Below are 72,089 nucleotides of genomic sequence, written 5' to 3' on the forward strand. Positions count from 1 at the left end.
TCAGCCTGAACCAAAGATTTTTAAAGGACAGAAAAGTGCATAATCGCAAATGGTTCTAATTCATATGCTGCAGTTCTTGCATAAACACCTCCCTCCAAAATCATTCAGCTTCAAGCTCCCTTCATAACCTCCGAAATAACTCGAGTAACCAATGTCATCAAACAAAAGCCCCTTGCTTTCACAACCCTATAAAGTACACCTCAAGAAAAACGTTGGCATATTGATCATTGCAACCCACGTACAATACCTCTCTGCACAATATCGTAGTGGCTAGCACAACACTTCACAGTACAGGTGCCCCAGATTCAATACCCACCACTGTCTGTAAGGAGTTTGTACGATTGATCGTGGGGGGTTTCCTCCAGGCTACAGTTAAATCAGAGGTTGCTGGGTGGTGCAAGAGCCTATTTGCCACTCTCTCAATAAACAACTAACCTTGCCATCCCACTTCGTTGCTGCCGCCCCAGAGAAACCTTAACAAATGAAACTTAGATAGAAAACAATTACTTAACTGATCTCCAATTGCCAGCCGATCTCATCAACGATAACATTGGTACTAAATGAGTAAATGCATCAACAAATACTACTTAGCATACAAATCAGATCAACACACCTAATTTGAAGTGTTACAATCACTTTAAAGATGCACCCTTACAGGATGGTTCTTTCTAATGTGGCTCAAATCCCAGCACAACCCCAGTCTCTCTGGCTAACTTGCAATCCGCCGCCCTCTCCAGCACTTTACCCCCTTACACCTAGCAGAGACCAGAGTTTACCGTTCAGATACACCCCTGCCAGTTAGTAGTCCCCACCCCGTCCATAATCTCCCACAGCTCCTACACCCCTCAACCCGTGTTGTCCCGGCCCTGAGAGCCCACAACACATCCCAGATACCAGAACACACCCAACTCCAGGCCACGTCTTCCCACCCACCCGTTCAGAGCCACTGACAACAGCCGCTAGCCGAATTTCGCGGCGGGGCGGAACGGCCGTTTACTAAAGCACCAACACACGCTAAAGGCCACGACTCGGGCCATGAGAGATCTTCAGCGGAGTGGCGCCGGAGCTGTCCACGGCCCGGCCGTCGCCTGCTGCCCCGACAGACCCACCGGCCCGTCCGTCGCCTGCTGTGCCAGACAGACCCACCGGCCCGTTCGTCGCCTGCTGCCCCAGAAAGACCCACCGGCCCGTTCGTCGCCTGTTGCCCCGACAGACCCACCGGCCCGTCCGTCGCCTGCTGTCCCAGACAGACCCACCGGCCTGTCCGTCGCCTGCTGCCCCAGACAGACCCACCGGCCCGTCCGTCGCCTGCTGCCCCAGACAGACCCACCGGCCCGTCCGTCGCCTGTTGCCCCGACAGACCCACCGGCCCGTCCGTCGCCTGCTGCCCCAGACAGACCCACCGGCCCGTCCGTCGCCCGCTGCCCCAGACAGACCCACCGGCCCGTCCGTCGCCCGCTGCCCCAGACAGACCCACCGGCCCGTCCGTTGCCTGCTGCCCCAGACAGACCCACCAGTCCGTCCCTCTCTCGTCAGCTGCCCCAGAGTTCATCCCTCGCCTGCTGCTCAAACAGAGCGGCCGGCCGGACAGCTCGTCCCTCACCTGCTACTCGGAATCGAATGACCGACCACCCGTCCCGCCCTCACCTGCTGTTCCGGACCGACCACCACCGAACGTCCAACCCGTTGAAAAGCGGCGCTACGCCGGAAGTCTATCGCACCCTCCACCCACGTAACATAGTTCCCACAGCTATTCGCACCTCTCACACGCACCCAATGGTTTCCTAAAGTAAAGGAAACTCAAATTTCAATTTCAACATTCTCACCGTTATTAACGTTATTATAACCTAGATATAGCCCCGCTGGCGTTTTGTCAGCCTCCAACCTTAGCACGGCTTGTGACTGGACAGGCGGATGTGGACCGCAGAGTACCCTACTCGAGCTACGTGTTGCTCGGCGGTGACGTGACCTCTGACTTGGTGGGGTTGGGCGGAAAGGGTGTCGTCACTTCCGGGGAAGATGGCGCTGTCCACGCCGCTCTTGGCAGGTCGGTGCTCTCACAACTTAGCAGTTCGTGGGTGGGTGTCGGGGTCCGGGCAGTAGAGGATCGCGGGGGGGGGGGGGGTCGTGTATGTACGCGCCGGTCTGAGAGAACGGGGCACATATTTACAGTAACTGGTAAACACTGATTGGGAGCGGTGAGATGTAGATGGGGGAAAGGGTGAAAGGACTTGGAGGGGGTGAAGAGGGTCTGTGTTTTGGAGGGAGAGTGTAGGGTACCGTGGGGTTGAATTGGGTGGATGGGAAGAGGACTGTTGAGAGGGGAGGTGAAGGAGTGGGATGCGGATAGGAGTGTTGAGGGGAGTCCGGGGTGAAAAGTAACTTGGAAGGAAGGAATGATAGTGTATCGGAGGGTGCGGGTTCCTGTTGATTGAGCTGTGGAATAATGTATTGATTCAATTACGAAGAAGGCACGCCAGCGTCTACATTTCATTGGGAGTTTAAGGAGACTGAATATGTCACCAAGGACTCCAGCAAATTAACTGGTTGCTTCACTATCTGGTATGGAGGGGCCACTGCACAGGATTGGAAACATCTGAAGAAAGTTGAAAACTTAACCAGCTCCATCATGGGCACGAGCATCCTCTCCATCGAGAATATCTTCAAAAGATGATGCTTCAAGGAGGTAGCATCCATCATTAAGGATACTTGTCACTCAGGACTTGCTCTGAGAGGAGAGTACATTAGCCTGAAGTCACACACTCAACATTTTGGAAATAGCTTTTTCCCACTGCCATCAGCTTTCTGAATACTACCTCACTATACTTGCTCTCTTTTTGCACAATTATATATATTTCTAATTGTATATATTTTATAATTATATATATTTGCTGCTGCAAAACAACAAATTTCATGACACATGTCAGTGATATTAATTCAGATTCTGATCAGACAGGTCTGAGAGAATCCTCACTTCTACTTTTTGTTCAATAATTGTCAAGCTCAAAGCATAATAAACATGCTGCTTAAGAAGGATTCAAGGGACAGAGAATACATATAATATTCTTTGGATGGCTTGGGTTGTAACTGATTTTTTTTCCCCCAGTTTTCATGGTAGTGATATTTTGCAGGCAGAATAATAATAAAAGTTCTGCACCTTTAAAAAAAAACAACTAAACAGAAAGCAACCTGTTGGTAATTGGGAGTGATCAGTTCTAAGAGAAAGCATTCTCAGTTCATGTAGAAAGTAACCTTAAAACCACAAGTTCATACTGCAGACAAGATAAAGCATGGAGTCAAATTGCAATCTACTGGGGAAAAATGGACTTTATAGGTCCTTCTGCAATCATGGCTGACAGTTAATTAGCTCTGCTGATTTTTATTGAAAGGCATTTGGATTATCTTATTCTAGTGGAAATTTCTTTCTGAAAATCCTCCCTGCTGATAAAAACTGCAGTGTTTTGAAACAGTAAAATAGGAGCAAGATTGAAGAAGCTTTTCTGTAAAGGATTCAATATTGTTTAATGTCATTTCTAGTATACAAGTGTTATAGAGAACAAAATAATTGTTACTCAGGATCTGATGCAGCACAAAAAACACAATAAGATAAAGAACACAATAATACAAAAACGTAAGATAACTTCCAAACAGAAGAAGTTCTGTGGATGCTGGAAATCCAAAGCAACACACACAAAATGCTGGGGGAACTCAGCAGGTCAGGCAGGATCTGTGGAAAACAGTAAACAGTCAACATTTCAGGTTGAGGCCCTTCTTCTGGACTCTGAAATGCCAGAAGCATCAACTGTTTACTCTTTTCCATAGATGCTGCCCGACCTACTGAGTTCCTCTATCATATTGTGTTTGTTGCCAAAGATAATTTGTATACATTGATTGTATGTCCATAAAGTGATGCTAGGCACATGAGTGTCAGTAGATAAGGTGACTGACAGGAAATGAGAAAGTGGTGTGGTGGGTGGGTTAGTGGGTGAAAATGTTGATGAGCCTTAGTGCTTGGGGAAAGTAACTGTTTTGAGTCTGATGATCCTGGTGTGGATGCTACCTACCTTCCTCTCTGAATGGAGTGGGACAAACAGTCCATGTGCAGGGTGGGTCAAACCTAGTGGGTTGAAAGTTAGGATTCCATGACTCCCTGGTCTATTCTGCCCTTCCCACCCACTTTCCCCTGTAACTGAAGGAGTTACAAAACTAGTCTCTACACCTCATCCCCTACCATCATTTAGGGACCTAAACAGCCCTTCCAGGTGAGGCAGAGAATCATGTGTGGTGACTGTTCCGCAGAGCAAATATGCTCTGTCTGCAGTGGCATAAAGTTGCACATTATGTTAACTCCCCTTCACAATCCCATGCAGATCTGCCTTCTCCGCTGCCAGTATGAGGAGGCCAAATGTAAACTAGTAGAGCAATGCCTCATATTCCATCTTTGTAACCTATAGCCCAATGCTTTCAACATTTCAGGTAACCCACACAACCTACACTCCTTTCCCACTCCTGCTAGTCCACCTAGGTTTTTTCTCTTTCTTTATTCATCTTTGCCTTTCCTGTTTGCACTTCCCCCCATACCCCCAAGATTCATTGCCTCCCCCAGCAGCTTCTCACCCACACTCAACTGCGTTCTCTCCCCTTGGACTACGTTTCTTATCTCCTTCAGCATCTGATTCCATCTGCCTGTTGTCCTTCCCATACTCACCCACCAAACCTGCCTCTCCCTCTATTTGCTTATTTTTAGAGTGTGGAACAGGCCCTTTCAGCACAAGACACAACAGCCAAAGCCCAACTATTCCAACAATTGCCTAATTACAGGACAATTTACAATCACCAACTAATCTACTAACTGGTATCTCTTGGACTGTGGGAGGAAACTGTAGCACCAGGAGGAAACCCACATGCTCATAAGAGAAAATACAGTTGCAATTACCTGATTTTCTGCATTAATTACTCATAAAATGTGGTCATAAAACTTCTTTTTGCAACTGTACCAACTCTTTACAGACAGTGCCAGAATTGAACATCGGCTGCAGAATGTCCTGAGCTGTATTGTGTCACACTAAGCAGTATGCTACTGTGGTTTCACCCCGTCCCTCCCACTTTGCCTCCACAAATGCTGCTTCATTTGCTGAGTTCCTCCAGCCTGCAGCATCTACAGTCTTGTGTTTCACCTCTGCGCCTGTTTCCCCATAACCCTCATTTCCTGAATCTTTCAAAATGTAGCCATTATTTATCGGTTGTTCCCTTCAACTTCATTCTCCTACCTTTTCACCATAACCGTTGATGCCCTTTCTTATCAAGAACTTAGCAACCAGTGCTTTAAATATACCCAATGATTTGGATTCCAAGGCTGTCTGTGGCAGTGAATTCCACAGATTCACCAATCTCTGGCTAAAAAAAAATCTTCCTCATCTCTGTTCTAAAGGGATGTCCTTCTATTCTGAAGCTGTGCCCGTCGCTCTTAAGCTCTTCCACGATCGGGAGCATTCTTGTCGACCTGCTCTGGACCCTATCCAATGTAGGTACACCCTTTGTTAGATATGGAACTGAAAACTACTCACTATACTCCAAATGTGTTCTGTCCAATGGCTTATCAGGTCTCTGCATCACATCCTTCTCAAATTGAATGCTAAAGCTGCATTTGCCTTCCTTACCCCTGACTTAACCTGCAAGTTAACCGTTAGGGAATCCTGCACAAGGACTCCCAAGTCCCTTTGCATCTCTGATTTTTGAAATTTCTCCCTATTTAGAAAATTGTCTATGCCTTTATTCCTTCAACCAAAGTGCATTCCCTACACTATATTCCATCTGCCACTTCTTTGCCCATTTGGTAGACTCCCTGCTTCCTCAACACTAGCTGTCCCTCCACCTATCTTTGAATTATCTCCAAACTTGGCCACAAAGACATCAATTCTGTCATCCAAATCGTTGACATATGACGTGAAAAGAAGTGGTCCCAATACTGATCCCTCCAGAATACTACTAGTCTGGCAGCCAACTAGAATAGGCCCTCTTTGTTGCAACTCTTTGTCTCCGGCCAGTCAACCAATCTTCTGTCTATGCTAGTATCTTTTCTGTAATACCATGGGATCTTGTTAAAGCAGCCTCATGTGTGGCATCTTGTCAAAGGGCTTCTGAAAATCTAAATAAACAAACATCCACTGATTCTCCTTTGTCTATCCTGCTTATTATTTCATCAAACATTTCCAACAGATTTATCAGGCAAGACTTCCCTTGAAGAAAACCATGCTGACTTTGACTTGACTTTGGCCCGAAACTTCGACAGTACTTCTCCCTATAGATGCTGCCTGGCCTGCTGCATTCCATCAGCATTTTATGTGTGTTGCTTGAATTTCCAGCATCTGCAGATTTCCTCGTGTTGACTTTGACCTAATTTATCAAGTGCCTCCAAGTACCCCAATACCTCATCCTTAATAATGGACTCCAACATCTTCTTAACCAATGAAGTCAGACTAACAGGCAAATAATTTCCATTCTTCTGCCTTACTCACTTCTTAAAGAGTGGAGTGAAATTTGCAATTTTCTAGTCCTTTGGAACGATTCCAGAAACCAGTGATTCTTGAAAGATCATTACTAATGCGTCAACAATCTCTTTAGCTATGTCTTTAAGAACCCTGCGGTGTAGCCCATCTGGTCCAAGTGACTTATCTACCTTCAGACTTTTCAGCTTCCCAAGCACCTTCTTAGTAATGGCTGCTAAACTCTCTTCTACCCCCTGACACTCTTGAACTTCCAGCATATTACTAGTGTCTCAGACAGTGAACACTAATGCAAAATACTTATGAAGTTCATCCACAATTTCTTTGACACTTACTACCCTTCCGGTGTCATTTACCAGCAGTTCAATATCCATTCTCATATTTTTTACATTATATATCTGAAAAACCTTTTTGATATTATTAGCTAGCTTTGATATCACAGCTTTTTAGTTGCCTTCTGTTGGGTTTTAGAAGCTTCCCTATTCTCGAACTTCACACTAACTTTTTCTATATTCTGCACACTCTCTTTTTGTATATTGTCTTTGACTTTCCTTGTCAGCATGATTGCCTCATCTTCTTTTTAAAATACTTCTTCATCTTTGGGATTTATCTATCCTGCACCTTCCAATTTGCCTCTGGAAACTCCAGCCATTGCTGTTCTGCCATCTTCCCTGACAAATTTGCCTTCCAATTAGGCTCTTCTTTTGGTCTTCTCTTGTAAATACTGCATCACTGGTCATGTGATGTTCATAATACAATGAAATTGATTTTTTTTAGTCACCTGTTTATTAGGTTGCCTGCTTTCTTTCACCTTTTGCATTAAGGAACAAATGTCTCGTTGCTACATTCCTACAATTACATTCCTAGTCCTGACTGTCGCAACCTCTCCACTTATGCAAGGTCCCTTGGAATTGTGATGGACCTATCTGGTTGTGTACAGTTCTAAATGCATTCAGAAACTCAGCACTGTTATAAAGGAAAGCAAATCTACCCAGTTAATCCACATAAGTATAAATTTCTGCCAGCTTCTTCAGCCTGCTGCTGTGTTGCAGAAAATCCCCAGACAAAGGTCCTGATCACCTAGGAGGACAAGTATCTACAAGTGCTCCTCCTCTATCATTCTCTTTCCTCTCTGGGAAATACACTCAGTGGCCTCTTTATTAGCTACACCTACCCACCTGTGCTTGTTAATGCAAATATCTAAAAATAGCCAATCGTGCCAGCAATTCAATGCATAAAAGATGCAAACGTGGTCAAGAAGTTCAGACCAAACATGAAAATGGGGAAGAAATGTGTTGTAAATGACTTTAACCATGGAATGGTTATTGGTGCCAGACGGGGTGGTTTTAGTAACTGGGAAACTGCTGATCTCCTGGGATTTTCATGCACACCAGTCTCTAGAGTTTACAGAGAATGGTGTGAGAGACAAAATGGTGAGAGTGTGGAACGAGTTGGATTCAAATTCAACATTCCTGAAAATCTTGGTGAGGTATATGGATTGTTCCACACTAACAAGTGGAAGTGAATGTTGGACAATACCAGAGCAAAATGAGGGAAAATTCGAAGCTGCAGAAACGTGGCTTTTGAGAAGAATGAGGAAAATACCGTGGAAGGACAAAGTAATAAACGAGGAAGTGCTGCAAAAATCCGGAACAAGAAGAGAGCTGATATCATCAATCAAGAAATGGTAGCTGGAATTTCTGAGACATACACTGAAGTAGGAGAAGCTCGAACATCGATGGAAGAAAAAGTCATGGTCGACAGTGCTTGACGTCCACGAGTTACATCAAGGATAGACAGGCAAAAGTTTTGAAGAGCTTATTAGAACTTCTCAAATTAAAGACAGATGGTAGAGGTATGGAGAGCTATTTTCTGAGGTTTATGGTCAATGGGACTAAGCAGATTAATAGTGCAGAATAGACAAGATGGACTGAAGGGCCTGATTCTGTGCTGAAGTGTTCTGATTCTTACTCAGTGAGCAGCAGTTCTGTGGACAAAAATACCTTGGTAATGAGAGAGGTCAGAGGAGAATGGACAGGAAGGCAATGGTAACTCAAATAGCCTTGCATTAACAACAGTGTTGTACAGAAGAGCATCTCTGAATGCACAACGTGTCGAACCTTGAAGTGGTTGGGCTAAAACAGCAGAAAACCACGAACATACACTCAGTGACTACTCTAGTAGAAACAACAACATTCAATATTTATATATAAAAATAAAGTCCAGCGTTAAAGTATGGATATGCATAATACAAAACTACCAGCATGAACTTACAGTGCAAACAGCATTATAAAAGTAGTTTAAAGTGTTGACAGTGCAATGGGGGGGGGGGGTCTAACCAGAATGGTTGATCAGATTAACTGCCTTGGGGGGGGGGGGGGGGGGGGAAAGAAAGAACTTTTAAGGTGGCTGAAGTTTTTACGTTGATTGTCCCACAGTGGTTTCCAGAAGGGAATTTTTTGAAAAAGTCATTTTGCAGGGTGGGTGGTGTTCACAATGATTTGTTAACAATGGGTCAAAATTGTTGAACTCCCCTATCAAACTGCTCTCTGTTAGTAACGTTCCATAGATTACAGAAGCTCAAGGAAGTGGCTCGTTCTAAATGATGAGCAATCAGTGTTGTAAGTGTAAGTCACAGCCAAGTGCTATGAACTCTTGTGCTATATTAATGGGAGTTGTTTCTGTATGGTCCAAAGTTAACCAGTTCAGGCAGGATAGAGTTCATTTAGGATTTATCCTGTTCCACGTTTCTCTAACCTAAGTCGGGAAGTGTATGGTCATGCACTTTGGTAGAAGAAATGGAAAGGTTGACTATTTTCTAAATGGAGAGGAAATACAAAAAAAAACTGAGATGCAAAGGGACTTGGGAGTCCTTGTGCAGGATTCCCTAAAAGTTAATTTGCTGGTTGAGTGTGTGGTGAGGAAGGAAAATGCGATGTTAGCATTCATTTCAAGAGAACTGGAATATAAAAGCAAGGATGTAATGTTGAGACTTTATAAAGCACTGGTGAAGCCTCACTTGCAGTATTGTGAGCAGTTTTGGGCCCCTTATCTTAGAAAGGATGTGCTGAAACTGGAGAGGATTCAAAGGAGGTTCATGAAAATGATTCCAGGATTGAATGGCTTGTCATATGAAGAGCATTTGATGGCTCTGGGCCTGTGTTCACTGGTATTCAGAAGATATCAGAAGGTATACCAGTGATCCCATTGAAACCTATTGAATGTTGAAAGGCCTTGATAGAGTGGACTCACCCTATGGTTAAGATCAGAATAAAGGGGCGTCCTTTTAAAACGGAGTTGAGGAGGAATTTCTTTAGCCAGAGGGTGGTGAATCTGTGGAATTCTTTGCCACAGGCAGCTGTGGAGGCCAAGTCTTTGGGTATATTGAAGGCAGGAGATTGGGGCTGAGAGGAAATATTGGATTGGCCATGATAAAATGGCAGAGTGAACCCAATGGGCCAAATGGCCTAATTCTGCTCCTATATCTTATGGTTTTATCGTCTAATTATTTATCTTAATCTATAAAAGACTGTGTACAGTGGATGTGGTTAATTGGGACACATCGGGACCAGTACATTTTGGCCCAATTTAGCGGCTGTCACAATTAGTCGAAGTTTCATGGAAGTAGTTAAAAAGGTATAAAAGAGACAAACTTCCTTTTAACTGAGTAACAAGTTATCTATTTAAATGAAATACAGAACAAAATAGGACACTACCAATACCACTGTTGGTTGTCCATCGTATCTGACAATGACAGGAAACCTGTATGGGAGAGTTTTAAAGTGGAAAAGCCATTGCACTGGTGCAGTTCCACTCTCTCAACCTTCGAAGTCTGGGTCCAGTGGGACGAGTAGTCCTCACAACTGAGGTCTTCCCAGGTTACAGAGGGTGACCACTTTTGTGCCTCGTCTTGCCCTTTGCTCCTCATGTAGCATTGCAGTACCGCCTTCCTGACTGTTGGATCTCACTATAGACCTCATCCACCTAGTCTGCTAGACCCGACTTTGCACGCTAGGACGGACATGTCCCTGTCTCACCGGGGTATGAAACCCGCTGGCTGCAGTCACCTGGTTTATCCCACCCATCGAAGTGGTGTACCAGTGTGTCACCACAGTTGCATGCAAACAGCTACTTGGATCCACAGGAGAGAGCTGAGTGTCAGTGAGAACTAAAGTCAATATTCAAGATGATTGTCAATACCTTCAAATTCTTCGTGATTCCTAACTTTTTGAAGTACTGAAATTGTGTCATTTTCACAGCTGGCCGTTTCTGGCATCTCCAAGCCTAAATGCATTATACCACCATGAGCAAAGAGTACTGAATTGTCTTAATACGTAGTTCTCGGCAACTGTTAGTAACAAGGATCACAGCTTTTTGAACACAAACACACCCAGCTGATGCTATTTAAAAACTGTTAGGTGTAAGCGTGGTGTCGTGTCTAATGGCCACACAAGTGCACGCAACTAATGCTAGTTAGAAGCTGTTCGGCAAGTCTTCTGCCCCAATTGAGTGGCAATGTGTCCAAAATAAACAAATGGAATCTTGGCAATTTTCTCAATCAGCTTTTGTAAGTTTAGGAGTTGTCCCAAATAAGCAGCTGTCCTGATTATCTGATGTCCCAATTAACCAGAATCCACTGTATTTTATGTATTGCACTGTACTCTGCCACTAAATAACACATTTCATGACATACAGTGTTGCAGTGATAATAAATCTGGTTCTGATTCAATCCCATCCAAATTGTTAATATACCGTATCTGACAGTAGGATTCTGCAGATGCTGGAATCTTGAGCAACGCACACAAAATGCTGGAGGAGCTCACCAAGTCAGGCAGCATCGATGGAAGGGAATAAATAGTCAACGTTTCAGGCTGAGACCCTTTATCAGGACCTCTCGGCCTGAAACATCGACTGCTTATTCCCCTCCATGTTTGCTGCCTGACCTTCTGAGTTCATCCAGCAGTTTGTGTGTGTTGCCCCTGAGGTGAAGATTACCTGGTAATTTTAGCTGTCATTAGTAAAAAGTGGCATCTTTAAATACACCAATCTTCTTGTTTTCAATTTGAAACAAATTGCTAAAATGCATAAGGTTATTTAAATAAAATGACCAGGTGTTATAATATTTTGAGCTGTAAGAGCACCATTACTTACTGCCTGTTATGCCGCTGGCGTTTAGGGCCATAATGAAGGTCCTCCGTTTCTAGCTGTATAGAAGGGTTCCTCGTTGTTGTTTCTGTCACAATTGCTTTTTGACCAGTCAGGGTTGCTAGCCTGGGATGAACCCCTGAACCTGGAGGACCGGTGGATCACTCTCAGTCTGGCCTCTACCCTTTGACCTGTTTGGCATGGGTAATCCTACTAAAAGTCAAACCACAAGGCCCCGACTCCAGCCGACATTGATATCAGAGAGAGAGAGATTTACACCAACGCAAGAGATTCTGCAGATGCTGGAATTTCAGAGTAATGCACACAGTCCTGATGAAGGATCTCGACCTGGAATGTCGACTCTGTATTGTTTTCCATAGATGCTGCCTGACTTGCTGAATTCTTACAGCATTTTGTGTGCGTTATTAGAGATATTTACACTTCTGCTTTTCACTGTTCAGAAGCCAGGGCCATTGCCATTTTCACATGTGTTAATGACTGGGACTTTGGGGCACAGGACCCTATTTCCAAATTCCAGATCACACCAGACTTAGAAGTGAAGTAATCAAGAAGGCGCTGATGTATTTTAAGAGGACATATGCAGGCAAACACTTGACAGATGGATTTCAGGCATCTGCTATTTGATATGTTTTGGTAGGATGATAGAGACAGGTGGTACAGTTTTAAAGGGGTAGAAGAAAAGAAAACTAGAGATGTTCCGAGTAAATTTTATCAAATATGTATATGTCACCATATACTACCCTGAGATTCATTTTCTTGTGGCCATTCACTGTAACTACAAAGAAACAATAAAATCAATGAAAATCTACCCACAAAGACAACAAATTGTGCAAATACAAATAGAAAAAAATGGTAAATAAATGAACAATAAAAAATGTTGAGAACCTGAGTTGTAGGGTCCTTGAAAGCGGGTCCATAGCACTCCTAGATGTGGTCAATGGTGGGGAAGGCTTTACCTGTGAAGGACTGGGCCATATTCACTACTTTTTGTAGGCTTTTCCTTTCAAGGGCATTGGTGTATCCATACCAAGCCATGGTGCATCCAGTCATTATACTCTCCACCATGCATCTATAGAAGTTAGTCAACATTTTAGGTGATATACTGAATCTTCGCCAACTTCGAATGCTTTCTTTGTAATGACACTTATGTGCTGAACCCAGGTCAGATCCTGTGAAATGATAACTCCTGGCTTATAACCACTGGGTTCCTCCTCCTGTTCTCAATAATCAGCTCTTTGGTTGTTGTTGTAGAAATACCATTCTGCCAGGTTTTCAGTCTCCCTCCTATATACTAATATGTTTGTACACACAGCGTCTCTGCTTCCTTAGGAGTCTGCGGAAATTTCGCATGTAATCAAAAATTCTGTCAAACTTCTATAGATGTGTAGTGGGAAGTGTATTGACTGGCTGCATCGCAGCCTGGTATGGAAACATCAATACCTTTGAACAGAAAATTCGGGGCAGTACATAACAGGTAAAGCCCTCCCAACCATTGAGCAGATTTACACGAAACATTATCGTAGGAAAGCAGCATCCATCATTAAAGATCCTCACTACCCAGGCCATGCTCTTTTTTCACTGTTGCCATCAGATAGGAGGTACAAGAGCCTCAGGACTGGCACCACCAAGTTCAAGAACATTTATTACCCCTCTATCGTCAGGTTCTCGAGCAAAAGAGGATGACTACATTCTCTTGTCCCACAACCAAGATCTCATTTTAAGGACTCTTTACCTTGTTATTTCATGTTGTCATTATTTATTGCTATTTATATTTGCATTTGCACAGTTTGTTGTCTTCTGCACTCTACTTGATCTTTCATTGATCCTGTTATAGTCACTATTCTATAGATTTGCTGAGTAGGCTTGCAGGAAAATCAATCTCAAGGTTGTATGTGGTGACATGTATGTATTTAGCTAATAAAATTTACTTTGTATTTTGAACACTGGATTTTACAATTAAAGATATATCCATTAAGCTATGCCAACCAAATAATAAAATACCAGGTATGAAATATATATATCGTTCTTTGAGAGGGTTAAGAAAACCTAACAGAAAGTACAACAAAGGTATACAAGAATGAGATTACAGTATTGTGGAAAGGTTTGTTTTGAAGTGAACAGTGGTCGATAATTGGATTGCATTTCCTGAACTACCTCCTGTCCCTTTGGGGAGGTGTGAGGTGAGGCGTGGAAATTGTGAAGAAGGAATGTTGGTAGAGAAGTGAGAGAATTGGACTAACAAGATTTCTCTTAGAAAATCAGTGGCATGACGGAACAAATAGCCATGTCCCATACTGTATTATTCTGTGAGGGTGATCTGGTCATCTGGCCAGAAGGTCAACTTTGGAGTCGACTTCAAAACCATTTTTAACCATTTGGTACAGTTAGACCTCAATATGATGCAAGTGTCATGGATTGTAATTGTACTTTAACATTGGACTTTATGATTTATATTACAGTTCGAGGCTCGGAAGGAATCTATATGCTCAATGGCCCTCCCAAGTATACAGAAAATGCCTCTTTCACAAGGTATTTTAAATAAATTTGTTACACTTCTGTTGAACATAGGGGAAATGTTTAAATGGAAATTAGACCTATATATTTTTTTTTGTTTTAAAAATTGGAACCTTAAGCTAGTAATAGAGTGTCAGGTTTTCAACTTCAGACTAGAAGATATTTCCAAGCCATGAATTCCATCCAAGTGAGAAGATTTGGTGCCACTTAGACCAATAAGTTGTTTTGAACCACTCTCTAACGTTCCTTGGCCCCAGTTATAAGGTAAATGTGTAAAAATAAATTTATGTGACTGTCCTCTCAGCGAGAAATGATGGCCACTGTGGAAACCCCTCCCTACACTGATTCCATTCCTCCTGCCCCACCACTGCAAAACAAAAAAAAGAAAATTATGATTTCTTTTAATTTCAAGAAAGTTTGAATTAAATTAGAAGAATCTATATATTCTCCTTGGGTTACAAAGGCCTGACTTGTATATGTATTGACAGGTGTTTTGAGATACCAGCAACATGGATTTGCTGGCTGCTGCAGGGACTGCAGGCATCTTCTGCTGCCTGGAAGCTCAATTCGCAGCTGCTTTTCCTTCTTGAGAACAGTCCAAGTTACAAGCAGTTCATAGGATCAGAACCCTGCCGTAAGCTGGGGATGAGCTCTATTATATTTACCATGGACAAGTTTGGCTACGGTAAATTGCTGCTCATCTTTGGTTCATTTAATGTACTGTTTTAATTGTGTCTACAGTTTTATAAACTTGAGCAAAATAGTTTATGTCGAGTAGAAGTCTGGAAGGATACTTCAGTTTGCCGTTGCTTGAATCTGATTATTGTTTTCCTTTCCCTTTTTGTCTTACAGAGAGGACAAGAAAAATTGCAAAGGCTTTATTTTCAGCAGAGATGGTTCATTGTTCGCCTGGTGCAATGGGGAAAAGTCAGTCCTGGCATTTGCTTACTTGTTACAAATCCTTTCGTCTTTAAAGTCATAATTCAACTTGTATCTTGAGTTATGTCCCTGTAACATACAGTCGGTCCTCCTTATCCGCGGGTTCTGCATGTGCAGATTCACCCAACTGCGGATCGGGAAAACCCGGAAGTTCTCTCTCCAGCACTCGTTATTTAGGCATGCACTGACTATTTTTTCTTGTCATTATTCCCTAAACAATACAGAATAACAACTATTTCCATACATTTACATTGTATTAGGTACTATAAGTAATCTAAAGATGATTTAAGAGTACAGGCAGTCTCTGGTTTATGAATGAGTTCCATTCCTGAGTCTGTCTTTAAGTGGATTTGAAGTCGGAACAGGTAGCGTCAGTTAGTCAAATGTTTGTCTTAGTATATAGTATACATTTTACCTTTCTATGCATATAAAACACTTAAGAAACATACATTTTTCAATAATTAAACCACTGCGTTGCTTAGTAATAATTGTAGCTTTCATCGGGGCAGGGCCTTTCACATTCTCCATTAAATTTGTTCGGATCGTTGACCAACTGTAGCCTAATGCTTTTCCAATGACCGATGGTGTTTCACCTCTTTCCTATCGCTTTATTACTTCCACCTTATTTTCAATCGTGATCATGATTATTTTCGTGAGCAGAAACACTGCGGATTCAGAGCTGCGCCGGGTACTAATGTCCACCGCACTGAGACATGTTAAATAAAGTCCAGGTTTCCGCTGGGTCCTAAAGACCACCACACTGGTCAGGCTAAATAAGAGACTTGAGCATCCGCGTTTTTTGGTATCCGTGGGGGGGTCCCGGAACCAATCCCCTGCAGATAAGGAGGGCCGACTGTACTGTGGGGCGGTATGGTAGTGTAGCGGTTAGCACAACACTATTACAGCTCGGGCATTCTGGAGTTCAGAGTTCATTTCAGGCGCTCACTGTAAGGCGGTTGTACATTCTGTTTGTGACAGTGTGGGTTCCCTCTGGGTGCTCCCGCCATTCAATGACGTACCAGTTAGGAGGTTAATTGGTCATTGTAAATTGTCCCTTGATTAGGCAAGAGTTAAGTAAGTGGGTTGTCAGGGCAGCATGACCCACTAGGCTGGAATGGCCTGTTCCATTCTATATCTCTAAATCAATAAATATATATTCAATTTATTGTTGAATTTTATTTTAGGTTGAGAGTTTGTTGCAGTTTTATCCTACTACAGCATTTTATGTTGATCTGTTGTAATAAGCGAGGAGAAGTCCTGGTTGACAAGGTTACTCTAGAAAAATACTACAGCACAGACGTGCATCACTATTATGCTTGTGTATTTCAACACACAGTAAAACAAATCTATCCTCCATTATCCTGTGCCTTCTGTTCATACTGTACTATGCTTTATTGATTCTGCAACTAGCTTTGATAAGCTTATATTTGAATAGCATCTCTTCTTTTTCTCCAGTGTAAATATCGTGGGTACCATGGACGGTCGGTTATTACACTCTCTTGATCTGCCTAAAGTGGCTTTGCTGGCATTCTCTCCTCAAAACAGCATCTTGGCAACTTGGCAACCTTATATTAGTGAGTAATTCATTTACTTAAACTCCATATTCACCACTCTGTCTCCTGTAATCAACACCAGTAAGCCATTATATGTGAATGTATAGAGGGGGAAATGTAAAATTGGAATTAACTTGTTGTGCGATGCTGTTGAGTCATTGTTTAGTCAAAAAATACTTTATTCCTATATCAATTTCAATAAATGCAGTACAGAGCATTCAAGTCATCATTTTAATCACAAAACATATTAGTGCAATTACTGCATTAGTGTGACACCAGTTATAATTCACATTCAGATCTTACATTTTAAGAGCAACACACACAAAATGCTGGAGGAACTCAGCATTCACGGAGGGAAATAAACAGTCGATGTTTCGGGACTGGAAAGGAACATAATAAGCCAGAATAAGAAAGTGGGGAGGAGGGGAAGGAGTCCTTAAGTACAATGGTAAAAAGGCCTTAAGCTGTACCTTTTCCCTGAAGAATCTTTGCAGTTGATGTTTCTATCTTCAGCGCATCTCAGAGCACATAACCTTAGTAGTCAGAGTGTGCCTCTTTGCAGCACTCAGCCATGGACAACTTTCACTGGAAGGCCAGTGAGTTTTACGCAGACTAGTGGACATTTTTTTAGCAAGGTTATGGTTCTACATCTGAGCTGTTGTTTGTATTGTCTCTGGGAGGAGCCTATTCAGTGCAGAATGTAGAATGAACTTCAACAACTACTCCAGCGAGTCTTTTCATATTGCTCTGACAAACACATATTTTAGAGCTGATAGGCTGTGGATGGTACTTCACCATACATGGAAGGTCTGACAGGGACTTATTACATCCATAGAAGCCTCAAATTTGCCATGCAAATAGAGTAGATGATGTGTGGTACGTTGGCCTTCATTAGTTGCGGGAATTGAGTTCAAGAGCTGTGAGGTAATGTTGCAGCTCGATAAAAGACCCTGGTTAGAACACGCTTGGAGTATTGTGTTCAGTTCAAGTCACCTCAGGACGTGGAAGCTTAAGAGCACATTTACCAGGATGCTGCCTGGAGAGCACGTCTTATGGTGAAAGATTGAGTGAGCTGGAGCTTTCCTCTTCAGAGCGAAGGAGCATGCAGGTGACTTGATAGAAGTGCATAAGGTGAGAAGAGGTATAGATCGAGTGGACAGTCAGTGCCTTTATTTGAGGGCAGAATTGGCTAACATGACAGGGCAGAGCTTTAGGTGATTGGAGGGAAGCATAGGGGGAGTGCCAAAGGTGAGCTTTTCATTCACAGACAGTGGTGAGTGCATGTAACTCAGTGCTGGGGGTAATGTTAGAGGCATGTAATTCTTAGATAGGCAAATGGATGAAGAAAACACGGGGAGCTACGTGGGAGGTTAAAACTGGGGTTTCCAACAGGGGTTGCTGGTAGGAGTCCATGGCATTAAAAAGGTTGGGAATCCCTGGGTTAAAAAATCTGCACAACTTGGTGGGCTGAGTGGCCTGGACTGTTCTATGTATTGCAAGTCGAGCAATGTGTTTGTGCTTGTTTGAAAGTCCTAGTGATGATGAATTCTGCCAAATGACCTTGACAATTTCATGTTCCACCAGAGTGGCTTCTTTACAGACCGTAAGAGATAGAAATAGAATCAGGCCATTTTCAATTATGTACTTGTTATGAGTAACAATTTGGATTCTTCCTCCAGATGAGGTTGAACAACTAGAAAAAAAGGAGTTAGGCCCTAATCATCCAAAACTTTTTGTCACCATAAGTTGTGGAGCCGATGCCGTGAGTCAGCATGGAGTTTGTACCGTGGAGCTGCAGGTAACACATAGCTTCTGTTCAAGTTTCAGCTAATTTGTATCAAGAGTTGGCTGGTGGATGTAAGCCAACATCAGTACTTTGTTTGAGGTCTGACATCGAGAGAACAGTCTTTAAACAAACAATCCTGGCTGAATTTGCATACCTGCAGTGTTCAGTGCAAGGTTTCGATTGGGCTGTCACTTACATTTGGAAGTCTGCGCGTACTCACTTTCATAATTCACAAATGTTTAAAGTCAGGCCTAAGGCACTGTGGGACTTGTCTTTACCCCAGATGTCAATGGTTAGATGCTCTGTCCACCTCAGGCAAAGCCCTGAACACCGTTGAGCACATTTACATGGAACGTTCCCACAAGAAAACTGCTCCCGTCATCAAAGGCCCCCAGCGTCCAGGCCACGCGTTCTTCTCACTACTGCCATTGGGCCAGAGACGGAAGCCTTAGCTTCCACTTAACCAGCTTCAGGAGCAGTCACTATCCCACAACCTGAACAACTTCACTTATGTGGCCTACACACTCACTTTCAAGGACTCCGTGAATCTCATGTTCTCAGTGTTTTTAATTACACAGTTTGTTTTCTTTTGCACATTGATTGCTTTTTAGTCTTTGTTTATGGTTTGTAATAAATTCTGTTGTATTTTCCCTCTTTAAATGCCTGCAGAAACTGAATCTCAAGGTAGTATATGGTGACATATATGTACTAAATAATAGATTTGAACTTTGAATGCCTTGGGGAGGGTGTGTTGAGTGATAACATCAACAAAGTATGCAACAAATATTTCTCACTATGAAGTTGTGCATAGTTATAAAGGCTTTCCAGATTCATTGCATGTGGCAATTTGACAATCTCACTAGGTGCATATTGCAGATATGTAAAATCTGGAAATCATGAACAGTTTCCATCACCACCTACTAGATAAACATTTATTAGTTGGAATTACTCACCTTAATGCTGATATATTATTCAAATTTAATATTTTTGCAATAAGTTCATTTGCTGCTGTGAATATTCAGCTTTATTTCTGCATATGCAAAATATATTTTACATAATTATGAAGGGTGTAAATAGATAAATGCAAGCAGGCCTTTTCCATTGAGGTTGGGTGGAACTGCAACTAGAGGTCATGGCTTAAGGGTGAAAGGTGAAGAGTTTAAGAGGAACATGAGGAGAAACCTCTTCACTCAGAGGATGGTTAGAGTGTGGAACGAGCTGCCAGCACTAATGGTGCATGTGACGTTTGCATAGGTACATGGAGGGCGATGGTCCCGGTGCAGATCAATGGGAGTAGGCAGTTTAAATGGTTTTGGCATGGACTAAATGGGCTGAAGGGCCTGTTCTGTGCTGTACTTTTCTCTGACTCTGTAATTTAATTGAAGGATAGAGCACTCATTGAGCACAAAATAATGGATAAAAAGAAGTTTGTTAGTCTTGTTTTATATTTTTTGTTCAATCGATAAGATTAAAGCAGCAGTGACAAGGCCAGCATTTTTTAAACCCAAAATTTTCATTCATGACATTTACAGAAAAAAAGATACAGTACATTTACAGAATTCGATAAATTATTCCCACTTACCTCCATGATTCTTTTTATATTGGGGTTTCCCCTTTTCATGTATTCCGTGACCAAACAAGTTCCAACTACGTTGTGTGAAACAGCATGTCGCCCTTAAACTTAAACCCCCCCCCACAAACTCTGTGGCAGCTGCTACAAGCTTCATCGCTTCCTTGATTAAGTGGTTCTGCACCTAGGAACATGCCAATCTGTAACAGTCATAAACTGCTCTTCCAGATGATCAAGTAGTATCTTTCACAAAGTTCAAAATACGTTTATTATTAAAATATGTATAATATACACAACCTTGAGATTTGTTACCTTACAGGCAACACAAAACAAAGAAATCTGATTGAATCCATTAAAAAAAGACAGTCAAGCACCCACTGTGCAGAAAAAAACAAATCATGCAAACAATAAAAGTAAGCAAATAAACATTCAGAATTGAAGTTCATGAAAGTGAGTCCACAGCCAGGAAGCCAGTCATTGCTGCAGCCGATTCAAGAGCCCATTAGTTGCAGGCACAGCCTCAACAGAGGCGAGAATACCGGGTGGAGAAGTGAGCTGAACACCAGCCTGTCCCTTGCCTCTGGTCCCAACACCCTGACTTTTCAATCTGGCCACATGCTTAAATTGGCCAAACCTTGATACGATCTCGCTCTCAGATCTGGGCTCTGCTGCTTTGATACAGTCTTGGGCCCAGGTTCTTGCCTCATTCAGCACAAACTCGACTTTTCCTGTTGAGCCTGCTGCTTCAATCGGTCAAACCTCAGATCTTTTCTTGCTGCCAGGCCCAGGCCCTGCCACCTCGAGTCTGACTCGCCTCTGCTTGCCTCACCTTGGTTCCGCCACATCGAATCGCCTCCAAGTCCACTCCAGCGATGGTCAAGCATTGACTCATTCCCCACTCTCGGGCCTGGGCCATGCAGCCTGGACTCAGCCTGTACACACCACGCTGCAACCGTCCCGCACCTTCAGAAGCTCAGCTCTGAAAGGGAAGTTATAGGCTATTGATTGCAGTGATCATATTCAAGAAAAAGTCTCGTGAATAAAGTAATTTATAGTTCTGTTTTGTTTGCTACCAGTAAGCCATCACTGTGCTTTACCGGTGCCATCTTAAACCAGAAGTTATCTTCCAGCAGTAAAGGATTCTATAAGTATAATAGAACAAAAGGGTAACTTGGGAGAGAACAGGCCCATTGAGGATCAGTGTGGTCACGTATGTGGCAGCAACATAGATGTACGATGTCTTAAATGTCTTACTTCTTGTCTGTATTTATTCTGGCAAGGGTCATGGATGCGAGGGAATTCAGGGAAGAGAACAATGATGTGCTGCACCAGATGAGTATTACAAAAGATTAAGGGTCGGCAGAATAGAAACACGTATTTTGTAGCAAATTCACTTCTTCATGCAATGTACTGTGTGGAAAAGTGGGAACTTCCGAAATAGAGCAGAAATGAGGATTGTAGCTCTTAAGGATTGTGGGGAAGGTGAGGAAGCTGAGGTGCATCGTGGAAAAATGTGGGATACCACTTCATCGGTAGAAACACTTGGTTTGGCCACATTTGGACTATTGTGTGCAGTTCTGATTGCCCCATTACTGGAAGGATGTGGATGCTTTGTAGAAGGCGCAGAAGAGGTCCACGGGGAAGGGGCAGAAGAGGTCCACGGGGAAGTTGCCTGGATTAGAGAGTAGCTCTAAGGAAAGATTGAACAAAGTTGGATTGTTTTCTCTGGAGCATCAGAGATGGAGGGAAGACCAAATAGAGGTTTATAAAATTATATGACGTGCACGGATAGGGTCGACAGTCTTTATCCCAAGGTAGAAATGTCAATTATTAGAGAATAAAGTCTTAAGGTGAGAGGCAATAAGTATCAAGGAGATTTAAAGTTGCTTATTAAGCCTTATTGAAGGTCAGTCATGTTGCTCTTGGTCTGCCAGTATATTAGGCCAAAGGAGATATGGACGACAGGTTTCCTTCCTTGAAAGAATTGCTGAACCAGGTAGGATTAATAAACCAGTAGTTGACCTTAGTACTGCTAACTTTTCATTCTAGAATTGCTTAAATTTAAATCCCTATGGTGGGATTTGACATTGTGTCTTCAGGTATCCAATCTAGACATGAATTGGTGGTCAGAAACTTAGCTAATGTACGAACAAGCTCGAGTTATATATGTACCAATTGTTACCTGAAGCCACAATAAGAATAATCAGAAGGTACAGATATAAAGTAGTTGGTTAAAAATGGTAATGAAAGATTGGAGTATTTTCTCCAGCAAAGGAGCATGACACAAACAATCACTGTTCAAATTGTACAGACCTAAAAGCTAGAGTATCATTAATGGTTTTCAGTTAATATACACTGTGGCCAGTTTATTAGGTAAAGGAGTGGAAACTGGTGTGGTCTTCTGCTGTTGTAGCCCATCCATGTCAAGGTTCGAGGTGCTGTGTGTTCAGAAATGCTCTTCTGCACACCACTGTGGTTATTTAAATTACTGTCACCTTCCTGTCAGCTTGAACCAGTCTGGCCATTCTCCCCTGACCTCTCTCCATAACAAGGCATTTTCACCCATAGAACTGCCATTCACTGGATTTTTTTTTTCACCTTTCCCTGTAAACTCTCAAGACTGTTGTGCATGAAAATTCTAGGAGATCAGCAGTTTCTGAGATACTCAAGCCGTACCATCTGACACCAAAGTGGTCAAAGTCACTTGGATCACATTTCTTCCCCATCCTGATGTTTGGCCTGAACAACAACTGAACCTCTTGACCATGTCTGTGTGCTTTTATGCATTGAGTTGCTGCCACGTGACTGGCTGATTAGATATTTGTGTTAATGAGCAGGTGTACTTAATAAAGTGACTACTGAGTGTAGAGAGAGAGAGAGAGATTTTGGGTAATTTCTGAAAAGGCATGGAAGCAAAATTAATAGTATTTTTTTCACAAGAAAGTTAATGGGCTGAAAGTTCCAGAGCTTTAGGTTTTGTGTATAGACATGCAACTAATTGGGTACATTTAAAAACCAGTACAGTCACAGTAGGCTGAATATTTTTGCCCTGTTGTCATTCTTCAACACCAAGTGATTAGAATGGATTATTCAGTGATATCAAGCTTGATTGAAAGGATAAGACTGTTAATATTGCAGAAGCACTGGGAAACAACAAGATGGTATGCAAGCGGGTACAGTAAATGAAGCAAAAGACATGGCCTTTTGCTACTGGCAAGCTGTTGCTCTGTGAATAATTTAATTTTGATGATGAGGTTAAAGTTACTGAGTCTAGAAGATAATATTTCTCTACAGGTGTAAAGGTTTAATTAGATTTTGTAATGGAACGTTAAGCACAGGCTCACAGTTAACACCTTATGGTTAATTATACACGGTAGGTACACAGTTTTATTTTAGATTATTTTATGTGTTGTGTATGTGTTCAGGCTGTTCTTAGATTATACATTTCCAGCATTGGTTTAATCCTGTTAATGTTAACTTGGACATTAGTAACAAATTTATTAACTACATTTTCAGTATTGTTACTTTCCCTTCTGACTGAAATATTAAACATTTGGAAAAGTTGGATAAGTGTGGCTTAAGGATGACTTAATCGAGACCTTTAAAATTTAACAGGAAATGTAATACTTGATAAGGTAGTTTCAGCTGGGAGAGGGTCTTAGCCCTTAAATAGGAACAAATAGAAGTTAATTGTGAAATCTAGCCAGCAAAATAAGAAAAATAATTTTGCTCATCAATCAAATTCCAAAGCCCAGGAAGTGAATAAATAATGCAGCGTCCTGCACTAGTCCACTTTCTTTGCTGGATTCCCCATGGAGTCCAGTGGCAGAGCAATAACTCCCTGACTTTGATATTCGGGATCCACATTTACACCAGGGAAGACTGGCTTAGGAAAGGCAAGCCAGTTCACTTGAACAGGGCCATCAGTCATGCAGAAAGGATTAGCGTAAAAAGTACTCTGCTTATTTTACCTCAATAAATACTTAGAAGTATAAAAATAATATCTAAACCTGCTTTCTTTAATGTTTAACTAATTAGACTATTACTGTAGCAAAATCAGCCTGGGATGACTGGGAACTGTCAAAGACTATAAAGGCATTCTGGGGCCTCAAGGATCAGAGCTTGATCCCTATTAATATTTCAAAGCCCATTCCATCTTGCAGAGTTGAGCAAGCTCAGCCATTCCACACCCAAATTAAATACTAAGTGTAGGTATCTGGGACTGTGAGCAGAGGCTCCAGACACGGTACTGGGATTGGAAACCTCCAATCCAGTGTAGAGTGATGGAAGGAGGCTCACTGGAGCAAAAACGCCAGCAAAGACCACTTGACCAAATTATCACTTTCTGTGCTGTGGATTTTATTCAAAACATCACAATCTGTCAATGTGCAATTCCTGTCAACTAAAATACACTGTTCCTTAATACTTTGCTCTAGCAACCAAAAATAATACACAGGGAGATCCAAACCTACACATTTGGAATCTGAAGTCTGGACAATGCCTCAAGTCCTTTTTCCAAAAGAAAATGCAAGGCTGGTAAGAATTGGTTTTTCTGTGCTTGAGATAATTTGCAGTCTGTGTCTTTGTTATCATTTCCCATTCCACTTCAATAACATTGAGGGATTTTATGCTTTCCTCAAATCAGAGAGGTTGGCTCTTAACCAAGAAACGTTCATCCACATTGTTAACTTCAGAAGTTGTGTTGTGGTCAACACGGTAGTATAGCGGTTAACACATCACTTTGCAGCTTGAGCGACGTGGGTTTAATTTCTGCTGCTGTCCGTAAGGAGTTTGTACACTCTCCCTGTGACCACATAGGTTCACTCCTGCTGCTGCAGTTTCCCCTCACATTCTAAACAAGTACAGGTTTGTGCGGGTCTTATACAATTTCAGCATAACATCCCAACTCATGTACTCAGTACATTGATTTATGAAGACCAATGTGCCGAAAGCTTTCTTTATGACTCTATCTATCAAGGAATTACAGATCTGTTTTCCCAGATTGCTTTGTTCTACTGCACACCTCAGTGCTCTACTGCTCACTGTGTAAGGCCCACCCTGGATGGTCATCCCAAGTGCAACACCCACTTGTCTGCATTAAATATCATCTACCATATTTTTAGCCCAATTTTCCAGCTGGTCCAGATTGTCACTGCTAGCTTTGATAGTTTTCCCACCTGTCCACTACAGCCCCAATCTCGGTGTCATCTGCAAATTTGGTGATCCACGTTACCACATTATCTTCCAGATCGTTGATATAGATGACAAAAAACAATGGACTCAGCACCAGTCCCTGCAGTGCACTAGTCACAGAGAGGTAACCATCTACCACATCTCTCTGGCTTCTTCCACAAAGACGATGTCTAATCTAATTTAATGCCTCATCTTGAATGTCAAACAGCTGAACCTTCTTGACCAACCTCCCATGCGGGACCTTGTCAAAGGCCTTGCTAAGGTCCATGTTGACAACATACATGCCTTGCCTTCATCAATTTTCCTGGTAATTTCCTTGTAAAATTCTATGAGATTGGTTAGACTCAACCTACCCTGCACAAAGCCATGTCGACTATCCCAAATCAGTCCCTGTCAATCCAACTACTTAAATATCCAGTCCCTTAGAATACCTTCCAGTAACCTTCCCAAAACTGTCGTCAAGTTCACCATGCTATAATTTCCTGGCTTATCTTTTACAGCCTTTCTTAAATAACGGAACAATATTAGCTATCCTCCAATCCTGCAGCACCTCTCCCATCGCTAAGGATGTTTTAAATATTTCTGATAGGGACCCTGTAATTTCCCAACTAGCCTCCCACAGGATCTGAGGGAACATTGTCAGGCCCTGGGAATTTATAAACCCTAAATTGCTTCAAGATAGCATTCACCTCCTCCTCTGTAATCTGTATGAGGTCACTGCTACTTTGCATCACTTCTATGGACTTCGTGTCCATCTCCCAAGTAAATACAGATGTTAAAAAAACATTTAAAATCTCCCCCCATCTCTTTTGCCTCCACACATAGATTTCTCCTCTGATCTTCCAGAGGATCAATTTTGTTCCTTGCAATTTTGCAATTAATGCAATTAATTTGCAATTAATATATCTGTAGAAATCCTTAGGATTCTTCTTCGTCTTATCTGCAAGAGCAACCTCATACCTTTTTTTTTTAAGCCCTCCTGACTTCCTTCTTAAATGTTCTCTTGCATTTCTTATACTCCTCAAGTACCGTATTTGTTCCTGCCTGCCTGTACTGCTATGCACCTCCTCTTTCTTAACCAGGGCCTCAATATCTTGAAAACAAGAATGTTGTGGACTTCATCTGGGATGCCCCTGATCTTGGAACCCCGGAGACATCAATCCATCTGAGAATCTTGTCTTCAAATTCTCTTTTCTGTTCTCCTAACCTACAAATCTCCTATCGTTACAGCTCGCCTCTTCTACCCCCCCCTCCCTTCTCTAATGAGACACAGAGCCAGATTTGTTGCCAGAGATCTGACCGTTGTGGACTTAGTTGCGTTTATAACTGGCAACAAAACACTTTTTTGAAGTCTGTTGAAACACCAGATAATCTGTTTTAGTGACGTTGATGGAAAGATAAATATAAGTTCCTTTTCTTCCTAGAATAGTGCCATGGTTCTTTTACATGAAAAAATGGGAGAATAGACTGCACTTTCTCAGAACTGCACCAAAGAACCAGCCTAGATTTTAACTCTCGTGTTTCTTGACTGGGTCTTGAATCCACTTTGGCTCAGAGGCTAGATTGCAGCCAGTTAAACCATTGCTGACTCTTGCCCATGCCAGTTGAAATACTTTAAAATAAAGCTTGTTTTCTAATCATTTCAAAGTTTATCTTTCCATGTTAAGCAGTTCTTCAGATTTAAGCATATTTTTTAAAGAATGCCTATTTCCATTATTGATTACAACAGAAATCAAATTATGATTAACATTCATTTATTACCTATCTCTATTACCTTTCAACTGAGTAACTTTCTGGACCATTTCAATGGGTATTTAAGAAGTGTTTTGAGAGGTTGGTGATGAAACATATCCACTCCTGCCTGAGAAGTGACTTGGATCCACTCTAATTTGCATATGCTCTTTATAGACTACAGCTAGGCATTCAATCCTATCATTCCCTCAAAAATAATTTTTAGGGAAATTAATTTGCTAAGGAAATTCGATTAGAGTTGATCGCAAGTAAGTTAGACATGGACTTCAAAGTACAGAGAACTTTATTCACGATAGCATGGGGAGTGGAACCTCTAACAGTGGATTTCAAACTCCAAATGATACAGAGAGCACAGCTCCTTGTATACATGTACAAATCGACTACAAAAGCAAAGGCTGATCGATTAACCTTGTGAATTAGAACTAGGTTCACATGCAGTTCTCCTATAATAAACTATACCCATTGCAACATTCAAAAATTAAAAAATTCAGTCCTGTGTACAGCTTTCTATTAACAGTTTGTCTCATATGCTTGAGTCTAATTCTTACAAGATTAAGCAACTGCAACTATTTATTCTAAGAGTTGTCTCTGCTGAAAACCAAGGCAATATCTATAACAGACTAAGCTGCAAACTGTTTTCCATACTCAAAGAGCCGAGATTAACCCTTTGTCTATTAAAATTGTTAACTTACAATATTTTCCTCCACACTAGTCAACAAGCTTCCAAGAGCTTGGCCTCAATACCTCCTTTGCAATTAGATCCTCAATTTCCTCTCTTATAGACCCCAGTCAGTTTGGATTGGCAACAACATCTCCACAATCTGTCAGCATAGGTGCACTACAAGACTATGCACTTAGCCCCCTGCTCTACTTGCTTTACTTATGACTACCATATTTAGTTTGCTGACAACACTACTATTGTAGGCCAAATTAAAAGTGGTGATGAATCAACATGTAAGAGGGAGATTGAAAATTTGGTTGAGTGGTGCCACAACAACCTCTCACTCAATGTCAGAAAGACTAAGGATAATTGACTTTATTAGGAGGAGGAAACCTGAGATGCAGGAGCCAGTCCTCATCGGGGGATTAAAGGTGGAGGAAGAGGTCAGCAACTTTAAATTCCTCAGTGTTATTGTTTTGGAGGACCTGTCTTGTGCCCTGCACTTAAGTGCAATTATGAAGAAAGCACAGCAGCGCCTCTATTTCCTTAGGAGTCTGTGAAAATCTAGCATGACATTGAAAACTCTGACAAACTTCTATAGATGCGTGGTGGAGAGTATATTGACTGGCTACATGACAGCCTGGTATGGAAGCACCAATGCCCTTGAACAGAAAATCCAACAAAAAGTAGTGGGTACTGCTCAATCCATCACAGATAAAGCCCTCCCCACCACTGAGCACATCTACAAGGAGAATTGCCACAATAAAGCAGCATCCATCATCAAGGACCCCCACCACACAGGCCATGCTCTCTTCTCACTGCTGCCATCAGGAAGAAGGTACAGGAGCCTCAGGAGTCACACCACCAGGTTCAGAAACAGTTATCACCATCAGGCTCTTGAGCCAGAGGAGACAACTTCACTTACCCCATCACTGAACTGTTCCCACAACCTATGGATTCACTTTCCAGAACTACTCACGTCCTGTTCTCGATAATTTATCGCTTATTTATTTATGATTATTATTATTATTATTATTATTTCCTTTTTTTCTTTTAGTATTTACACAGTTTGTTGTCTTTTGCACACTGGTTGTCTGCCCTGTTGGTGCCCTCTTTCATTGATTCTATTCTGGTTATTAGGCTTATTGAGTATATCCGCAAGAAAATTACTCTTAGGTTTGTATTTGGTGATGTACGTGAACTTTGATAATAAATTTACTTTGAACTTTGAGGTTGTTTTGTAGTAGCAAGTTATAATTGAATTAAAGTTTCATAGCTAGCGTGCTGAGATTTGAACTTTCATATCTGGGTTGTTAGGTCGTGCTGTAAGGTTACTGATCCAGTAATGTAACTGCTGTATTACTTGAAAACAATAACTGTGAAGTACAGAGAATTTTTCCCAACGTTTTGGGAGCAATGTTTAAAAATAGCTCAGTCATCTTTGATATCATGTTTTTACTTGTCACATGTTAATAACTGCTTTTGTTTTCCTTGTGAGATTAGGTGCCCTTGCTGGTCAGATGATGAAAGTATTTGTGCAAGAAATGTAAACAATGAAGTACAGTTTTTTGATGGAAATGCATTTGGTATGTAATTTCATCCAAATCACTCAGAAGCAAGAGAATTGTGCAGAAAGTGAACCTTATTTATACTTGAAGCTTTTTCTTAAAAAATAAGTTATGTGCTATAAATTGATATCCATAAATAATTTTTGGCTTTTAGAGTAAATCAGATAGTGAGATTACCGAACAAATCCAATGAATGAACATCTGAAGGACATTTCCAGATTTCAAATATTCTGAATTACCCTGGTGAGGTTATTTGTACCTATTGTTTATTGTGATATAACAGGAAAGAAATTACATTATTAAATACAAAGTAAGTTTTTATAAAACTATTTGTTGGTGTGGTTTCACAATAAAAGATGCTTGGTACGGTTGGTTGTTCAATGAGCACTCAGAAAAATATAAGACCATAAAACATAGAAGCAGAATTAGACCATTTGGCCCATCGAGTCAGCTCCACCATTCAAACATGGCTGATTGATTTTCCGTCTCACCTCCATTCTCCTGCTACTCTCAGTAACATTTCTTCCCCTACTAATCAAGAACCAATCAACCTCTGCTTTAAGCATACCCAGTGACATGATCTTCACAACTGTCTGTGGCAAATGCTTCCACAGATTCACCACTCTCTGACTAAAGAAATTCCTCCTTATCTCTGTTCTCATATGTTTTGTGTTTCCAAAATTGTAAACTATTGTATTTTTTTCTCTCTCAACAATAAAAGTAGACTGAGCAGCTGGAATAAATGATTATTTCCCTTGCTGTGGGTAATTGAATCAAATGGTGTGGGTTCCTAAAGATACCACCAAAGTCCTTAAACCAAATCTATGATCTGCCCTGAGCTGGGTCATCTTGGTTTTGATGGCACTTAATCAGAAGGAGGATGACAAACTGTATTCTTGAACTTTCAGTTGAATTCCTCCAGGAAAGTGAGCACCGAGATATCAGTGAGGTCAGGTCAAAGGTCTGACATTACTCAGGATGAAGGATAGCCAATTGAGGGAGAGACCCTGAGATCCTGAATGTTCAGTAACTAGCATATTTTGTAGAAGACTAGAAAATAATGATTTTTTAAATGATCTGAAATGTTTTAAGTTCTAAAGAGAGCTTAGCAGAAGGAACAGGAGATATAGATTAATTTACATTTATGTAAAGCACTAGAAACATAGAAAATAGGTGCAGGAGTAGGCCATTCGGCCCTTTGAGCCTGCACAGCCATTCAGTATGATCATGGCTGATCATCCAACTCAGAACCCTGTACCTGCTTTCTCTCCAAACCCCTGATCCCTTTAGCCACAAGGGCCATATCTAACTTCCTCTTAAGTATAGCCAATGAACCAGCCTCAACTGTTTCCTGTGGCAGAGAATTCCACAGATTCACCACTCTCTGTGTAAAGAAGTTTTTCCTCATCTTGGTCCTAAAAGGCTTCCCCTTTATCCTTAAACTGTGACCCCATGTTCTGGACTTCCCCAACATCAGAAACAATCTTCCTGCATCTAGCCTGTCCAATCCCTTTAGAATTTTATACGTTTCAATAAGATCCCCCTTCAATCTTCTAAATTCCAGTGAGTATAAGCCTAGTCGATCCAGTCTTTCTTCATATGAAAGTCCTGCCATCCCAGGAATCAATCTGGTGAACCTTCTCTGTACTCCCTCTATGGCAAGAATGTCTTTCCTCAGATTAGGGGACCAAAACTGCACACAATACTCTAGGTGCAGTCTCACCAAGGCCTTGTACAACTGCAGTAGAACCTCCCTGCTCCTGTACTCAAATCCTTTTGCTATGAATGCCAACATACCATTTGCCTTTTTCACCGCCTGCTGTACCTGCATGCCCACCTTCAATGACTGGTGTACAATGACACCCAGGTCTCGTTGCATCTCCCCTTTTCCTAATCGGCCACCGTTCAGATAATAATCTGTTTTCCTGTTCTTGCAACCAAAAGTGGATAACCTCACATTTATCCACATTAAATTGCATCTGCCATGAATTTGCCCACTCACCTAACCTATCCAAGTCACCCTGCATCCTCCTCACAGCTAACACCGCCGCCCAGCTTCATGTCATCCGCAAACTTGGAGATGCTGCATTTAATTCCCTCGTCTAAATCATTAATATATATTGTAAACAACTGGGGTCCCAGCACTGAGCCTTGCGGTACCCCACTAGTCACTGCCTGCCATTCTGAAAAGGTCCCGTTTACTCCCACTCTTTGCTTCCTGTCTGCCAACCAATTCTCTATCCACATCAATACCATACCCCCAATACCGTGTGCTTTAAGTTTGCACACTAATCTCCTGTGTGGGACCTTGTCAAAAGCCTTTTGAAAATCTAAATATATCACATCCACTGGCTCTCCCCTATCCACTCTACTAGTTACATCTTCAAAAAATTCTATAAGATTCGTCAGACATGATTTTCCTTTCACAAATCCATGCTGACTTTATCTGATGATTTCACCTCTTTCCAAATGTGCTGTTATCACATCTTTGATAATCGACTCTAGCATTTTCCCCACCACCGATGTCAGACTAACCGGTCTATAATTCCCCGGTTTCTCTCTCCCTCCTTTTTTAAAAAGTGGGGTTACATTAGCCACCCTCCAATCCTCAGGAACTAATCCAGAATCTAAGGAGTTTTGAAAAATTATCACTAATACATCCACTATTTCTTGGCCTACTTCCTTAAGCACTCTGGGATGCAGACCATCTGGCCCTGGGGATATATCTGCCTTTAATCCCTTCAATTTACCTAACACCACTTCCCTACTAACATGTATTTCCCTCAGTTCCTCCATCTCACTAGACCCTCGGTCCCTGATTATTTATGTCCTCCTTAGTGAAGACAGAACCAAAGTAGTTATTCAATTGGTCTGCCATGTCTTTGTTCCCTATGATCAATTCACCTGTTTCTGACTGTAAAGGACCTACATTTGTCTTGACCAATCTTTTTCTTTTCACGTATCTATAAAAGCTTTTACAGTCAGTTTTTATGTTCCCTGTCAGCTTTCTCTCATAATCTTTTTTCCCTTTCCTAATTAAGCCCTTTGTCCTCCTCTGCTGGTCTCTGAATTTCTCCCAGTCCTCAGGTGTGCCGCTTTTTTTTTTGCTAATTTATATGTTTCTTCTTTGGACTTGATACTATCCCTAATTTCCCTTGTCAGCCACGGGTGCACTACCTTCCCTGGTTTATTCTTTTGCCAAAGTAGGATGAACAATTATTGTAGTTCATCCATGTGATCTTTAAATGCTTGCCATTGCATATCCACTGTCAACCCTTTAAGAATCATTTGCCAGTCTATCTTAGCTAATTCACGTCTCATACCTTCAAAGTTACCCTTCTTTAAGTTCAGAACCTTTGTTTCTGAATTAACTATGTCACTCTCCATCTTAATGAAGAATTCCACCATATTATGGTCGCTCTTACCCAAGGGGCCTCACATGACAAGATTGCTAATTAACCCTTCCTCATTGCTCAATACCCAATCTAGAATGGTCTGCTCTCTAGTTGGTTCCTCGACATGTTGGTTCAGAAAACCATCCCGTCTACATTCTAAGAGATCCTCTTCCTCAGCACCCTTACCAATTTGGTTCACCCAATCTATATGTAGATTGAAGTCACCCATTATAACTACTGTTCCTTTATTGCACACATTTCTAATTTCCTGTTTAATGCCATCCCCAACCTCACTACTACTGTTAGGTGGCCTGTACACAACTCCCACCAGCGTTTTCTGCCCCTTAGTGTTATGCAGCTCCACCCATAACATAATTCCCCTTAGTGCGAGACTACTCACATCTGCCTTATTGATATCATTCATTCTATTTGTTTCTTCTCTTGGGTAAAGTTCATGGAAAAGATATGAAATGTTTATTTCAATGCTATTGGGCAGTATGTATTTGTAATGTGTATTTACACAGTGGAAATCAGTAAAACAATATTTTGTGATGAATTTTACTGACGTTCATTTCCCAAACCCTTCATAACAGATAAAATTGCACACAAACTCCACTTGCAGAAAGTATCAGATTTTGCATTGTCACCAGGACCTCAGCCCTGCAAGGTACTTTTATCATTTACTTCTCGGTGTGTGTTTTGTGTGGTATATTTGTAAAAATAGTTATTGGGTAAAGTCATTTCCAAACATAACAGAACCCAAGATTCTAGCTGCCTTTAAATTACTGACTTCAACTTAACCATGATAACTTTACATTTGAGTTGTATACATGCAAGGGTATCCGCAGATGCTGGAAATCCAGAGTAACACATACAACATGCTGGAGGAACTCAGCAGGTCAGGCAGCATCTACAGAAAGGAGTAAACAAGTTGACATTTTTGGCTGAGACCCTTCATCAGGACCTTGTGTCTCTCAACTGTGGGTCATAAGGACAAGCCAGTTCACGGTATTACATCTGTTGCATATGAGGAAGAAGATTTGGCTCACTCTAGCTCAAACCTCCTCTCACTGTTCTCCAACCATTTCAGCCAGTTGAATTACAGAATCACTCTATTCCTGAAGTTAATCCAAAACCCATTCCAGGGGTTAGTCGCTCTGCACAAGGAGCAGAGTGTCTAATGCTATAAGAACATAGGATCAACGGTATGCTATTTGGCCCTGGAGTCTATTTCGCCATTTATTAATATGGCTGATCTGTGATTTAACTCTTTCTCTCCTCAAGAAGCCCTTCGGTATTAAGGGTGGTTAGCTTCAACATCACGTGGGACCCACAGACTGTGTGACAGACTGGAAGTGTGGTGCTGGATGGGGTAGTTAGTTTGGTAGTTGCTAGTGTGATTGTTTTCAGGCTGATATGAACAATGTAGACTGTCCATTAGACTTCTGGTTAGTTATTGTCATATGTATCAAGATAGAGTGTAAAGCTTGTCTTGCATACTGTTTATACAGATCAAATTGTTACACAGTGCATGTATTAGGATAAGGTAAGACAATAACAATGCAGGATAAAATGTAAAAGCCACAAAGAATCCACAGTGCAGGTAAACAATGAAGTACAAAATCTTAATGAGGTAGATTGTGAGGCCAAAGAGTCCATCTTATCAAACAAGATGTCCCTTCAAGAGTCTGATTGCAGAGGATTGAATCTGTCCTTGAGCCTGGTGAGTGGAGAAGAGAGAATGTCTGGAGTGGGTGGGGTCTTTGATTTTATGCTGGCTGCTTTACTGAGGCAACAAGGAGCTGGGTTTTGGGACTGTAACCCTTACAAAAGTCATTTATCCTGCCAACAAATTCAGGGAGGTTTTATGGAGGCAGCCTTGATGGCCACCCCCCTGCACTTTGGGTGGTGCAAAAAAGGGGGGTATAGTTCACAGATACTTATTGGACCATGAACCTTTTGGAGGTTTGGAGATCTTGACCTTTGAACATTCTTTGTAACCAGCAACCAGAAGCTGACGGTAAATTTGATCATGCATAGCTGCCCTCATTGAGGGGGTGGCTTTCACGATCTGGAAAGTGGTCCGTGTTTTCCCAGAAAATTATCATGGACTTTTATTGTTGGCCTGTTGTCAGCCAGGACCAGTTGATGAATGACCTTTATTTAAAGCCCATTCTCACGAGTGCACCATTATACAAGCTGAAGACGACTTGGGGCTTGGTTTTGAATATGTGCTTGTATAAGATTGCGTGGTCCACCACACCTCAAGAGGACCTTTGTGTATAGTGCTAACAGTGACCAACATAGAACTGTATGGCATTGTATAGACTCTTCAGCCCACAATATTGTGCTGATCCTTTAACTTACCCTAAGATCAATCCCTCCCACATAGCCTTTTTTTCTTTTATCCATACACCTATCTGAGTTTCTGAAGTTTCCCTAATGTATCTGACTCTACCACCACCCATGGCAGGACATGTAAAACTCACTGTGTGAAACTAAAACCTACCTCTGACATTCCTCCTACACTATTCTCCATTCACCTTAAAACCATGCCCCCTCAGATTAGCCATTTCCACGCTGGGAAAAGGGTGCTGGCTGTTCACTCGATCTATGTACCTTATCATCTTAGACACCTCTTCAAGTTGACTTTCGTCCTCCTTTGCTCCAAAGAGAAAAACCCCTAACTCATTCGAACAAATTGACTTTGTAACTTAACTCTGCTCTCCCTTCAGAAGTTGTCTCTCCAGTGACTAAGTTCAATCCATTTTTTTTCCTTAAGATGAAGGCTTCTGTCAATTGTTTTAACTGTATTTTCGCACTATTCATTTTCATGAAGCATACTTTTTCGATAAAGAAACTTGTATGTGACGTAGATGTCTTTCTTTGTAGATGTTTTGAAATACCATTTAAGAACGGAGCAAACACTTTTTATTTTATAAGGTTGCTGTGTATGTGCCTGGATCGAAGGGTGCACCGTCATTTGTTCGATTGTACCAGTATCCAAATTTTGATGGCCCGTCCTCTGCCTTGGCAAATAAAAGTTTTTTTAAAGCTGACAAAGTGACAATGCTTTGGAATAAGAAAGGTAGGATTTCTTTTGACATTTCCACAACATATCAAGTGATCTTGCTTGCACAAAAAGCCTTTTTAACCAGCTGTTAATGTGTTGGCTTAACTTGCAATATTAAATATCTGAAGGCCTTGATGTGACAGGAAACTGAGAAAAAAATCTCCATCCCATCATCTCACTCATTAAAACACTGGTGCATTGTTTCAGTAACTGAAGTGGTTTATGGCAGAATTCATATAAAGGAATTTAAAAAAACTTTTCTCTTTTGATATCTGGCCAAGTGTCATTCTACTTACTTAAGTTTCACTCGTAGCACATTTCTTTAGGCTCTGACGTGGTCTCTACCATGACATTAAAAGTGGGCAATTGAGCTGTTTCTAGTTTGAGGCAGTGAGCAGTGTACCGTCCTCTACTTGGTTGTCTTCTGTCACCATCCCTGCCCGACTGTTGGGCTGAGATTAGGAATTTGTTGAGTGGGTACGAATTCACTCTCCCTTCCTCATGTTCACTATATTATCCCTGCTAAAGCTGCTGGTTTGTCCTTTCTCAGCATGTAAAAATAAATCCTTGATAGTTGAGTTCCTCAAACTAATACAAGCTGCAGAGGATTACAACTACACTTCCCAGTGTTATTTCTAGTTCCTGTTTTGGTCACATTGTCTTTACTGATCCCTTGAGGTCCTTGAAAACAAAACACGGCAATAGCTTCAACTTAACAAACTTTTTGGAATAATCAGAATAATGTTTATTATCAGTGGTTTATGATGTGAAATTTGTTATCTTGCAACAGCAGTAAAGGACATAAAATTACTATAAATTATTAAAATAAATAAGGAATAATGAGCTGCAGTTTATGAACTGTTCAGAAACGATGGTGGAGGGGAAGAAGCTGTTTTTGAATCATTGAATGTGGATTTTTCGGCTCCTGTACCTTCTCACCGATGGCAGTAACGAGAAGAGGATGTGTCCTGGATATTGAGGGTCCATAATGATGGGTGCTGCCGCCTTTGGCCTCTTGTAGATGTCCTCAATGGCAGGGAAGGCTGTGCACATATTGGAGCTGGCCAGCGAGTCTGTAACCCACTGCCGCCTCTTGCCATTCAGTGCATTGGAGGCTTCGTACCAAACAGTGATGAATGCTGTCTGCTGTACATTTATATAAATTTATAAGTACCAAATCTTCTCAAACTCCAAACAAAGCAGAACTGAAACCATTGCCTATCAAAGTGCTAACCTATTCAAGGAATACATCTGTTGTCACAGAAATGTCACAACTGTACTCAGTAACTCCAGAATAGGAAGAGATATTTTGGCAAACGTTTTTACCACTGACGTCTATTAAGATCATTAGAAGTGAAAACTTAAAATAGCTACTAAAGCAAGAAAGAGGAACAGCGTTACTATTTCAGCTCTATGGTCTTTCATCGAAACAATTGGAAGGTTGCTGTAAATGCCAGATGAGGTTAGGGTCAGAGTTCAAGGTTATGACTGCAGGTCCAATTACTTAAAACGTTGCCAATTCTTGCAATCAAGACCAAAATTGCTACTTCAGTCAGATGTTAAATAATCAAGAATCACATTTGTATATCTGTAACGCTTGTTCAAGCAGAGTCAGTAGCACAGGAATGGGCAAAATTCAAAGTTCAAAGTAAATTTTATTATCAAAGTATATGTATGTCACCATATACTACCCTGAGATCCATTTTCTTGTAGGCATACACAGTAAGTACAAAGAAATACAATGGGTTCAATGAAAAACTGAACACAAGCAAAGGTGGTCAAACACCCAATGTGCAAAATTTAGCAAATTGTGCAAATGCAAAAGAAAAAGAAATCAGAAACAAAATAATAATAATAACAAATAAATAAGCTATATATATATTGAGAACATGAGTTGTAGAGGTCTTGAAAGTAAGTGCACAGGTTGTGGAACCAGTTTGGTGTTGGGGTGAGTGAAGTTATCCCCTCTAGTCCAAGAGCTTGATGGTTGAGGGGTAATAACTGTTCCTGAACCTGGTGGCATGGGACCTGAGGCAGCAGCAAGAAAGGAGCATGTCCTGGGCGGTGGGGGTCCTTGATGACGGATGGATAGTTGATGGATTATCAACCTGTCCTTATCTGCCTTTGATTCTCCTTCATAAATGCTCGTTAACACCTATCTCGTCGATCAAGTTCTTGATTCTGTCCCAACGTTTCTTCATGTAGTTCAGTTTTTGATTGCAAGGTGAAGCACCTTAGATTGCTTTATCATGCAAAATGCAAATAATTGCAGTGTCGTCAAGATTTCAATGCAAATGTTTCCTTCCCTCAGGAACTGCGCTATTGGTGATTGCCAGTACCGATGTGGACAAGTCAGGAGCATCCTACTATGGTGAACAAACCCTGCACTACATAGCATCCAACGGAGAAACTGCATTAGTGCAGCTGCGTATGTATTTTTCATACATTTGTTTTGTAAGTAAGATTAGAAAGCTGCTGACACTTGCTGTAGGTTTGTTCGATGATTGTAATCAGGCTTTCTTTCCTTGCGTAAATCTATCTGTTACACAGTTCCGTCAAACGTGGTCAGTGATGGGCTAGAGTTTTCCAGCCAATAATTTGAATCAAAATTATTTAAGGGGAACCTGAGGCCGAAATTACTTCACTCAGAAGGTGGTGTAAGTATGGAACGATCTGCCAGTGGAAGTGGTAGATGTGGGTTAAATTGCAGCATTTAAGAGAAGTTTGGATGAGTACTTGGACAGGGAGATATGGAGGGCTGTGGTCTAGGTATGGGTTGATGGGACTAGGTAAAATAACAGTTCAGTACGGACTAAATGGGCTGAAGGTCGTTTTCTGTGCTGTAGTGCTCTATGACTTTAGAGAGTGTGCACAAGAGATGCTGGCTGGATTAGAGAGCGTGTTTTATGAGGCCAGGTGGAGCGAGCTACGCCTGTTCTGTTTGGAGTGAAGGAGGATGGGAAGTGAGGTGTATATGATGATGAGGGGCACTGATAGAGTGGACAGCCAGCACCTTTTCCCCAAGGTGGCAATGACTAATATGAGAGGTGATTAGAGAAAAGTATAGGAGGGATGTCAGAGGTAGGATTTTTTACACAGAGTAGTGGATGTGTGGAACCGGGGTGGTGGTGGAGGTGGATGTATTAGGGACACTTAAGAAACTCTTAGATAGCCACTTATGTGATAGAAAAATTCAAAATTCAAAGTAAATTTATCATCAAAGTACATATACAGCACTGAGGTGTATTTTCTTGCAGGCATACATGCTAAGTCTAAGAAACACAATAGAATCAATGAAAGACTGCACTCAACAGGATGGACTAACAATGTGCAAAGGATAACAAATCTTGCAAATATGAAAGAGAAAAAATAAATAATAATAATAAATAAAAAAGCAATAAATAATGAGAACATGAGATTAAAAAGTCCTTAAAAGTGAGTTCATAGGATGTGGGAACAATTCAGTGATGGTGCGAGTGAAGTTATCCCCTCTTTGCAAACTCATAAGGAAGTAGCGAGTTGCTGTGATTTCTTCATTGGAGTTGTGCTTAGCGAATACAGCAGGGGACTAAGCACACAGCCTTGTGGTAGGTAGGTAGGCCTCCGTTAGTCTCGAGAGACCATGGATTTGTGCCTTGGAAAGCTTCCAGGGCACAAGCCTGGGCAAGGTTTTTTTTTTATGGAAGACCGGCAGTTGCCCAAACTGCAAGTCTTCCCTCTCCACGCCACCGATGTTGTCCAAGGGAAGGGCATTAGGACCCATACAGCTTGGCACCAATGTCATTGCAGAGCAATATATGGTTAAGTGCCAAGGACACACACGCAGCCTCAGCCAATGCTCGAACTAGCGACCTTCAGATTACTAGACTAACACCTTATCAACTTGGCCACGCACCAACACTACAGCCTTGTGGTGCCTCTGTGCTGATCGACATTTTGGTGGAAATATTGTTGCCAATCTGAACTGACTGCGGTCTGCAAATGAGGAAATCAGGGATCCAATTGCACAAGGAGGCTTTGAGGCCAAGTTCTTTGAAGCTTATTGATTAGTTTTGAGGGGATGATAGTGTTGAATGCCAAGCTATAGCCAATAAAGAGCATCATGCTGTCTTTGCTGTCTAGATGTTCCTGGGTTGAGTGAAGAGCCAATGAAATGGCATCTGCTGTGGATCTGTTGTGCTGGTGGGCAAATTGGAGCGGATCCAAGTCACTTCAGAAGCAGGAGTTGATATGTTTCATCACCAACCTCGGAAAGCACTTCATTACAGTGGATGTAAATGCTACTGCGTGATAGTCATTGAATAGTGGAGGGCTCTGTAGCAGGGAAGTGTTAGATTGACCTTAGAGTAGATTAAAAGGTCAAAGCAACATCGTGGGCCGAAGAGCAGGTACTGTTCCATGCTCTGTTTTGGAAGTGACATAGAAAGGAGTGCAGGACGGGAAGTCAGCTGGAGTAGCTGTGCCTCTTTTTCACTTGACAGAGAATACAGCTCGAAAGATCGAATCAGCTTGCATTCATACTGTGTCTTGTCGCATCCTTGTATTAATCCCCAAAAATGCTTCACAACTCATTAATTTAATTTGAACTACATTTATTAGTCAAATATTTGAGCCAATTGGAAAGAGACAGAACAGCATTAACAGGATTTTCTGCTTTTGCTATTCATAACTAAGGAATGAAAATTGGTTGGCTCAGAAGATTTTAACCCTCTATCTTTTTTGAAACATTAATTTTATGCAAACACCTAATTTTTCCTTTGGGTTGGGTACTTATCGTTGATTACATGTTTCCGAATTGCTTTGAAACATTTTCCTCCACAAATTAAAGATGTTGCATTAATGGAGGATACTGCTTTTCATGACAGCATGTTACTGTTGAACAAATTTTCTTTCTTTCAGCAAAAAATGGCCCAATCTATGATGTGGTCTGGAATCCAAATTCTCTTGAATTCTGTGTCGTTTATGGTTTCATGCCCGCCAAAGTTACGGTCTTCAATCAGAAGTGTGACCCAGTCTTCGACTTTGGTACTGGCCCTCGGAATGCAGCCTTCTATAGCCCTCAGGGACACATCCTGGTGCTGGCAGGCTTTGGAAATCTCCGAGGGCAGATGGAGGTCTGGGATGTGAAAAAGTACAAACAGATTTCAAAGCCGCAGGCTCCTGACACTACCTATTTCTCATGGTGCCCCGATGGCGAGCACATCGTAACAGCAACTTGTGCGCCAAGGTTACGGGTTAGCAACGGATTTAAGATCTGGCACTACAGCGGTGTAGTTCATCACAAGATTGAAGTGCCATCGAACTCTGAGCTCTGGGAAGTCCAGTGGCAGCCATTTGTAGATGGTGCGTTCCCTGAAAAGGCCATCAAATATCAAACAGTTCCCAATGATGTTCCTAGTATTGATGCCAAGCCCGCACAGGCTTACAGACCTCCTGCACTGAGAAACAAGCCAGTAACCAGCATCAAACTGGTGAGTGACATTCAGTACACATTGGAATTTGGGTGCCCTTTCTGAAGTTTGTGCAGCATTAAGTATATTTTTCATGTTATTCTTACAAATACAGAGAAAGGTTCGCTTTGCTTGTCACATGTAGATCAAAGCATATAATGAAATGCATCATTTGCGTCAATGATGAGGATGTGCTAGTGGCAGCCCACACATGTTGCCATTCTTCCGATGCCAATATAGTGTGCCCATAGCTTGCTGACCCTAACCCTAACATGTTTGTCTTTGGAATGTGGGAGGAAACCGGAACACCTGAAGGAAACCCACAGGGAGAACATACAAACTCCTTGCAGACAGCGATGGGAATTGTTCGCCGTTTGCGCTATAAAATGTTATACGAACCACCGTGGCACACAGATTTCCCAGTATCGGATGATGCAATGAAGTTGAGGTATCATGTTCCACCTTAGTATGAGAAACTCCTGAAAAATAGTAATTCTAGTAGTTGTTCTGACCATCTAGGTGTAAGTTGTGGATTTTATGTTTCCGTTTTAATGGATCAACATATTTTGTCTTCACTGACCTCAAACAGGAATTCTGCCAGCTAAACCTGCAAATACTAATTATCTCTCAGTCAAAAACTTCTCAGATTAATTAAAGGCAATTGATAAGATTCTATTCTGTTTATTATTAAGGTCAAGTGCATTTTCAAGTTTAATTGTCATTCAACCATACACATTGATGATATGTTTACCATATACATAGCATGTATACAGCTAAAGGAAACAGCATTCCTGAGGGGCCAAGGAGCAAAATAGTACATACCGGTACATTTTGCACACAGCTCATACAGTTACGTTAGCAGACAGTCACAAAACAATAATAGCACAAGTCCCTGAGTGACATGGCCTGAAGATTGATGGTACATGGGATGTTTTCTTGAAGCCATGTTTCTGCAAGAACAAGCATGCTCCTCATCTCACACTAGGTCAGATCCATTGATTGGAAAATGCCTGTGAAGTTAGGTGATGCTGTTACTTTACCTCTTTCCATATTCCAGATCAGGCTAGTGAGAGATGTACCTCTCCTGTGGACACCAGCATTAAAGTTCTGTAAGACAGAGAATCTTGAGGTTGTGTAGAGTACACATGCTTTGATAATAAATGAACTTTGAGAAAACTGGAGCCCTCAGACCACACACAGCCACTGCTCTTTGTCAATCCCACTCTTGTAGCCAGGCGAATTCAGTGATAATTATGTTTAGATTACTTGTTCTCTGGTTTAATCTCTTTGAATTTGGTGTTTGTGGAGCATTGGCTGAAGCTGCTTTTTAATCTTATAGGTATATGAATGCCAACACTTGACCTTTTGACATGTATGAAAATTAATTTCAATAGCAATTCATATGTGAAACGCCAAACTCAGTTGAGCGCACCAGGGTTGGTGAAACGAGGAACTGAGCTGTCAGTTTTATTAAGGCTGTCAGATGAAAGCACTGTCAATTGGAAAAGCAGCTAAATGAGATTGTAATGCTAGTGCTCTTCGTTAATGAAAGGCTTTATGAAAGGAGCGGACTCGATGGGCCAAATGGCCTAATCTGCTCCTATATCTTATGATTTTCTCTATAATCTTTATCCTTCCTCCATGTGAGGTGAGGTTTGGCTGCCCTGAGCTTTGTTCAAACAATCAACAGTAAAGAGCAATTGCTCTAATTTCTCCAAAACTTAGCAATATATTAAAAGATGTTTAAGCTTATTGAAAATTGGCCATAAGCCTGTTAGGGCAGTAGCCTGTTTTGATCCAACCATTTTGCTGTCACGGTTAAGAAAGCTCACCAACACCTCTATTTCATCAGGAAGTTGAAGAGATTCAGCATGTCTCTGTTGACTCTTCCCAATTTTGAACAATGCGTTCTATCTGGATGCGTAGCCGCTTGGTATGGCAACTGCTCTGTACGTGACCACAAGAAACCTCAGAGGGATGTGGCACAGCTCAGCACATCACAGAAAGCAGCTAACATCATCAAAGACCCCACCCAGCCCAAACATTCTTCTCCCTTTCCCATCAGACTCAAAATACAAAACTCCGAAAGCAAGTATCACCAGCCTCAAGGACAGCTTCTGTCAGGCTGTTATCAGGCTCTCGTATGATAAGATAGGCATTTGGCCTCACAATTTACATTATTATGATCTTGCACTTTATCTTTTACGCACACTGCATTCTTTTGGTAGCTTTTACATTTTATTTTGCCTTTTTTTGTTTTATCTTGTCCTAGCTCAATGCCCCGTGCGATGATTTGATCTGCTGGAATGGTATACAAGACAAGCTTTTCGCTCTATCTCAGTACATGTGACAGTAATAAACCAATAAGCCCCCTGGCTGGCACAAGTGATGATATCATTAACGGCGTATGCTACTCAGTTTTTCACTGAGGAAGATCCCTGGTTGGGCTATGTTGAGTTTGCTTATCTTAATTGTGACACCAGGCAGAGGTCCGATGATTATGTGGAGAACTCCTGGTCTAGCAGTAGGTTTCTCAGCACTAGGGCATACTCATTATTGCAGTTGCTTCACAGCTCTCGAGACCCAAGTTCGACCCTTGGGTGTCAGACTTTGTGGAGCATTTTTATGATCACCTGAGTTTGCCCCTGATGCTTAATTTTCTTCCCAAATTTATGCTGGTTGGTACGTTAATTAGCTGATGCAACCTGAATCAGGTGTGAAGGGTTTTGTGGGAATCAACGGAGATAGGAAAAAAAAATGAGTTGCATTGAGAGGTTCCAGATAGTCAGCATGGAGGGAGCGTTCTGAAGAGCCGACTGTATAGCTTCCTGCCTTTGCCCTAATCATTTTTCAGAGACTTCTAATCCAGTTGTGTGTCAAATTTGAAGAGTTTCCATCTGTTGGAGATGGCAGACTTGCAACGGCATCTGCACGGGTGATGCCAGCAGCCTCAATAAACTGATTAGAAAGGCTGGCTCTGTAATAGGAGTCAAACTGGACACACTAGAGGCTGTGGTAGAACATAGGACCCTGCGGAAAATTTTGGCAATTCTGGGCAATGTTTCTCACCCTCTACGTGCTACCTTGGCTGAATAGAGGAGCGCTTTTAGTAATAGGCTAAGACAACTGCACTGTTTCAAAGAGCATTATATAGTGAGTCAGCCTGTAGCCGGGCAGGTGATGACCCCCTGACTGTTTGTAGTAACTTTTTAAAAATTCTTTCTACTTCTAATATTTACATCTGTGCACTTGTAATGCTACTGTGACACTAATTTCCTCTGGAATCAATAAAGTATCTATCCATTCTATTCCATTCTCTGTCAGTAATGCACTTAGTGGCAAGTAATTTGTTGATATTCACCATTAAGGCTTGTATAGGCGGAGTTTCCCGATAGCCACCCATTATAATTATACTTCCCAGTCTGACATGTTGGTCTGTGGACTCCTTTATGGTAATGATGAGCCACTCTCATATTGGAGGAGTAACACCTCATATTTCCTCTGGGTAGCCTCCAACCTGACCGTATGAACACCAATTTTTCTAACTACCAGTAGTTTCCTCCCCTTCCACATTTCTGTTTTTCCAATCCCCATTCAGGCTCCCCTCGCACCTCTTCTCATCTGCCCATCACCTATCTCTGGATCTCCTCCTTCCCTTTCTCCCATGGTCCACTCTCCTCTCCTATCAGATTCCTTTTTCTTCAGCCCATGAACTCTTCCACACATCACCTCCCAACTTCCTACCTCATTCCCCTCCCCCACTTACCCACCTTCCTCCTCACCTGGTTTCAGCATCACCTGCTGACTTGCGCTTCTTCCCCTCCTCTCACCACCTTGTTCTATCTTCTTGCCCATTCCTTTCCAGTCTGGGTGTGAAGGGTCTTGCCCCAAAATATCAGTATTTATTTCCCTCCATTGATGCTGCCTGGTTCCTCCAACACTCTGTGTGTGTCCCTCAGGATTCCCAGTATCTGAAGAACCTGTTGTCATGCAAGTACATAACATTAATTTCAGGGTGGTGCTGTTGTCTGAGGAAATGCATCTAGCGAAAATCATTAGGAAGAAGAAAAAAGTTGTAAAAGTTTAAAATTGTAGATTTAAGATGAGTTTGGCAAAAGTAAAAGCCTAAGAGATTGAAAGTGGATCTGTGCTGAGCCCAGTGCACCAGAGGTTTTTGATGGCTCATGAATTTTGGAGTTCTTTTTCTAAGCTTGTGTAATTGGCATCTAATGCTGTGCCATGTGCACTAATTCTGTTTTAATGATGCTAGTTCAAGGATTAACATTGGGCAGGTTTCCTGCAATAAATAAATCTCCTGTTTTTTTTTGAAAGATGGGTACTTTTAATTCCAACTCAGAAGGCAGACAAGACCTCAGTTCCGTGGACAGTACCACTCTGATACCTATGATTTGATTTTTTTCGTAGCATGAAGAAGAACCTCCTCAGAACATGAAACCACAAACTGCAGATAAACAACTGTCAAAAGCAGCTCTCAAAAATCAGAAGAAAAGGGAAGCACGGAAGGCAGCAAAGCAGGTATTCTGTTTTTATTACTGATTGGCAGCTCTGAAGTACCAAACACCACATCACTTTCCCCTACACACCTTCGCTCTTTCGGGATGGCACTGATTTTCAGGAGATGAAATCGCCAGCCACTTGGACAGAAAAGTGGCCAACTGAAACCAGGAAGTCAGAATTAGATTTATTTTCATTGATTTCAAGTTCAAGTTTATCATCATTCAACTGCAGACATGTATACAGCTAAACAATACAACATTCCTCGGGGACCAAGGTGCAAAATACAATACATATATCATATACATCACATAAAATAATATTAACAGATAAAATAGTATTCTGTAGACATACAAGTCGACATTAAGTGCATATACGATAGTATACTGCTACTGGTTCCTTAAAGTTGTTACAGCTGGGAGTAGTAGTGGGGATAAGCTCATAATACCTATTGAATTATCTTACGGTGTTATGGTCTAAATACTCCCAAAGGTGTGTGTCTCAAATGGCCTCTGACTACCAAGTCCAGCTTCTGCCTTCACATGTGACTTAGCTACAAAGCCTGGCGGAACCATTTCTATTGACAGGAGGAGCAAAGGCAGGTTCCCGGTGCCTTAACATCCCTTTGGGCAGAGGGGGCTTGCCAGCTCTGGTTTGGCAGTTCATCTAGGAGAAGGAAAATTCTTATCTCAAACCTCCGATATCCTGCGGCTATACCCATTCATGGGGAAGACTTCAGGTGTAAACCCTGAGGAAAAATCGGGAGCTGGAGTTCCTAAGGAAGTCCTACATTGAACTCAACGCAGACTGGCAACTCCTGTGATACTGCTGGTGCCAAACTGTATTGATCTCTGCCGTTCCTTTGGATTCATCAGCTGTGTGGAGAAAGGGAGCCTGCCACATGGACAACAGCCTGCTCTCCATATTGTACTGCCCTGACAGCTGGGACGCAACACACCTGGTCACCCACGCCCATTGGAGGGCCTCAAGACTCTGCTACTGTCACTGTCATAAATAATATGTGTTGGCTGGTAGCAGTGTGTTCAGAAGTCTCACGGCCTAGGAGAAGAAGCTGTTACCCATCCTAACAGTCCATGTTCTTGCACTGCGGTACTTTCTGCCTGATGGTGGGAGGGTCAAAGAGGATGAGAGAGGTCTTTGACAACGCTGAGGGCTCTGCAACCACAGCACTTCTGGTATGTATCGTGGAGGTGGCGGGGGGGGGTTGGGGTGAGGAGGTGCTGAGAGAGACCCCGATGAGCCTCTCAACAGTCCTCACAATCTATTGCAGTCAGATACCTTGTCTCACATGGTGTGTGCTTTGCAGCAGCAGTACAGGCATCATATTACTATAAATTACTAAAATACATACATGGTCAAAAATGCAATGCTCACCAGCGTTCAGAAATCTGATGACAGAGTGTGGAATGTTGCATTTGGAAGAGCAAATAAAATAAAGGAATGTATGCTCACTGATCCCTAAAGATTGTAGAACATTGACATTAAACTAAATCCCTTCAGCCTGTACGTGATCCATTGCCTGTAGATCCGTATCTAAAAGCCTCTTAGATTCTACTTTAATAGGTAAAGGTGGATGATTACAGTCTTATTTCCTCAGAGCAGGGGAATCTAAAGCTAGACGATATAGGTTTAAGGTGAGGGGGAAGGATTTAAAGGGGACCTGCAGGGCAACGTCCTCAACTGAGATTGGTAGGTATATGGAGCGAGGTGCCAGGGGAAATGATAATGACAGTGTTTTACAGGTGTGTGGATAGCGAAGCTTTGGAGCAATAGGGGCCAAATGCAGCCAGGTGGCACTAGCTCAGCTCAACATGGAGGAACATCAAGGCCATGCTTCTGCGCTCCATGAATCTATGAACTGATACTTTAATTTGTTATCAGAAGTACAGTACTGTGCAAAAGTCTTGGACAAATATATATATAGCTAAGGCGCCTAAGACTTTTGCACAGTACCGTAGTAACTTTATGTATTGCACTGTACTGCTACTGTTGCAAAAAACAAAAAGAAATCTCATGATGTTTGTGAGTGACGATAAACTGATTCTGATATGGTTGTCTATTGTTGACTGAGAGTGGGAAGGGGGCAGGGAGAGGGGGAATCATGGTTGGAAAACATATTCCCATATGTTTGCATATGGGAATACAGCACTCACCATTTGTCAACCTACCGTCCTCCCCTCCGTGCAACACAGCACTCACCATTTGTCAACCTACCGTCCTCCCCTCCGTGCAATACAGCACTCACCATTTGTCAACCTACCGTCCTCCCCTCCGTGCAATACAGCACTCACCATTTGTGTATTGCACACACATACGTGTGTGTGTATATATATAAAATATATTGATGTGTGTGTGTGTGTGTGTGCATGACTACACAGTATTGTATATGTTATTAAGCCTGGGAGGTTATGGACTAACTGTAAAGTTAGTCCATAAGTAAAGATGCTTGCAATGTGGTCACTCTGTTACAAGGGCATAGTAAAGAGGAAATAAGTAAATATATAATTAGGAATAGAGGAATTATTGTCACTAGAAAATTTTAATTGAGAAAATATTGGATAGGCTGGACTGTTCTTCTAGGTAAATGAGACGGGCTGGATTGAATTAAATTGTATAAAATCATAAGCCCTTGATGAAGCGGATAGGATGGAGCATCAATAGGCAGCAGAGATCTTCAGGTCTGAGTGTTTGGAAGGAATAATTAGAAAAGAGTAGAATGTTTTTCATGCTGTGGTTGGTAGTCTCTGAAACTCACTGTGAATGTGACTGTGGAGGTGGAAACTGTTATGTTTAAAAGGTATCTGATGAGCTATAACCTGCAAGGCTGTTAGGGAGAGCTGAAAAACGCAATTAAACTGGCTAACACTTGGCATGGTATCAATAGAACAAGCAACCTCCTACAGTGATGTAAGTTTATTCTACGTCCTTGTACAGGATGTGATTATTGCTGATAAAGCCAGAATTTATTGTCTGTCGTTAGCTGCTTCCTAATTTACTGGAACAATGCACAAAAAGCTGGAAGAACTCAGCATGCATGGAGGAAAAAAGGGTTGTTGATATTTGTAGTCGAGACCTTTCATCCAGTCTCCTGTGCCTCCTGTCTGTGGTCTACTAGGTCATTTCAGCAGTTCGTTAAGAGTTGCTGGGTGTTGGAGAATTGTTAGACCTTATCGTTAAAGATGACTGATTTCCTGCCTTGAGTATTTTGAACCAGATAGTGTGATTCTGTCAAAAGAATAAAAGTTCTGACTGATTACAAGTGGAGAGTGGTACTTGCTCATCAACCCCTTGCCTCTCTACTTTATTTCTAGCAGGAGAGCAGATCTGAGGTCATACAAGAAGCACCGTCTGACCCTGAACCTAGAGTGGTCCCCTCGGCTGAGAGCCATGGCGACCCTGAAATAGAGAAAAAAATCAAGAACATCAAAAAGGTAAGTTCAGTGGAAAATGTATGGAAGGGTGGGATTAGGGATGAGAGTAATGTCAATGACGGGGAGAAAAAGCAGCATAGGCTCAATATATTAAAATATTGCTTAAGATCCTCTTTTTCTCACAGAAGTGAACTTCTGAAGTTTGATGGTTATCTTGCAAAACTGTTATGGTTCATCTTAACTGTAAGCTCCTCTCTGTTGCAGAAACTTAAAGCGATCGAACAGTTAAAAGAACAAGAAGCTTCTGGCAAGCAACTGGAAAAGAACCAGGTGCCAATTATTAGTTCTCATCTCCAGAGTTGTGCACTTTTAATAGAACATAGAACAGTACAAGCCCTTCAGCCACAATGTGCTGGCCTTTGAGATCAACCTAACCCTCCATTTTCCTGCCATCTGTGTGGCTATCTAAGGGATTTTTAAATGCCCCTGATTTATCATGTGGGAAGTATCAAGTATAACCTTTTTTATTTAGTTTATTTAGAGATATCTCTAAATAAATAAAATTAAAATTCAGCATGGTACATCCCACACGGACACTGGGAGAATGTATAACCTCCTTACCGATAGCGACGGGAATTGGACCCAGATGGCTGGTGCAGTAATGCATTACACTAAATGCTATGGTAGAGTGGCATTTTATGGACTGGGTTTGACTCTCGTCAGCCTGAGGAATGCAGCTTTGGGGACTGGATGTTGCCCAATGGCCACTGTTCAGGCCTGTTGCCTCACTGAAGTTGCAGATCTGGGTGTGCAATCTTACGTGTGTGTACCTTCCCCTTTAACAGCAGTCAGTCAGGAAATTGCACTCTCAAAATGCTGGAAGAACTCAGTGGGCCAGGCAGCATCTATAGAAATTGCACTGCCTAGTCTCTCTTGAAATATGTTTGCAGAACCTCAAATGTAAATTCTTCCATGAACCAATAGAATTGGTCTGGGGGAATAGAAAATAACTTGCATTCTAGCTATAGATTACTAAAACATAACTTATATTCACTCTCCAAAGTCCTGCCGTAGACTTGGGTTACATTTTTAGAAAAACCAGTTACTTAATGTACTCTGTCATCTTCCCCATGAGGAATGTGATTGCTAGTAGCTATACAACTAGATATGGTGCAAGGTGTCCTGTCACCACAGCTGATATCTGATTCCAGTGAGCATCTCTGATTTTATTGTAGTTTGATGCCTTATTGCTCTCAAAAAATCTTCACAAACTAATAACATTTTCAAAGCACTGCCAGGGTTATTCACAAGAACTCTTGTTTATTCTTTCCATTTCTGCCCATGGATGCTAAGCTATAATGATTTGGTAGCCATCGTGTTTGAAGCCAGATTGTCCTGATGAGACTATTGTTAAAATCTGGAAACTCTGATCTTTGGTTTCAAATGAGCTGTTGGGGGGGTGGGGGGAAGGAGACTAAAATTTGTCTTTTTTTGTTGTTAAAATGTTCTTTTTCTCCGGTTGTTATTATTATTAAATGCAATTTTTGTTTTACTCTATTTCCATTTATAGTTGGAGAAAATGCAGAAAGAAGAAGCACTTTTGAAGGAACTGGAGGACCTAGAACTAGGTCTGTAAATTTACCCAAGAGGATTGCAATACCTGGTTTCACATAACCACAGAAAATTATTTCATTGTGAAATTTAAGTGAAAAAAAATCTATATTCTATGCAATGTAAGAGGTTTGGACAGTGTTAAATGAAGTTATGTATTAGGATAAGAGAATAAAGAAACACTCTACTGACAATAATTTCTACTTCTTTAGATCCATTGTTAAAGATTAACGCTATCCTGCTTAATGTGTGAAAGAGCGTGTATGTCATCTCAGTGCCTTGAAAAAGTATTCTTCTCCCAACCCTTTGTTCATATAAATGAGTATTACAACCAGGGATTTTGAGCAATTCATCTGAGAATTTTTATTTGTGAATCGCATGCTCCTTTTTCACAGTAGACTCCAAATTAAAACATGTAAATTGTAAAGCATAAAAACCTAAAAATTCACAAACTGAAATATCAGCAGTTCAAAAGTATTCATCACCCTTTGCTCAGGATACATCTGACATGTATCATTTCAATTTTTGTAATTTTAGTTTTTTACGCTATACGATTTCCCTCTTTTTTGGGGGAGGGGTTTCTGCTGTGGAAAAAAAAGAATCTGATTCACAAATTATTCTCAGTTAAATTGATCAAGGTCCCTGGTCATAATACTCATTTACGTGAGATAACAGTTGGGTGCTGAATACTTTTTCGAAGAACTGTAGAAGATTTTACAACATCAGGATATCCCAATAAAGGATTCACTGGATTTTTGAACATTGGGAGTAGCAGCAGACTAGGCCATTTGGAATAGTTCTTGAAAATTAGGAGTAGCAGCAGAGTAGGCCATAAGACCATACGATACAGGAACAGAAGTGGGCTAATTGGCCCATCGAGTCTGTTCCACCATTCAATCATGGGTTGATCCAATTCTTCCAGTCATCCCCACACCCCTACCTTCTCACCATACCCTTTGATGCCCTGGCTAATCGGGAACCTATCTATCTCTGCCTTAAATGCACCCAATGACTTGCTGCTCGTGGCAACAAATTCCACAGATTTACCACCCTCTGACTAAAGTAATTTCTCTGCATCTTTGTTCTAAATGGACGTCCTTCAATCCTGAAGTTGTGCCCTCTTGTCCTAGTCTCCCCTACCATGGGAAATAACTTTGCCATATCTAATCTGTTCAGGCCTTTTAACATTTGGAATATTTCTATGAGATTCCCCGTCATTCTCCTGAACACCAGGGAATACAGCCCAAGAGCTGCCAGACGTTCCTCATATGGTAACCCTTTCATTCCTGGACTCATTCTTGTGAATCTTCTCTGAACCCTCTCCAATGTCAGTATATACTTTCTAAAATAAGGAGCCCAAAACTGCACACAATACTCCAAGTGTGGTCTCATGAGTGTCTTATAGAGCCTCAACATCACATCCCTGCTCTTATATTCTATACTTTTAGAAATGAATGCCAATATTGCATTCGCCTTCTTCACCACTGACTCAACCTGGAGGTTAACTTTTAGGGTATCTTGCACAAGGACTCCCAAGACCCTTTGCATCTCTGCATTTTGAATTCTCTCCCCATCTAAATAATAGTCTACCCATTTAATTCTTCCATCATAGTGCATGACCGTACATTTTCCAACATTGTATTTCATTTGCCACTTCTTTACCCATTACCCTAAACTATCTAAGTCTCTCTGCAGGCTCTCTGTTTCCTCAACAATACCCACTCCTCCACCTATCTTTGTATCATCGGCAAATTTAGCCACAGATCCTTTAATCCCATAGTCCAAATCATTGACATACATCGTAAAAAACAGCAGTTCTAACACCAACCCCTGTGGAACTCCACTGCTAACCAGCAGCCAGCCAGAAAAGGATCCACTCTTTGTTTTCTGCCAGTCGACCAATGCTCCATCCATTCTAGTAACTCCCCTGTAATTCTATGGGCTCTTATCTTGCTAAGTAGCCTCATGTGCGGCACCTTGTCAAAGGCCTTCTGAAAAACCAAGTACACCACGTCCATTGCATCTCCTTTGTCTACCCTGCTTGTAATTTCCTCAAAAAATTGCAGTAGGTTAGTCAGGCAGGATTTTCCTTTCAGGAAACCATGCTGGCTTTGGCCTATCTTGTCACGTGCCTCCAGGTACTTCATAATCTTATCCCTAACAGTCAAATCCAACAACTTCCCAACCACTGATATTAGACTAACAGGTCTATAGTTTCCTTTCTGCTGCCTCCCACCCTTCTTGCATTTGGAGTAGCCATTGAACATTAGGAGTAGCAACAGAGTAGGCAATTTGGCTGCCTTCTGCCATTCATCAAGGTCAAGGTTCATCCTCTACCTCTGTGGAATTTTTCGAAACTATCTCCATATCCCTTGATTCCCATAAAGTTCAAAAATCTAACAATTTTTGTTTTGAGTAAATTCAGTGACTGGGTCTCCCCAGCCCTCCAGGATCACAAATTCATTGCAAAGAAGTTTCTCCTCAACCAATCTTCAAGCAGGAGAAACATTCTCCATAGATCCAACCTGCGAGATACTCCTCTCTTTCTGAAGTCAAGGAATGCTGACCCCATTCTCTGGAGCATCATCATTGTAGAAACATAGGAAAATGCAGAACTTAATTTATGCACAATAAGCCCCACTATCAAAGGTTCAAAGGTTGATTTATTATCAAGTTATGTATGCAACTCTGAGATTCTTCTTCTCCAGATAGCCACAAAACAAAGAAAAACCTTGGAAGTCAGTTGAGAGAGAAACAGCAAACCTACCAACACGATCATCAACTCCCCAAACCCACCTCCCCCTGCACGAGACACAAGAACATTGACCCCCAAATCCTCCCACACACATACACACACAAAAACAATGAACAACAGCAAATACACAATATCAAAACCATAAGACTGAAAAAATAGTCCGTAGTCCAAAATCCATATGCAGAAATCTCAGTAACATTCACCAGCATTATTGACCAGCAAGAACCATTATTCACCTGCAAGAACTATTAGCCAGATAATCTCTGAGGCCAGTACACTGGGGAAACTTCTTCAAATCAACTGAGATCTCTGTTGGCCCCCCTGCAAGATAAAATGGCATCCTGCTTTTGCTTCAGAGACAATACTTCATTGAGCTTTGTGGCCATGCTGTGTTGACGCTGGAATGTGTGGTGTCACTCACAGGCTGCCCACAGCACATCTTTAGGATGTGTTAGTTGTTAACGCATTCCACTGTATGTTCTGATAGTATGTACATGTGATAAATAAATCTGAATCTGGTTATAGGGCTGTGTTGTCAGCCCAGTCTCTGGAGCAGTATTTGAACTCTGAACTGGAATTCCAGCACTGAGTCAAGGCTACGCCTAGACACAAACTTGGGGGAAAAGGTCAGATTTGAACTTGATGTAAAAGAGTTTACAAAGATTGCAATATTTAGATTTGCAAATGAATTATCTGATTTACAGCATTTTTAAACAGAATATATCATCTCACCGAACTATTTAGCAATTAAGCTCGCATTTTACCATTTTCTTTTAACTTCCTTTGATTTCCCAAAATTATTTATTTTGCCTTTCATGTCAGCAGCCTGTCAATCTCTTGATGTACATAGAAGCTGCAAAGAAGGACTCAACATGAGGAAACCTTACTATCTACCTCCATTAGTTCATCTACTATATTTCTTCCCCTAAATCAGTTAATAATCTAATATTTTGCCCATCCTGTAACTGAATATCTCTTTCACCATCCGAATAGAATCACATTTAATATCACTGATATATGTCATGAATTTTTTTTGATTTGTGACAACAGTACAGTCCAATATGTAAAAATACAATGAGAAATATATTTTTAAAATTAAACTAATCAAAGAGCAAATATAATGAGATGATGTTCATGAGTCGGTGCATTATCTGTTCAGAAACCTGATGGCATAGGGGAAAAAGCTGTTCTTAAGATGTTGAGTGTGTGTCATTTGGCTCCAATACCTCCTCCCTGATGGTAGCAATGAGAAGAGGGCTTTTCCTGGGTGATGCAGGGGCCCTTAATGATGCACGCCGCCTTTTTGAGGCATCACCTTTAGAAAATCTCAATCTGGGGAGGCTAGTGTCCATGATGGATCTGGCAGAGTTTGCAACCTTCTGGAACTTTTTCTGTTCCTCCATACGAAATGGTGATACAACCACTTACAATACTCTCCATGGTACAACTGTAAAAATTTGCTAGAGTATTTTATGATATAACAGATCTCCTCAGATTCCTAATGAAATACTGTATAGACACTGACATGATTGTAATTGCATCGATGTGTTGAGCCCAGGACAGATTTTCAGAGATGTTGACACCCAGGAACTTGAAACGGCTCACCCTTTCCACTGCTGACCCCTTGAAGAGGACTGGTGTGTGTTCCCTCGACTTGTACTTCCTGGTCCACAATCAATTCCTTGTCTTACGCTGAGAGCAAGGTTGTTATTGTGACACCACTCAAATCGGCTGATCTGTGTGAATCTCAATAGTCTCATGTGAATGTCCATGCAAACCACATTTCCCCCACAGCTATTATATCTCTCCCAACTTTAAAGATCTTTATTGGATTTTTCAAGCACAATGCTCATTTACAAAAGCTGTATAGATTGCTTCCAATTATTTTTATCATCTGAATATATTTGTTATTGAAGATTCCAAAATATGCTCTTCCAGAGATGTTAAACTGACTGGCATGTAATTAACTGAATGAACAATATTTGATAAATGTTTTAGCAATTTGTGCAAATAACTATGTTGCATTTGTGATTTTTTTTCAGCATGTTTCTGATAAACTGAATTTGAGGCTTTTTATAATGTACCTTCATTTTATTAGTCTGACAGAATGAATAAGACTGTAGCTGAGGGACAGAATAAATTAGTCGTCACTTGGAGCTTTTCTACCTCATGGGATGTAAACTTTAAAACAAGAATGTAAAGTGCTAGAAAATTTTGGAAAAATAATAAAGAGATTTGCATTCATGAAAACACTCTCAAAGGAGAACACAGGGATCCTTATATAGAAATATTTTGAAGTGGGAGGAAATGTTTAAATGATCCTTGTATTTTATAAATCAAACACAAAGTGTTGGCAATGGTGGTTCAGTCAGCATTTAATGAGAGAGAAACAGAAGACACATGAATTTTTGTCAATTCTGAAATTCGATTTCTCCCTTCATGACCCGTCGAATATTTCCAGCATTTTCTCCTTTTATTTCAGATCTGAATCAAAGTCAGGTTTATAATCACAGACAAATCTTGTGAAATTTGTTATTTTGCAGCAGCAGAAGAATGCAATACATAAAAATCCTACGAATTACAGTAAGAAATATGGTAGGTAAAAAACCGTGTAAGAAGACAGCAAAATAGTGTAGTGTTCATGGATAAAGTGGCAGTGTGGAGATACATCTCTACCAAAGGAGGTGTAAGGCGTTTCTTCCCTCCACTAGCCTGCAGGTCACCCTTGGGTGAGGGGTAGCACCTACTTGGTCCCCTGATCAGGGTTACATGAATCCATGGAAGCAGGAGGTGGATGGTCGTATGAGCAGCTGGTGCATATCACAAGTCCTGGTTATGAGACCATTGACGCCAGGCAGAATATCTCTGCAGAGTACTGATAATGGCTGGGGTCACCCATCTTCTAAAGATACTGCCTAGAAGAAGACAATGGCAAACCACTTAAGTAGAAAAAATCTGCCAAGAACAATCATGGACCATGATTACCCAGGTCAAACGACACGACACGTAATGAACGAACGAGTGTTTATGGGTAGGTTCATTGTTTGATGTTGTGTTATTTGTTTAATTGAGTTCTCTTTGTCTAGTTTTAGGACTTGCATGAAGATCTGATCGCATTTTAGATCATATTTATGTAGAAACAAAATTCTACAGGGCTCACCAACTTTCTAGCACCACTGTAACAAACATATTGTAAAATAGGGTCAGCTTCATGTAACCAAGCAAGAAAAAGCTCATGAAGATGTTGTTGATGACACCCACTACCATGGCAACAGCAATTCAATAATAAAACTAAATCTAATTTGCATCTTGAATTCATCTGTCTCCGACAGTGTGGGTTTTGATTGGGACAACTTTGAACCACTTCACACAGTGTAGCATCATTAAATAGTACATTATCATAAAAAGTGATTAGATTAATTTAATGCAAAATTTGACATCCATTCAAGTGTTCTCTATCCAAATAAATCTGGCATATTGAAGTAGATAATGGCTGATCTTTAGTTTAAATCCATCTATCTTCCTTAATCTTTCACTGATCACAATGGTCATTTTATTTTCTATTTAGAGATACAGCAAAATAACACACCCTTCCAGCCCAATGAGCCCACTACACCCAAGTGACAAATTAACCTTCTAACCTACATGGCTTTTGACTGTGGGGGGAAACAAGGGTAGTCAGATGAAACCCACACAGTCATGGGGAGAACATACAAAACTACATACAGATGGTGACAGGAATTCTACCCTGGTCACTGTCTCTGTAACTGCTGTATCGTACATGGTTCTTTATCATGTAGTTGGTCATGTATCCCTGTTTAAATGGTCTGGCCCTTTTTTTATGCTTACAGACTTTATAACCATAATAAATGGCTTCAATTTACCATTTGAATTATTTTCAGAGGTGTAAAAGTCATCTCACAAATTTCTGTATTTCAGAAAATCAATCTAGGTCTTTTTGTTCCCTACCCGAACTTTAGGCCCTGTTCTTCCTTCAAAAAGCTGTCTTCCAGAGGTGACCTAGTTGGAGCTCGTAAGTTAAACAGCCCCTCATTTATGTTCTAATCGTCACATTACAAAGGTCTCTAAGACACATTGATTACTGCTCCCCAATCGAAATCTGGAACTACGCCATGACTCAGCAACTTGTTTTGCAGACTCAGAGCAATGCAGTTGGTAGCATTATCATTAGCATTTCATGGGTTCAAGTCCAACCCCAGAGAGTTTGGAGCACAAATCTAGGCTGACAGGTTAGTGCAGAACTGAGTGCTGTGTAATTACGAATGCTCTATTTCAGAGTCAATAAACCAAGGCTTTTCAGGTAAAGGATCCCTTGGCATTAATCTGATGAGAAACAGGGGTATTGGTAATTGTCCTGCCCAATATCTAATTTTCAACCATAAACAGTTTTTCTGGTCGTTATCAAATTCTTGTTTTTGGACGAATTTAGCAGCAAAATGCTTGCAATAAGATCAAATTACAGAAAATATTCCACTTTTGAATGGCCTAATACTCACTTTGGTATAGTAGATATCTCATGTACCTAATAAACTGCCCACTGAGTGCATATTCATGGCCTTTTGCTGCTGTAGCCAATCCAAGATTCATCATTTAGTGCGTTCAGAAATGCTCTTCTGCACACAGCTGTTATAACTCGTGGTTGAGTTACTGCTGTCTTCCTGTCAGCATGAACCAGTCTGGTCATTCTCTAAATTCTCTCATCAATAAGGCATTTTCACCCATAGAACAGCCACTTACTGGATATTTTGTTTTTCACACCATTCTCTGTAAACTCTAGAGACTGTTGTCTGTGAAAATTCCTGGAGATCAGCTGTTTCTGAGATACTCAAACCACCAATAATCATTCCATGGTCACACGTATATAGCTAAGGTGTTTAAGACTTTTGCACAGTACTGTAACAATTTTATGTATTACACTGTACTGCTGCTGCACAAAAAAATCTTGACATGTGAGTGATGATAAATCTGATTCAAGACCAAGGAGATGGTGGTGGACTTTAGGAGATCTAGGCCTCATATGGAGCCAGTGATCATTAATGGAGAATGTGTGGAGCAGGTTAAGACCTACAAGTATCTGGGAGTACAGTTAGACGAGAAGCTAGACTGGACTGCCAACACAGATGCCTTGTGCAGGAAGGCACAGAGTCGACTGTACTTCCTTAGAAGGTTGGCGTCATTCAATGTCTGTAGTGAGATGCTGAAGATGTTCTATAGGTCAGTTGTGGAGAGCGCCCTCTTCTTTGTGGTGGCGTGTTGGGGAGGAAGCATTAAGAAGAGGGACGCCTCACGTCTTAATAAGCTGGTAAGGAAGGCGGGCTCTGTCGTGGGCAAAGTACTGGAGAGTTTAACATCGGTAGCTGAGCGAAGGGCGCTGAGTAGGCTACGGTCAATTATGGATAACTCTGAACATCCTCTACATAGCACCATCCAGAGACAGAGAAGCAGTTTCAGCGACAGGTTACTATCGATGCAATGCTCCTCAGACAGGATGAAGAGGTCAAAACTCCCCAATGCCATTAGGCTTTACAATTCTACCGCCAGGACTTAAGAACTTTTTAAAAGCTATTATTAATGCTTCTTGAGATAGTGATTTAGATGCATATCATATTTTTTACTGAGTTAAGTATTGTATGTAATTAGTTTTGCTACAACAAGTGTATGGGACATTGGAAAAAAAGTTGAATTTCCCCATGGGGATGAATAAAGTATCTATCTATCTATCTATCTATCTATCTATCTATCTTTTGTGAACTGAAAGTGGACAGGGAAATCATGGTTAAGAAAAGAGGAAATGAGGGTGGAGGGAGCAGGAAACACCAGAGAGACATTCTGTAATGATCAATACACCAATTGTTTTGAATCAAATTACCTCACTGGGGGTATCTGCACGCACCCCTTCCTCCGCCACTGACTCTCATTCTCTGCCACCTGTCCCACACCCCTCCTGTGGCGTTCCACCCTCACCATTCCCAACATCCTTTGCCTCTGCCAGATTTACAAAATCATTCTCCACTCCACACTGAGAACTACAGTACCATACAAAAGTGTGAACCGCCCTAGCTATATATATATATATATATATACCTAAGACTTTTGCACAGTACTGTAGATCACATTTCTGCCCCATTCTGATGTTTGGTCTGAACAACAACTAAAACCTCTTGACCATGTCAAGAGAGATCGGTGCTGAGTTCTTTGTTGTTTGTCATCTATATCAATGATCAGGATGATAATGTGGTTAACTGGATCGACAAATTTGCAGACACCACCAACATTGGGTGTGTAGTGTACAGTAAGGAAGGCTATCTTGGCTTGCAGAGGGATCTACATCAGCTGAAAAATGGCAGATGGAATTTAAAGCAGACAAGTGCAAGGTTTTGCACTTTGGTGGGACCAACCAGAATAGGTCTTACATGGTGAATGGTAGGCACTGAGGAGTGCAGTTGAACAAAGAGATCTGAGAATACAGGCACATAGTTCATTGAGAGTGGCATCACAGGTAGATAGGATCATAAAGAAAGCTTTTGGCACGTTGGCCTTCATAAATCAATGTATTGAGTACAGAAGATGGGATGTTATGTTGAAGTTGTATAAGACATTGGTGAGGCCTACCTTTAGTTTTGGTCACCTACCTACAGGAAAGATGTAAACAAGGTTGAAAGAGTGCAGAGAAAATTTTCAAGGATGTTGCTAGGTCTGGAGGACCTGAATTATAAGGAACGATTAAATACGTTAGGACTGTATCCTTTAGAATGTAGAAGACTGAGGGGAGATTTGATAGAAATATACAAAATTATGGGAGTATAGACAGGGTAAATGCAAGTAAGATGCTTCCACTGAAGTTGGGTGGGGCTACAACCAGAGGTCATGGCTTAGGGGTGAAAGTTGAGAAGTTTAAGGGGAACATGAGGGGACATTTCTTCACTCAGAGGGTCGTGAGAGTGTGAAATGAGCTGCCAGCACAAGTAATCCATGTGAGTTCAATTTCAACATTTGTTTAAAGCAGAAGTTTCAAAGTACAATTATTAACAAAGTATGAATGTAGTATATGTAGCATCCGTGCCCCCAATTTACCCCCTTTCACCTAAGGTGAACTGCTGTCGCCCTGCCAATAGTGCAATACTTCGGTGTAAATACGGTGTAATGCCCCCCCCCCCAGTACACATTCGCAACACAAATACCAGACAATACACCAAAGGCGAGTAAATAATTGCAACTTTATAGCTATTTCTTAGTGATGGGTTAGTGAAACAGATAAACTAAAGGCGCCAAATCAGTAAGTTCATCAGCTTGTGCACATAATATTTTAATACGTTGGAGCACACACCTCCAGTTCCATCCACAACGATCTTCCGAGTCTTTGGCCACCGTCCAAACCGTCAACATCCAGTATCCGCTGCCCTGGAACCGCTGTCCGCTCCTCACACATCCGTCCTCCTTGCTCGCCTCCCGAAAGAGACCGCGAGCTCCCGGTCAGCTTACACATACAAGATAGCATAACAATTCTCCATTGGTTAGTTCCCCCCTTATCTGCAGTCATAACCCAAACATCCCAGACACAGAAACCTATTACAGCATTAAGTAACATTACAGAGAAGCCATTTCATTATAACAACACAGAGAAGCCATTTTGTTAGCCTGAACAGTTAACACCACAGTTACTGGTACTGAGAGCCCTATATATACAGAGCAGGTTAAGACCTACAAGTATCTGGGAGTACAGTTAGACGAGAAGCTAGACTGGACTGCCAACACAGATGCCTTGTGCAGGAAGGCACAGAGTCGACTGTACTTCCTAAGAAGGTTGGCGTCATTCAATGTCTGTAGTGAGATGCTGAAGATGTTCTACAGGTCAGTTGTGGAGAGCGCCCTCTTCTTTGTGGTGGCGTGTTGGGGAGGAAGCATTAAGAAGAGGGACGCCTCACGTCTTAATAAGCTGGTAAGGAAGGCGGGCTCTGTCGTGGGCAAAGTACTGGAGAGTTTAACATCGGTAGCTGAGCGAAGGGCGCTGAGTAGGCTACGGTCAATTATGGAAAACTCTGAACATCCTCTACATAGCACCATCCAGAGACAGAGAAGCAGTTTCAGCGACAGGTTACTGTCGATGCAATGCTCCTCAGACAGGATGAAGAGGTCAATACTCCCCAATGCCATTAGGCTTTACAATTCTACCGCCAGGACTTAAGAACTTTTTAAAAGCTATTATTAATGCTTTTTGAGATAGTGATTTAGATGCATATCATATTTTTTACTGAGTTAAGTATTGTATGTAATTAGTTTTGCTACAACAAGTGTATGGGACATTGGAAAAAAAGTTGAATTTCCCCATGGGGATGAATAAAGTATCTATCTATCTATCTATCTATCTATCTTCCCACAATCATGAAATAAAAGAAATCCATGGAACCCATTCAAGAAAAACAACATAAAAAGTTATGGGGAGAATGCAGGAGAACAAGGCTGAGAAGGATAATAAATCTGCCATGATGGAATGGCAGAGCAGATTTAATGGACCAAATGGCCTAATTCTGCTCCTATGTCTCATGGTCTAATATGCTGATATCTGGAGCAATAAACAAACTGCTGGAGGAACTTATTGGGTTGAGCAGCATCTGTGGGGGAAAGGTACTTGAAATTTAGGATCCAATACCCATTCAGATTGAGTAATCTCTGTTAGTAACCATTCTTTTAAAAATAAATTTATATCCACTTGTCATTGACATTTTGTGGCTGAGAATTTCAGATTTGAATCACCTGCATAATTTATTTTCAACTTTTTAAATAATTTTAGTACTGATGAGTGTTCCCTTGTCACTGGTAAGCCAGATTGTAGAAACATTTTATGAGCTATATGGTTTATAATCCTTTTTACCTTCTCTTTCTATATACATTGCTTCAAAAGCAAGGCTTCTGTTTGTATTTTTATGGCTTTCTAATTGCATTCTCAGATTTACAATGCTTTTATTTTTTACTTTTGGGATGTGAGAACCACAAGACCATAACTTTTACTACTCATTCCTAATTGCCATTAAGAAAGTCATGAACTAACTACTTGAACCACAATGTGGTGAAAATACCCTGTTGTTGAGATGGGAGTTCGGGATTTAGACTCAGCGACATGAGGGGCAACATTTTCACAAAGGGTAGTACCGGTATGTCCTGGTTATGTGATCTCTGAAGAGAATTGACAATGGCTGAAATCACATGTCTTGTAAAGACACCGTCCAGAAGAAGGTAATGGAAAACCACTTCTGTAGAAAAAATTTGCTGAGAACAATCACGGTCATGGAAAGACCATAAAGTCACACGACGCAGCACATAACGAATAAACAGTATGTCGAAGGAGCTGCCAGAGGGAAATGGCTGAAGCAGGTAAATAACAAATTTTAAAAGGCAGTTGGACAGTTATGTGGATAGCTCAAGTTCAAGTTTATTATTATTTCAATATATACAGATATACTGCCAAATGAAACAACATTCCTTTGGACCAAGGCAGTACATAAAACTCACACAACACATAAGGACATAAGAAATAGGAGCAGGAGTAGGCCATCCGGCCCATCAAAACTGCCTGCAAATAAATTAATATTAGCACAAATAAATTTACAAATGACAGGGTACATTTACAAAACAAGTTTAAAAGTAAACAGTATATTGCTACTGGTGTTTCATATGTAGTGAGACCTGGGTGGTAGCAGGGAGTTCAGTAGCCTCACGGCCTGAGGGAAGAAATTGTTTCCCGTCCTGACAGGGAACATTTGGAAGGTTAAAGGCCAAATGGGATTAGCTTGGATGGGGAATCTTGGCCAGCAACAACGGGTTGGACCGAAGGGCCTGTTCCTGTGCTGTATTACTCTGTAACAATGAGATATTTCCAAACTGGGATGATGAGTGAGATCTGGTGCAGATCCTCCAGGTGGCAGTGTCCCATACCCCCACAGGTCTCACACCTTGAAAGATTGTTGATCCTCCCAATTTTTGAACTTTCATCCTGAGATAAAGCACAGTAACTAGCCCCTAAGCTCTCTGAACCTGTACTGACAATCCACCACCTATTTAGACTAATTGTATATTCATCCTATTTCTAAGACCCACACTCTCAGCGCTATCACTCATCTGCACACTTGGGGTAATTTACAGCAGTCAATCAACCCGGCAAATCACATCTTTGGGATGCTAAAGAAAACCAGTGCAGTGAAGGAAACCCACCTGGTTACGGTGAGATCGTGCAAACTCCATACTGGTAGCACACACAGTCAGGATTGAACCTGGATCTATGGAGCTCTGAGTCAGCAGCTCCACCTGCTGTCAGCCTTGTCACTGAATTGGTATTTTCTGCTATCCATTTTGCATCAAAAGTATCATCATAATTGAATCAAATCTTGTGTCCCTAAGGGACCAAACATGATGAGATAATAATGATAATAATAATAATCATAATCCTATTCTCATTAGACAGGAAGTACAAGAGCCTGAACACACATTCAACATTTTAGGAACAGCTTCTTCCCCTCTGCAACACACAAAAAATACTGGAGGGACTCAGCCAGTTATGGAAAGGAATAAATAATTCACATTTCAGCCAGGACCCAAAATGTCGACTCTTTTATTCCTTTCCATGGATGCTGCCTGACCTGCTGAGTTCCTCCAGCATTTCTTGTGTGTTATTCTGAACTTCCAGCAACTGCAGAAGTTCTTGTGTTTAGTCTTCCCCTCTGCCATCAGATTTCTGAATGGTCTTTGAACCTATGAACATTATCTCACAACTTTGCTCTCTTTTTGCAGTATTGCACTGTACTGATGCCACAAAACAATAAATTTCACGATTTATGTCAGTGATAATAGACGTCAGTGAAGTTCCCAGTTTCAGTGGTGATTTGGGCCTAAGCCAATAGTGACATCTTCTGTCCAGATCTATACTGCTCTCTGAGGTTTTCATGGAGTCTACATTGCAAAACCTTCACAATTCTGACACTGGGAAATCTGCCTACAGACCCAGTAACACTTAAATTTCAGGCAAGCATGCCTAGTAGTCCCATTAAAATAAATTCCACTACACGGAGAAAGCTATTTGCTTTATTTAATTTGGTTTAATTATTTTCATTATTCATAGTGTAAATGATTGTTTTAACATCATTTAATTTCTTAATTGTTTTCTGGGTGTTTCTGAACGGGATGAAGTTTTGTTAACAACTTGGGCAGCTAGTGAGGCCAGGGCTGGTACAGATTGTACATGGTTACAGTTACTTGCAGTAAGACAGTTCCTACATTATCCTGACCTGTTCGTACTTTGCTTTCCAGTTCAGGTTCAGATTCAAATTTATTGATGTACATCGAAACAAATGGTGAAACACGTTATTTGCGTTAACAACCACCACAACCCAAGGATGCGCTGGAGACAGCCCACAAGTATTGCCACACATTCCGGCGCCCACATGGTACACGCATGGTGTTCCACAAAACAACAGAGAAGCAACAAAATAACAACAGCAAAACAAGCCCCTCTCCCCCCTCCCTCCCACTCACAGACAGTCCTCCTACCCCACAAGCCTCCAGCAGACTCGCAGACAACAAGCCTCCAACTTCCCCAGTGGACTTCAGATTTCTAGATCCAGGGCTTCTGCCGTCAGGCTTCGACTTCTGGACTTAAAGGTTCAAAGTACATTTATTATCAAAGGATGTCTACTTGTAATTGACCTTAGGGCTTCAATCTTCTGTAAACCCTAGGACTAGCCACTGTCTGGACCCTGGATCTCTATGTGAGAGAGGTGTCAAAGACAGACCAGGTAAAAGTAAGATCAAGATGGAAGTTGGTAGCAAAGCTGGTGAAACAATTGAATTGTTTATAAGAATTGGAAACAGCACAAGTATTCTCATCATGTACTGAATAAAGAGAGTATTTTTAAACAAAATAAATTTTATTCATAATAAAATTATTTACAAGAATAAACTGTGCAATGCCTTTTCATTCTTTACATTCAAAGTTAATTATTTCAGTCCTGTTCTATTATTCCTACACATCAGTCAATGGCACTGCTGCCACTTATGTGGCCCCTTGGGGTGGGAAACTAAAACGACAATAGTTGAGGGGCTTCACTCGCAACTGGACTCCTCTCTCTGATAGCAGATGAACCCTACGCTCTGTTCCTTCTGTTGTCACCGATAATAAATTAAATTACTAAAATAACAGCGCCCAGTGTACTCTTACTTCTCAAGCTTTGCTTTTTTTCTTGCACGCAAGAAGAACAGCATAGCACCTGTCACCCACACTGTTCTGAAGCCAGGAGAGAAAGCTGCTATTTTAATACAGGACTAACTGAAAGAAGAGATAGTAAGAGACTTGAAAGTGGGAGGGGGAGGGGGAGATCCGAAATGATAGGAGAAGACAGGAGGGGGAGGGATGAAGCTAAGAGCTGGAAAGTTGATTGGCCTCGGCCTGAAACGTCGACTGTACTACTTCCTACAGATGCTGCCTGGCCTGCTGCGTTCCACCAGCATTTTGTGTGTGTTGCTTGAATTTCCAGCATCTGCAGCTTTCCTCGTGTTTGCATTTTTATACAGGACACGCTTATTGGTTGCGGATATTGACCATTTGGTAAATTATATTTGTTTGAATTTCTTACTTGTAAGATCAAGCACCATTCACAACAGAAGTGTTAAAAGTAAATCGAAACTTCAAGCAGACAACTGATGATATTTTGAAGTTAGTAAAGCAGTTGTTGCTGATTGAGTGTGATTCACGTTCTTCCATTATCTACAGCACCCCTTACTGTGTAAAGGGATGCTATGCTTTACAAAAACCTTTCACTACAGTCATCTGGCTTGAGTTCACACTGCCGCAGTCATCCCAGTTTACCTGATCGGCAGTAAACAGAGGTGTCTCCAGCAGTCTCGCTTGACTACAACTGCCTCAGGCTATCCTTGCCTTGATGTTGCTTTAACCTTTGCTTTACCATAACTTCCACATTCCCTCCTCTTTGTCCTGTTACTGAATTTCAGTACTACAGGGTCTCTGAAACTCTGTGACAGTTTCATCATGGACAGTTGGCTGTTGACATCAAGGACACACATGCAACACTCCTGGCTGATAATGGCAGTGGTACCACCTCTCTTAGACAGCAGGAAGTCTAGTGCCACAGTGTAACTTGCCAGCCTTTCAGCAGTAACGTCATTGGCTCATGTCATGTAGTGCCGAGGCCACGTTAATGCCTTCACGAGTAGTCCGGCAGGTTCTCAGAACAGGAGCACCACAATCCAGAAACGCTCAGTCTCCATAGTCCTTCAATAGCAGCCCCACACACTAGGATGTAGAGAGAGTGTGGGCAGGTGGTACAACTATGGTACTACTTAGGTCAGATAACAACAACCACTTGATGACTTTGGTTCAGGCCAAAGATCCCATTTTAGAAGGGGGAACCCTGGCAGCCGGTGTTAGGCCTGTCGGCCACATACCTAGTAAGTATCGTGAAGAGGATTTGGAAGGTCACCAGTAGTGTTGACATTGCACATACTGTTACCTAAGTCTAGCCACAACCCATGATGGTGCAGCAACATACGGCCATAAGACCATAAGGCATATATGTCAAACTCAAGGCCCGTGGGCCGTGGAATTATCTTTGGCCCGTGAGATAATATCTAATTACTATTAAAGCTGGCCCCAGTAATCGAAGCGCCTATGGCGTATGATATGGCTAATGCTGAGTTTATTCAGGTACCAGGTTTTCAGGGTTTTTAAGTGTTTATTCGGCAGTCTTGCTCGGCAGTCTTCTTCATAAGAAACGGAATTTGTAAAGTGAAACACTTTGTAGTTATAGCAGAGACTGAGACACATGAGAGCAGGCTGAAAAAACGGAGGCAACGAAAGCTGCGTTCGCACGCGTCCGACTGATCCGGCCCGCATGAAGCTGCATTTTGCTCAATCCGGCCCGTGACCTAAAATGAGTTTGACACCCCTGCCATAAGGTATAGGAGCAGAAGTAGGCCATTCAGCCCATCGAGTCTGCTTCACCTTTCATGGGCTGATCCAATTCTTCCAGTCATCTTCACTCCCCTGCTTTCACCTCATACCCTTTGATGCCCTAGCTAATCAAGAACCTATCTATCTCTGCCTTAAACACACCCAATGACTTGGCCTCCACAGCTGCTCGTGGCAACAAATTCCACAGATTTATCACCCTCTGACTAAATTAATTTCTCCACATTTTAGTTCTAAAATGGCATCCTTCAATCCTGAAGTCGTGCCCTCTTGCCCTTGAATCCCCCTACCATGGGAAATAACTTTCCCGTATCTAATCTGTTCAGGCCTTTTAACATTTGGAATGTTTCTATGAGATCCCCTCCTCATTCTCCTGAACTCCAGGGAATACAGCCCAAGAGCTGCCAGACGTTCCTCATATGGTAACCCTTTCATTCCTGGAATCATTCTCGTAACCCACAGCTTCCTGGAATCACCTCACCCCTATCCCCATGAAGTATCTTTGGAGCAGTGGGGTTTCATAATCTATTGTAAGCAGGTTGATACTATCCCTCAAAACAGTTGTATTGGCAAGGGTCATTCATATGGGCAGTGCAGTCCCATCTCCCTTTACAGTTCTAGTTTCATTATCAAAGTAAGGCACAGAATCAAACTCACTTCGATTCAGGGTTTGATCATCTTCAGGGCAAGTCACCTTCGGAGTGTGCCCAACAGCCTGACTGGTTAGTACACAACGCATATTCATAACTCAGGTGAAGAAAAGTGTTAGTGTCATGAGACACTTCTGCATTTTGGGCAGAAGATAGATGTCCAGATTATCCAAAATACATAATGCTTAAGATGAAGATGGCAAGATCAAGAGTTCAGTCCATCGGTCCTTATCATCAAGGTTCATCTGGACACCTGTTCCCTGATCTGGTGGTACCGCAGCTTAACATGCAGGCGTGTATCCATGTCAGCTTGCACATTTACTGCGGTGCATGTGGTCAAAAAAACTTGGAATGGACCTTCACAGCAGGGCTCCAGGCAGTTCTGTCGTTGGTTGGCTCTCACCAACACCCAATCTCCTGCAGCCAACATGATTTTCTGGGCTTTAACTACCTGTTGATGGAAACTTTTAAGAGCTTATGTTAGTGCTATACCTGAATGCAACGTGCTTCTACTAATAAAATGAATGTCCATCTGTTCAACAAAATAGGGAGGGATGTCTCAAACTCTCATTTGAAGATAGGCCTGTTATACTGTTTAGAGTGCCGAGCATTGTCATGAGGGCCAGTGAAATGCTCTACACACTTAAGCTCTACTTTGTTGCGCCATTTAGATAATCTATATTTCAGGGTTCTGTTCTGTATCGTATGATGGATGGTGGTAAGATGTTAATGATGTTTACACTATGAGGCTTTTGTCAACTTTTATATAATTTTACCCATAAAGTGAGAACCAGTATCAATTAAGATTTTCTTGGGAATCCCAAAACTCGGAATCAGTTCTCATAATAAAATTTAGCAACAGTTACAGCATCATTTCTCTGATTTTAATGCTTCTACCCATGGAGAGAACAGAGCAATAACTGGTGCATAATCACAACCCATATATTTCGGTAGTTGCACGGTCCATTTGGAGATGCACAAATAACCTCCAAGGGGAGGGCCCAGCATCAGCAAGTGCCAGAATGTCCTTCGGGATTATGTCTCCGGCAAATCCTACAGCTGCTGCTGCTTGTCTTGCTTTGGTTGAGAATCTCTCATTTTTTATTATACTCATCATCCTTTATAGTCTTACACATAGTGTGTGTTTGTCCACCTTCTGATGCATCTCACTGTAATTGTGCTAGTTCATCAAAAGAAATTGTGAAGTATAGGCAGCCTGATCACACGGGAGTGCTCAGTGGCCATAAAGATACACTGCTTGTTCTCTCTAGCTATTTCATCCTTCTGTTACTATGAGCCATGTAAAACAGCAATTGCAGTACGTAATTTAAAAGCATTTATGTACACATTCTACATATTCATTAATGTCATTGTCTTTTCAAAGTTCAAAGTAAATTTATTATCAAACTACATATATGTCACCACATACAGCCCTGAAATTCATTTTCTTGTAGGCATACACAGTAAATCTAAGAATTTCTGTAGAGTTAATCAATTAACAGGGCAGACAAACAACCAGTGTGCAAAATACAAAAGAAAGAATAAATATAAATTTATTGCTGATTAAATAAAGAAGCAATAACTATCGAGAGCTTGAGATGTAGAGTCCTTGAAAGTGAGTCCCTAGATTGTGGGAACAGTTTAGTGATGGGGCGAGTAAAACTGAGTGAAGTTATCCCCTCTGATTCAGAGGCCTGATGGTTGAGGGGTAATTACTGTTCCTGAACCTGGTGGTGTGGGTCCTGAGGCTCCTGCACCTTCTTCTGGGTGGCAGCAGCAAGAAAACAGCTTGGCCTGGATGGTGGGGTTCCTTGATGCTGGATACCAATTTCCTGCAACAGTGCTCTGTGTAGATGTGCTCAATATTAGGGAAGGATTTACCCATGAAGAACTTGGCCACATATACAACTTTTGTAGGATTTTTCACTCAAGGGCATTAGTGTTTCCATACTCTCAATCACACATATGTAATAGTTTGTCAAAGTTTTAGAAGTCAAGCTGAATCTTTGCAAACTTCTAAAGAAGTAGAGGCATTGCCATACTTTCTTTGTTATTGCATTTACATGCTGGATGCAGGACAGATCCTGTGAAATGTGGACGTCAGCCAGTGAGAACAGCAAGAAGAGTTTAAAAGGAGACAGCTTTATAGAGCAGGCGCTGGAGGAGTGGGCAACGGAGTAGAGGGAGACAGAGTAGGAAGGCTTTGGCTCAACGAGGCTTCGGCGATAATGGGTCAAGGTGAGGTAGGTTTCCTGTGTAGAATACAGACAGGAAGTATGTGTGTGAGGCCGGTGTTCTGTGCTCGGTGTCAGATGTGGGAAATCCAGGAGACTCCCAGCCTCCCGGACGGCCACATTTACACCAGGTGCGTCGAGCTGCAGCTCCTTAGGGACCGCGTTAGGGAACTTGAGATGCAGCTCCATGAACTTCGTCTGGTCAGGGAGAGTGATGAGGTAGATAGATAGGAACTATAGGCAGGTAGTCACACCGGGGCCTGGGGAGACAGATAAGTGGGTAACAGTCAGGAGAGGGAAGGGCAGGAGTCAGAGGCTAGAGAGCACCCCTGTGACTGTACCCCTTGACAATAAGTACTTGTGCTTGAGTACTGTTGGGGGGAACGGCCTACCTGGGGGAAGCAACAGTGGATGTGCCTCTGGCACAGAGTCTGGCCCCGTGGCTCAGAAGGGTAGGGAAAGGAAGAGGATGGTAGCAGTGATAGGGGACTCCATAGTAGGGGGTCAGACAGGTGATTCTGTGGACACAGGAAAGAAGCACGGTTGGTAGTTTACCTCCCAGGTGCCAGGGTCTGGGATGTTTCTTATCGAGTCCATGATATCCTGAAGTGGGAAGGGGAACAGCCAGAGGTTGTGGTACATATTGGTACCAATGACATAGGCAGGAAAAGGGAAGAGGTCCTGAAAGCAGACTACAGGGAGTTAGGAAGGAAGTTGAGAAGCAGGACCACAAAGGTTGTCATCTTGGGATTACTGTCTATGCCACGTGACAGTAAGTATAGGAATAGAGTGAGGTGGAGGATAAATGTGTGGCTGAGGAATTGGAGCAGGGGGCAAATATTCAGATTTCTGGATCATTGGGATCTCCTCTGGGGCAGGAATGACCTGTACAAAAAGGATGGGTTGCACTTGAATCCCAAGGGGGACCAATATCCTGGCAAGGAGGTTTGCTAAGGCTATTGGGGAGAGTTTAAACTAGAATTGCTGTGGGGGTGGGAACTGAACTGAAGAGACGGAGGAAGAGGCAGTCAGCTCACAAATAGAGAAAGCTTGGAGACAGTGTGAGAGGGAGGATAGGCAGGTGATAGAGAAGGGACACGCTCAGACCGATGGTTTGAGATGTGTCTATCTTAATGCAAGGAGTATTATGAACAAAGTGGATGAGCTTAGAGCGTGGGTCAGTACTTGGAGCTATGATGTGGTGGCCATTACAGAGACTTGGATGGCTCAGAGGCAGGAATGGTTACTTCAAGTGCCAGGCTTTAGATGTTTCAGAAAGGACAGGGAGGAAGGCAAAAGAGATGGGGGTGTGGCACAGTTGATCAGAGATAGTGTCATGGCTGCAGAAAAGGATGAAGAACCGGAGGGATTATTTACAGAGTCTCTGTGGGTGGAAGTTAGGAACAGGAAGGGGTCAATAACTCCACTGAGTGTTTTTTATAAACCACCCAATAGTAACAGGGACATCGAGAGGCAGATAGGGAGACAGATTCTGGAAAGTTGTAATAATAACAGGGTTGTTGTGGTGGGAGATTTTAATTTCCCAAATATCGATTGGCATGTCCCTGGAGTGAGGGGTTTAGATGGGGTGGAGTTTTTTAGGTGTATTCAAGAAGGTTTCTTGACACAATATGTAGATAAGCCTACAAGAGGAGAGGCTGTTCTTGATCTGGTATTGGGAAATGAACCTGATGAGGTGTCAGATCACTCAGTGGGAGAGCATTTCAGAGATAGTGATCACAATTCTATGTCCTTTACCATAGCATTGGAGAGGGATAGGAACAGATGAGTTAGGAAAGTGTGTAATGGG

The 72,089-nt window shown here is 41.7% G+C and overlaps 1 protein-coding gene across 3 annotated transcripts; it reads left to right on the top strand.

Annotated features, from left to right (window-relative positions):
• Nucleotides 1-1,970: 1,970 nt before the first annotated feature.
• eif2a (eukaryotic translation initiation factor 2A) lies at nucleotides 1,971-55,413 on the top strand. Of its 3 annotated transcripts, none has more exons than XM_073041588.1 (14): nucleotides 1,971-2,047; nucleotides 14,132-14,201; nucleotides 15,039-15,113; nucleotides 16,581-16,699; nucleotides 24,471-24,570; nucleotides 29,144-29,226; nucleotides 33,197-33,270; nucleotides 35,547-35,691; nucleotides 37,988-38,104; nucleotides 40,576-41,147; nucleotides 45,552-45,662; nucleotides 48,974-49,093; nucleotides 49,298-49,363; nucleotides 50,604-55,413. In XM_073041588.1, the coding sequence occupies exons 1-14, from the start codon at nucleotides 2,020-2,022 to the stop codon at nucleotides 50,667-50,669; spliced, it is 1,746 nt and encodes a 581-aa protein (XP_072897689.1). In that variant the 5' UTR covers nucleotides 1,971-2,019; the 3' UTR covers nucleotides 50,670-55,413. The 3 variants fall into 3 exon arrangements, with proteins under 3 accessions (XP_072897689.1, XP_072897690.1, XP_072897691.1); XM_073041589.1 differs by having other exon boundaries at nucleotides 48,977-49,093; XM_073041590.1 differs by lacking the exons at nucleotides 1,971-2,047; nucleotides 14,132-14,201 and adding an exon at nucleotides 14,805-14,871.
• Nucleotides 55,414-72,089: the final 16,676 nt, after the last annotated feature.

This window comes from Hemitrygon akajei, chromosome 3, assembly GCF_048418815.1.
Source record: "Hemitrygon akajei chromosome 3, sHemAka1.3, whole genome shotgun sequence".
Lineage (NCBI taxonomy): Eukaryota > Metazoa > Chordata > Chondrichthyes > Myliobatiformes > Dasyatidae > Hemitrygon > Hemitrygon akajei.

Excerpts from the sequence above, each read along its gene's own strand:
- eif2a (XM_073041588.1), top strand. The coding sequence starts at position 2,020 with ATGGCGCTGTCCACGCCGCTCTTGGCAG. Across the intron at positions 16,700-24,470 it reads AACTTGGCAACCTTATATTA|CAACCAAAAATAATACACAG; the intron begins GTGAGTAATTCA and ends ACTTTGCTCTAG. Across the intron at positions 49,364-50,603 it reads AGCAACTGGAAAAGAACCAG|TTGGAGAAAATGCAGAAAGA; the intron begins GTGCCAATTATT and ends TTCCATTTATAG.